This window comes from Equus quagga, chromosome 7, assembly GCF_021613505.1.
Source record: "Equus quagga isolate Etosha38 chromosome 7, UCLA_HA_Equagga_1.0, whole genome shotgun sequence".
Lineage (NCBI taxonomy): Eukaryota > Metazoa > Chordata > Mammalia > Perissodactyla > Equidae > Equus > Equus quagga.
Genome location: NC_060273.1, coordinates 121,725,386 through 121,797,474, shown reverse-complemented (window position 1 = coordinate 121,797,474; position 72,089 = coordinate 121,725,386). Strand labels below are relative to the sequence as shown.

Genomic DNA, 72,089 nt, shown 5'->3' with positions numbered 1-72,089 from the left:
ATAAATTAATAGTTCAAACAGAGTTACAGAACGTTGATAGTATTTAAAGAAATACACACTTTCAGTCACCTCCTATATATTAAAAAGCATCATTATAAATGTAAAACAATGAAGAACAAACTTGAAAATCACATTTATTTATAAATGAAAGTCTCTGTAAGACTCAAGACTTTAACTACAATTATAGTGAACCTGTAACTTTGAGAAAAGACAAGCAAAGACTTAAAAAAATAAGTTCATATTTTAGGATTGTGAATAAATAAAATAAATGGAATATATCTAGGCATTAGTATATATTTAATCTAAATATCTACACCTACTTCTATTGCTAACATAGAGTGCTTACCACAAATGGACTAATGCATTTTGCTTTTAGTGAGAGTAGGAACCAGAAAGATTTGGAAATAAGACTTCAGTTAAATAGAAAAATATAACTAATCAGAATGCCTCAATTGCCAGTCTTCTTCTGAAGGCTCAAATTATCTAATGGTGTATGATCACCATGGAAACAGAATTCCTTTTTATATTTTCCCCTATTAATTTGGAAGTGTCTGAAAACATTTAAACCATTTACAGAGACATGAGGCTCTCAGCTGATGAAAACTAAAATGCTGCTGTAAGGAAAATAAAGCCCAAAGCCCAAAACCTTTGATGGTTAGCTAACAGAACCTAAAACAATATCAGAGAAACAAATAATTACCTATAGAGCTAGGAAGTCATTATTGAATTATTATTGAGTTAATATTCCATTAATATTAACATTATTGAAGTAATTATTCAAAACATGTAAAGCAATGAAAGAAAGGACTAGTAAATAAAACAGCAAGAAGACTGAGTTCAGGGGCTTAGCTTTGTTGTTAAAGTCATCCACTTGATTCCTCAGGTCCAGTTTACATCAGATTGTTATTATTCTATTCGCTGTAGTTACTTGCCAAGGAGTGAGGTTTACCGAATGATTCCTAAACGCACATTTAAAGTGCAGTGGTTTTCTCCCGCTTCCTCCAAAAGAAGGATGATTTCTGACACATCCTTCTTTCTTTGAATATCTTCCGTTAAACTTAAAGTGCTTGCCTTCTCCTCTGTTCATCAAAATTTTCTGACAAATATACCGTCTTTGTCACACATTCCAATTAATTCAGCCACCGTGCCTAGAAAAGTAGGTTACTGAGCCACCTAATCTCACAAGACAGACTTCACTATATACTTTTCTCCTGCACATTAATAAGGTCACTCTTCTAAACAAATTCTTTTCTCATTTTCTACTTCGTGATATCCATATAGACATGTCTTTGATTATGGGGTTACTTTTGCTTTTGAGCATTAAAAATTTCAAGAAAAGGTGCTAAGAGAAAAGTAATTCTGCATTCAATACTCTAAAATAGGCTTGGCGGAATTCATCATTAAAAAGGAACTTTAATTGATGATTTAAATATTAAAATGCTTTCCTACCCATAATTAACAATGAAGCTTTAATATTTTACAGAAGTTGTAGAAATTCTAAAGAACAGACTAAAAGCATAGATATTACATGTCCAGAATATAAATTACCAAAAGGAGGAATCGTGTCTTCCTGAGTAGTTCACAGCCCAACTAGACAAATGCTAGTTGTGCCTTAGATTTAGCTGTTTAGTATCTCTGTTGATTAATTGAAATTAATACTATTTAGCTTAAATTAAAGGGAGGGGTGAATTATGATAAAATGAAATAGTCATGGGTGTACTTCACCTTAATATCTATAGATGGTGCCAATATGACATTTAAAATCTCCTAGAAGTAACCTAAAATTCTAATGAATGTGTTTAAATTTCTTCATCTTCACTGGTTTGAAAAATTCAGGCTATAATCAACTAAATACGATTTTCGTTTTTATCACTGAGTCACGCTTATTTATTCTATTAGATTTCATGAGCTTCAGTCACCTTCTGTATTAAGAACCCACAAATGGATTGTTACAAGGCTCAGCAAAAGAACTCCAAAGACTAGCAACCCCCCCCCAAAATTAATTAATCACAATTTTACTCATTTATTATGTCTTTCCCCACACACGAACCAAAGTAAAAAAATCTTACATCCTATTTTTATACAGCCCAATAAGAATAGAGCCTAAATGCTGAGGTATCTTTGAAGATTAACTCTTTTTCTTGATAAAGACACTGAATCCCAAGGTGGTTATAATGTTCCCATCGTCTCTCAGCTGATTTACAGCAGAAACAGAATTAAAACTCACATTCCTTAATCCCAACCCACCGTCCATGCAGCATCCTAAGTAGTCTTATTTGAGTATCTTTCTCTCTCTCTCTCTCTTTTTTTTTTTAATAACAACCTTTGGAAATCTTCCTTAATTCTTCCCTCTTTAAAAACGCCATAGTTGTAACTTCCTGGCTTGGACAATCCTAGCCAATACCTGAATTGTTTTAGGAAACAACTTCAAAAAGTCAAAAGCTAATCCGTTCCCAAATGGCTTATATAATTATTTTCTTAAAAGAAATATCTCTAAATCCCATGGTGCTAGTGTAGAGAAGCCTACTCTGTTCTTTGTTAACCTAGATAAAACTAATATAATGAGGGAAAGAAAGTGACCACACAGCAACCATGTATATTAGAGTCTTGCTTTAAATGTGCTAACGTTCCCAACAAGCATACAGAGTAGCTCAAATGTTATTGTCTATATTAAACAATCTATCAGTTGACACCTCATTTTCCATAATTAGAGCACATGGTAAAAAAAAGAAAAAAGCATCATGTGTTCTGCACACAAATTTACAACCTTTCATCCGCCGTTACAAACAGTCTCACAAAGAGCAAAGACCCGAGTATTGATTCTTGTAGCCGTATAATCTCATGCTGTTATTTCTTAGTCTCTCACAATTGTAGCTCAGACTTAGTTCCCCTCTCATAAATTCAACGATTTTTAACTATAGCCTGCTTCTTTGAGGACTTTCTACTCCATTATTTCATTCAGGAATTTTTTATCCACTTTTCCCCAAAAACCATATAAATAATTCCTTCACACATGAAGAGAGAGAGAGAGGAAGAGGGAGACGCTCCTTCCATTAGGGGAATGAAATACAATAGAATGCCATCAATTATTAACACTATATTAAAGGAAGATAGTGGTCACGGTTTTCAAAATATTCCCTGAAAGATAGAGAGTTCTGTTCCAAACTGATCAATCTGACTGATTCTTAGATATTTTCAGATACGTCCTTGTGATCCAAACACCCCTTATACAACACTTATTTGTTGTTACTTACCTAAGTGAAGACTATTATGACAAAAATAAAATATACAGTTATGTTTGAACAGTGTACCTTACACATCTTGTCAAAAAAGTCTTTATGAGCTTGAAACTTAAATTGTTTTGAAGGTGATTTGTATTACACATTTAATAACTGACATTAGATCAAAGTCAATAAAACAATTTTCAGCATAAATAGTTTTTATCTCGGAAACTGGACAGTTTCACTTGAAAAAAAAATTGTCCACTTAACCGATAGTCTTCATTTTCACTCATCTTCTCATTTGGAGAGATGGTTACAGCAGCTTTCTTTTTCAGCCTCTATCAGCTTTCTTTTTACTATATAAGCAGACAGAAAAAAGAAAACTTCAATAGTAAAACTAATGGCACGACAGAAACCCTAGAAATCAGGAAATAGAGCAAAGCTTGTCATCTATGTTGCCAGCCGCCTTGAAGTAGGATAGCCCCTTATTAGCTGTAATGTCTGGGTCCAACAGAATGAAACTAAAATTCTATCCTGCTTTCTTTAGAAGTGATTAGTGGACGTTTTGTTAATAAGTGCTGTACGTAGACCACTTTGGAAACATTTACTAGATACTTCAAGGAATCCTTAAATAAAATATAAGTTCTTTATCTGTATGGAAGTTAAATGACTTTATTCCACTGTGACTATGAAGAACTAGTAAGTACTTTTAATGAAAATTTCATTGATAAGAGGGCATGGAAAAGAATATTCCTTTTTTGCTTCTGTCATCTATTTTGAATTGTTGGTTCACAAAAAAAGTTGAAGAAAGTGGATTGCCATTCAGACAGCAAGAGAGTAATTTGCCCTTCTGTCTACAGAACAGCAGTGGGTATGAGCTGCAGCCATTTTCTCTGTTTTAAAACCTTATTACATTTTCTGGTAAGGGATACAAATGTGTTTTTTTGTTTTCCTGAAAAGACTGGTCAAAAGTAAATTGTGTGAATTGTAAACTGCTACGAGACTACTAGGTAACTATTTTATCTAAATCTCCAATAATCTCAGTTTTTCACTTGCTAAATTTTAGCTACTATATATAGCTTAGAAAAATTAGATGCTGAAAAGTTTGGAGAAAGTGTTTTGGAACAGTAGCATGGCACTAGTATGTACTATAATAATATATTTTTCCTCTTTAGAAAATAAAGAATATATGGATATTAGAATAATGTTTCTCAAACTTTAATGAATATAAGAATCATCTGGGATGCTGGTTAAAAAAACAAATTTATACTCAGATGCAGTGAATCAGTCTTGGGAGGCAGGAAATAAATCTGGTACAGATGATCCAAAACAACTTTTTATTTTATTTAATTTTATTTATTTAATTTTGGTGAGGAAGATGGGCCCTGAGCTAACATCTGTTACCAATCTTCCTCTTTTTGCTTGAGGAAAATTGTTGCTGAGCTAACGTATGTGCTAATCTTCCTCTATTTTGTATGTGGGACACTGCCACGGCATGGCTTGGTGAGCAGAGTTTAGGTCCACACCCGGGAGACAAATCCACAAATCGTGGGCCACTGGAGCAGAGCACGCAAACCCAACCACTACGCCACCAGGCTGGCCCCCAATGACTTTTTAAATTCTAATCCCTAACCTTTCTGCTGTCAAGAAGCTACAGAGATAGGCTAATAATATCTTTTTTTTTTCTGCTTTTCTTCTCCCCAAATCCCTCCAGTATATAGTTGTATAGTTTAGTTGTGGGTCCTTCCAGGTGTGGCATGTGGGACGCCGCCTCACCGTGGCCTGATGAGCCATGCCATGTCCGCACCCAGGATTCGAACCAGCGACAACCTGGGCCACTGCAGCAGAGCACGAGAACTTAACCACTCGGCCACAGGGCTGGCCCCTGCTAATAATATCTTTAGCAGCCACGTTCAGTGGTTCCACAACCCTGATGCCCTGTTAATGTACCAGGGACTCTTGGAGACCACTGTCCAGTCCAACTGAATCAGGCTACCCAGAGATGAATCCGATGCACAGCCTGTTCTATGTGTCCCCAGCTCAGAGGAGACTGCTGAGGACTGAGAAGAGTAACAGAGATCTTGATGCCATGTTCTCCTGAAATGCTGAATGTGAAATCCCAGAAATATCTACCAGTAAAATAGGGTAAGAAACAATCTACAGTGCAGGGATAAGACTAAAGATAGGCAAAAGAGAATTGACATCACCTAAAAATGTTAAAGTGGTACTAAAATATACCTATGGGTTTTCTTCTTAAAAAGGTGAAAGCTGTCATTTCTTATTTGTATTGACATAAACAGGCATATAGGTGAGTGGACTTCAGCATATCTCAGTGCATTGGCGTAAAGTGTGCTCATCTGTGTAACCACCTTCCACACCAAAACCAGACAGTCATCGATGACCCTCATCATTCTCCCTTCTTGTCAGTTTACCATCAAGGGAAACAATTATCCTGACTTTAAAAAAAAAATTCTGGTTTTCATGCTTATGTAAATGGAATCATACAATATGCACTCTATTACAAGCTTCTTTCCTTCAACATTATGTTCATGAAATTCAACTATGTTGTTGCTGAAGATGTAGATCACTCATTCGCATTTCTATTTAGTTCTCGCTCTGTGTCTATTCACCTATTCTATTATTGATTGACATTTTGGTTATGCACAGTTTTTTTATTGCTATGAAGTTTCACTATGAACATTCTAGTATATGCATTTTGAAAAATATAATATGCACAATTTTTATTAAATAAACCTAAGGATTGACTTATTGCTAAAATTCTCGTAGGTTCCAAAGTTGTACCAATTCACAGTTCCACCAGCAGTGTATGAGTTCCAGTTTCTCCAGGGCTTCTCAAACATTTCTTTTTTATTTCAGTCATGTTAGTAGTTGTGAAATATTATCATATCATATCCTGGATTAATTTATCTTTCTCTTATAGCTAATAAATTTAAATATCTATTTATAAGTTTACTGGCCATTGGGATCTCCTTATTCACGAAGTCTGTTTAACTCTTGCCCATTTTTTATTGGGTCATCTGTCTTTTTCTTGTTGGTTTATAGGGGTTCTTTATATATTGTTGACAAAAGTCTTTTTGTCATCTATATGGATTGTGAATATTTTCTCCCAGTCCATAGCTTGCCTCTTCGCTTCATTTATGGTGTCTTTTGATGAACAGAAATTCTTATATTTAACATAACATGGCTTTTCAATTCTCTTCTTTCATGCTTAATCCTTTTTATCTTCTACTTAAGATTTCTTCACCTACTCCAAAGTTATAAGAACGTAATTTTATGTTGTGCTCTAAAATTCTTCTTGTTTTATTTTGCATTTATTTTATTTTTTTAATTTATTTGCATTTTGTATTATTTCAGCAATCCACTTAAAATTGTACTTGACTTTTGTACGTGGGGTGAAGTAGAAGCCAAGGTGCTTTTTTCTCTGTAGAGCTATCTATTAAACCCAGCACCATTTATTTAAAAGATAAAGCATTCTTTCCCACACATGCAGTGTTTCTTTTTTCCCCGTAAACTCGGTGAACCTGCATATAATGGTTTGTTTCTGAACTCTTTATTCTGTTCTCTTCTCAGTTTCTCTATCCCAGAACCAAACACACGGTTTTAGTTATGTATTATTGTGTAAGTACACTCATAAGCATCTTTTTCATGGTTATGATGCTAGTGTATTTAAATAAATTCTATGGTGGATGAGAGCATGTGGAGTGTGTGTGTTTGTGCCCAAGTGTGTGTGTTTGTTTCACATATGTACATGGCTTTATTTTTTAATTATGGACTACTAATTTAATTATGGACTCATCAGGGTGCCAAATCATACAGTTTTAATTTTTTTTAAGTGTATTTAAGGAGAAAGTAACTTTTGAGTACTGGACTTCCACATGCAAACATCTGATGTAATAGATAAATAATAGTGAGGCTAGCTATGGTAAGTTTTTCCCGACACAATGCTTATATTCTTTGCAAGGCAGACTTCTTCTTAGCCACTTAATTGATGGAGGGTGAGTGATTTGTCCCTTACAATGAATCTAGTCATAATTCTATCAAATAAAAACAAGTGGTCACACAATTGATTATACAGCTAACACTGATGGAAAAGATTTTAACTTGCAACAATGTATAAAATATTGCAATCCATTAATGATTCCGTGTTCTACCAAGTGGTCTGTCAATTCTTGTAATAAAATAAGGTAAAATTTATGAGATTATTAAGTAAAAAGACATCCAGTCTGAAGAAGCATTCTTCTGAGGGTTAGAATTTAGAAAATTAAATCAATTTTTTGAATAAATCAAGAAAGAAATCTTCTTTTAGTCAAAAAAAGAAACGGAGTGAGGAGCTGAATTAACTGTTTTGACTGCTTGCTATAATTACATTTAGTAAATAAATTGTCAATTGCTCACTTTAGTTTTTTGGGTAGACCTAGCTATAACATACTCTGGCATTTAAATGTTGACCTGGTCAGGTTCTGGAAAAAACAGACTCCGAATCAGAGAACTGAGTGCAAGGGCTTTGGGGGGAGTACTCTTGGGAGCAATACCTTCGATGCAGTGTGAGAAGCAGGTGTAGGCAAAGGGAGCACTTATCCTTGCTCAAAGGTCTTGGTCACTCCCATAGGGAGCTCTGAAGCTAAGATGGCACTTCAGAGCTGTCCTCAATCAATAGAAGGGCCTGGGCTTTTGTCCCTGTGCATAGACCAGTGACTGGATATGGAATGCCCCTAGAAAGGGGGTGTAACCATGGCCAAGGCAGTTTCTTTGGTTGAGGGTAATTTCACAGGAGGGATTCAGCTCAGCCATCAGTAGGCAACACTCCCAGCAGGTAGGGAGATGAAAGCCTCATCCCAGGTGCACTCTGGGTAGTGAACTCCAGCACCCACTACAGTTCAGCATTGTACCTTTTGGATCCACGTGCTTTATATAAGTTTGCTCCAGATACAGTTCCTCCAGGATTCTGATTGGTCTCATTTCCTGAAGAATCTTATAAGAAAAAGGATAGTGGGACAAACTACAGTCCCCATGGCTGCAACTAGTCTCAGGGCTGATTAACAATCATCCTTTCCCTCCTGTACTATCAACTCCAGGTTAACCACACCTTCAAGCAAGTACCTCTGCTGATCTGGTTGGCTTATCTGGTGGGACGATTGAGACTTTCAGCCTTTTAGGCGTCTGAATTCCTAGAAAACGTGTTCTCTCAGGTCATGGCTGCTGAACATGTCCACTTACTGTCAAAATTTGACAGGGGACAACCAATAGGCACCCCAGTGGATCACCTGGATCCAAATTATATTCTCTCCTGACTCCATTGTGGAACAACCACCATACCTCTTCCTGACTATCAAGTCAATTTCCCCTACCAATCTAGTTAAAAGGACACCTAAAGTGATTGGGTACCAACCTTAGCTAAAAGTGTAATGAGACTCTTGCTGTGCGCCCTGGGAAAGCTTTCCCCCTCTGGGAACCAAAATCTCTAGAACCACATAATCTAGAGGTGCAGTGACAGAAAGCACAAATTTCCCAAGTGGATCACTGAGATGGTGGTGAGAGGGTCCAATCCTGCTTCCGCCAACTGGTTCCAAGATCCATGTATCCTACCCAGTGGGGACATGTGGCCATTCATTTAGAGTATATCTTGCATCTAAGAGGATGGCACCTTATCTTTCCAAGGTATCGTCTCTAAGCTGATGCAAAAACTATGCCTTCAAAAGCCATTTCTAGGGGTGGGAATGGACAGTGACTGTGAGTATTAGATTTCTTTTTGGGGTCATAAAAATACTCTAAATTAGATTGTGGTCAGGTTGTACAATCTGTAAATATGCTAAAATACATTGAACTGTACACTTAAAATGAGTGAATTTAATAGTATGTAAATTATATCTCAATATAACTTTTTTAAGGCAGTTTTTTTTTGTTTGAGGAAGGTTAACCCTGAACTAACATCTGCTGCCAATCCTCCTCTTTTTTGCTGAGGAAGACTGCCCTGGGCTAATATCCATGCCCATCTTACTCTACTTTATATGTGGGATGCCTGCTACATGCCCATCTTCTTCTACTTTATATGTGGGACACCTGCCACAGCATGGCTTGATGAGCAGTGGGTAGGTCCGCACCCAGGATCCAAACTGGCGAACCCAGGGCCACCAAAGCAGAACACGCGAACTTAACCACTGAGCCACTGGGCTGGCCCCATTTAAGGCAGTTTTTATCACTCTACCCGGCCATCTGCTTCTCTGTGGCACAGTATATGATAGAGCCAGTGAATTCCACATTCATATTTCCACTGCTACACTTCCTTAGCCGTAAAGTGCACCCATTGGATATTATGCTAGATCTTGTGTTTTGAATCAAGCACTCTGTCCATTCCCAGATAGCAATCCCAGCTTAAGCCCTGCACTCAGGAAAGACAGAGCACAATTGTCTATTTCTGTCACAGTGATTCTCTCCCCTTCCAGGATAAACAGGTCCAATGTATTTAGTTGCTACCAAGTAGTTAGTAGGTGTTCCAGAAGATGGTGCCATATCAGGGGCTCACTATCGTTCTCTGTTTCTAGCAGGTTGTACAATCAACAGTATCAGGGGCTAGATTAGTAAGTGGGAGGCCATGCTGTTGAGCCCCTGCATAGCTTCTATCCCTGCTGCCATGGTTATGCTGCTAAGGTATTACATTGTGTTAGCACTTCTTTGTCTACGGCAGAAGCTGACCAATTCGCCTACTTGATTGTTCAGTCCTTCTTCCATGATGGACAATGGATGTCAATGTTTGATACAAAGATCTTCACAATTTATGCCTATAGACCTGTGAGGTCCTTTAGGTCCATCCACATGCTTTCAGCTCAAATCTCATCCAATCTTTCTTCTTCGATGCCCCTGACCAACCAGTCAAGACATCCCCATTGTCCGTGAATCCATATATATTTTTATCTCAGGCCTTAGATTTCCTCGGCCTCTGTCTACTGGATTTCCTACTCCCCCACTGTTTCTCAGGGTCCCCCCAAGTGGGTTTGTAATGCAATAGTAATACATTACCAGCTTGCATAACATGAGTCAACCCATCCATGAACCAAGTTTCACCTTTTTCCTCCTTTGTAAGCGGTCATAAACCCTTTACCCTCCATAGCAGCTATGGTAGTTAAGTGAGGGAGAGGCACTCATGGGACAGCAGTGGATTTCATGGAAGGAGAAGCTTGCACCACCTGTTCATGTAGCTTACTTGTATTTTCTTGCCCTGCTCATGACTGATCCAAGATGTACCATTTCCATCTTATGATGAACTTATCTGATCTGGTGGTTGTGACAGAAGCTAGCTCATGATGAGAAGTTCTGACCCCAGGGGCACTTGGTCTCCCCTTGTCAGAAGCTCTGTCTCTACTAGGGTCCAGTGACACAATAGGAACTATTTCTTGGATTTTTATATAGCATGGCCTTGCTCCAGAAACCCTGGGGGTCTACATTGCAATTATAATACTGTTTCTAGCCCGTCAACTTCACACAGCATCTTTTCCTACCACAGATGCCTCTGATAATGCAGGATCTGGCAGGTCATATGGCCCAGGTAACAAGGCTTCTTATACTTCTACCTGGACCTACTACCAAATCCTTCTGTACTCTAGGCCCCACTCAAATCTGGTAGTGTTTGTGTCACTCAGTAAAGCCATCAGAAGAATACTCCCAAGTGTGAAATATACTGCCTCCAGAGAAACATATAACCTTTTTTAAAATTCCATTGGTGTACATTTATATGTACCTGGAGTATATTGAGCCGAAAAGGCACCTCTCTTCCATCACTTTCCATCCAGATGCTAAGCCATCCACAACAAGAGACTGAGCTGCAGAAGAGAGAGGTGTGTGTGCACATACCCCAGCTTGTGTGTGTCTGAGTGTATGACCTATCAAGAACAGCCACTGAATTTGGATTTAGCCAGGATCTTAAAGGCAAATTTGGTCAAACACCTCATTCTGAAGATGATGAATTACATTAAAAGAACTTCAGATATCTACTCCCAAGTCACCTGATTAGCTTGTGGCTGAGCTGAAACAGAATTTAGATTCTTAGGGGCTGGCCCCATGGCCTAGTGGTTAAGTTGGTGCGCTCCGCTGCGGCGGCCCAGTGTTTCATTGGTTCAAATCCTGGGTGCGGACATGGCACTGCTCATCAAACCACACTGAGGCAGCATCCCACATACCACAACTAGAAGGACCCGCAACGAAGAATATACACCTATGTACTAGGAGGCTTTGGGGAGAAAAAAGAAAAAAATAAACTCTTTAACAACAAAAAAAAAGAATTTAGGTTCTTAGGCGCCAGGGAACTCTCAGAACTTCTGCAGATTTCAGTCTGCCCAGTAAGGGAGCTCCCCAAATAACACAGTAGGAAAAATATTCCTACTTTTCTTGAATTGATATTTGGCCTTAAGACTATATATTTCCTTGTTTCTTCTTTAACATACCCCTCCCCCAAGCCTCCAGCCTGTTTGTTGAACCCAGTATCAGTGCCCCCATTTATCCCTTTTCTAGGTGAGCCCTGTTCAACAACCACCTGCTAAGTTGCCTCTACCAGGTCTTTAATCCCCTCCACAGCAGCAGTGTCTGCCATCTCTCCCCTTCCTGTCCAAACCCTATTCCGGCCTCTGATGCAGGAACTTTGTATTCACGATGGGCTACACTGGCAGAGCAGTAAGCTCTAGGAGGCGGTCATTGATGTGCTCTTTTCTCCCCCATTTATTTTTCTGGTGACCCTCAACCTATCTGGGCAGGTAGACAAGAGGGCACCCATTGTTTGAGAACTGTGAGTGAGCAAACTGGAAAACAAAATATCCAAAGTCTTGGTTTTTAAAATCAAAACCTGAGTTCTCAAGGAAATTCTGGAAAGATGATGACCTGAACAAGACTCTTTTTATTTCTGGCACCAGCTCCAAGTTATCTGCCCAATTACAAAAACTGGTTGAGTCCCCGGGAATCTGGGAGGAAATGAAGCTGTAGGCTCTGAGGAACTCCCTAAGGAGAAAATTGGAGTAGTGGTCCCCTCTGCAGCAGCCCTCTGATGACTCAGTGAACACCTCAAGCAAAGTTCTGAAACCTCAAGGTGAGGATCACAAAGAAACAGACCCCTGAATCAGCTTACCTCACAGAGACTTGCGGGTGGGTTCATTCAGCAGTGGGTGGGCCGATCCTTTGCTTCTCCTAAGGCTAAGAAGGTACGCGAAGATTGGGCAACGGGGCAACTCCTCAGCAGACCCCATGCCACTGGTGCATGGCAGAAGGTCATTTCACCTCTCACTTCATGTAGGACCTTCACCACTTACAGTTTGACAACCAAAGAGCCAACAAATTAAAAATAACAATCCAATAAATGAGCTAGCAGTCAGAGTGTGCTAGAGTCAGAATAAACAGAACACATGGCCAGCGTACTCAACTGCCAAGGGAGACATGTGGCAACTTTAACAGAAAAATTATAAAAGCACTTAAAGAGTTCAAGTACAACATCCCTAGAGAAGCCATCAATCACAAGTTGGACCTGTTAGAACACGGCCCAGAATTTCACTGAAAGGGCAGGACCCTCAGCAATCCCTTTGCTGCATTTTCGGGTCTTGGACAACTTTTCCTAAGAAAAGAAAGAAATCTAAATTAGGATGGAAGGAATAAAATAAAGTATATCAGTCATTACACTAAATAGATTGAATCAGTCATTGAAATCAGACTATCAAAGAGTATCAAATATCTCATGCTAGGCATAGTTGTACACCCAAAAAAGGCACCTAATTACAAGGTCTTTTAAAAATGATTGAAAACAGAAAGTCAGGCAAATACTTACCAGGCAAACGAAAAGAGAAGGAAAGCAGGCATGGTAATATGAATACCAAATATGGTATCATTTAAACTGCTAAAAATCTTCTCAGAAAATTTAGATAGGAGTATATGTCAGTTTTATTTCAAGCTTCCTGCAAGGAAGGAAACTAAAACAGGCCAATTAAAACATTTCTTACTTGGTACAGACATTACTTCAAGAGTAAGAGGGATGGGCAGTTAGTTAGATAAAATAGAAAAGAAACAGTGTGAAAAGAAAAGAATACGGTTGAGGATTATTAGACTCCTGATGGACAGTCAGCTGCACCGATGAGTAATTAGTTTTCAAGAAGGGCTCTTAATCCTATTAAAATATGTCAGAAAATTGTGTAAGCATTTTGTCAGGAATGTGAATTTCTTTCCAGAAAGATAGTTTGAATTATCTTACATGGACTACATTTGGTACAATTTTCCTCTTGCAAAGATTAAAAGCAGTAATCAGGAAAAAGAGAAACATGAGGTAATAATAACAAATACAATTGGTTTTAAATTTGTAAGGACCATAAAACAGAGAATCTAAATATATTGTTTTAAGTAAGAAAATAAATGTATAGTGATCAACTTCAATATACTCTTTTCAGAACTGAACAAATCTAGCAGAAAATAAAAACAAGTAATGTCATGTAGAATGTAATAATTCTATCAATAAACTTGATTTAATATAGAGAATTTTTCATCCTTTGAACAGAGAATATGCATTTTTCATATATCCACGGAATATTTATGAAAACAAACATGTATGTCCATAAAGATGAAAGGCTTTAATCGAAGTGTAATACAGAAAAATTGGAAAGGATATTTATCAGACAGTACTATTTTATTCTGCCTTCCACAACGATCCCCCTCTAGCAGATTAAGATCCCAAGAGCTAAAGAGAAAGAAGAACCTTAGGGAAAAAACAAAGACTTAAGAATTTTGTTTCTGTACTCTGCAGACTACCACCAGCTAAACAAGACGTGAGACCAGGAAGGGGTACTGATCAGTAATGGATGTGGCCTGTCCCAGAGAAGAGCTCACCTGCCTCGCCCGTTCATCTGGAAATTCAGAGTTGACAGCCTCACAGTGTCATTAGTTCCCTGCGGCATGAAAGTCAGAGAAGGGAGACAGGTGCAAGGGGTGTCAGTAGGAGAATGAATGGCCCCTGAACAGCTTGGACCTTCCTCCCAGTAATCTCAGATATTTGCGGGAGAGGGCCCTGTAACTATGGGAAAGAATTTGAAATCTGGCTGAGAAAGAAAAAAAATCAGGCATGCCTGCAGGGATCTCTCTGACAGGAGAAAAATATTTGCATCCTTCTGAGACAAACGATGAGGAGTGGACCACCTAGATAGGAACTATTTGATTTCATGGCATGGAGGAGAACACTATTGAGGAACAGTGAAATTAGTTACTGCTCAAAGGATGCCAGCACAGAACCAACACAGATCAAGGCTGATAAGTGGGTGGCTCCTCCCAGAGAACACCTTACCAATTTTGTGTAAGACTGCCTCCCAGCACAGACACCGCCAACAAATCATTACAACCCTAGGGAGAGAATGGATAAAAGAGAAACTGTCCTAAATTTCACTTTTTCAACATGATACAATGAAAAAAATCAACTGAATTTACAAATGTGTATTTAGATTAGTTTTTCCACATCAGGTGGAATGGGGTTTCAGAATCAGAAATACAACAGAAAAAAAAATTTAAGTTACATTTTACATACCTGTATTTATGACTTGTGAAATTCTACCTGCTATACCATATTTTTATATTTTCCACCCTGTAGCCAGATGTTCATGGGCTTTATTATGTCCTGCAATTTTGCCTGTATTCTACAGAGAGATATATTTAAATCCAATTGCATTCATTTCACCAGTTTCTGAAAAAAATCTCACCTCTTTACCAAAGATATTTATTAGGCATCATTAAGCATATGCCAGTATACTAGGCTTTAAAATCTAGTTTCTCAGAAAAGAGGAAAAGTGAAATAAATATCACAAGTATAATGAGCTCCTATTATATTAAAAACTGAAAATCGCTTTTAAAGATAATCTGTTGTCCATAAGTAGCAAAGATTTTAGTAACCTGTGACTTTTTAATGTTACTTATTAAGTCTGTTAGTTTCATTCACTTCTTTTTGTTACACTTTGGATAACTGATATGAAAACCTGAATTTTAGGACACTTAACCCTACAGACATCAGAACTCCCCAAGGATGAGAAGTGACTAAATTTACAGGGAGGGGGATGGGGGGAGAATGCTGTTGCCTCGGGTGGGGGTGAGGGGGAGTCTGTAACAGTGGGGGTGCCCACCCGCCTCTCCCTTTTTCTTTTTAAATAAGACACTCATATCTCAGTGGAAACTTCTTTATTTTTACCAATTAGTGTTGATTAATTAATATTAATATCCATGTAAATTGCCTTAATGCATTTTGTAGGAAGGCCATATTAATTTCAACTAAGTTTCATTTTCTAAAACCTAGAAAAGATGCAAATAAGAATAATATAATAAAGTATCAGTTTTGCCCGTAAGAGAAAAATTCACAGTTTATCACCAATATTTGTACTAGAGGAGTTGTAGCATTATGCTTAAATAGCAGGAACACGAGCGCACACTTATGTGTAACAAACTTAATGAGCACTTAAAAAAACAAATATTTTGAGGAGTAATACATGATTAATTTCTTCACACCGGAAAATGTTGCAGTATAATAAAGCTTCAAACACTTTTAGAGCACCTGTTTCTGTGTTTTGAGGGAAGTTTCCTCCTCAAAATTTGTTGCCTTTGAAGCTCCTTCAGATCCCGAAAGAGCAGATGATAATTAATCCAGTCCAGGTCAGAGTTCCATGAGGCCTTATTCTCAGACAAAGCAGGTAACTTCTTAGTGGTATAAAGTCATGAATGCTAGGACCCCCAAGGTCCTCACAATTCCTCTCCCACACACCCCTGCCTACATCCTGCCCCAAAGACAGCTAGCAGTCAAGTAGCACTTGCCATGTGCCAGGCAGTCTGCTAAAAGCTTGACCCATAAATTCATTCAAGCCTCTCATCAGGTAGATAGTATCTTACACAGGAGGAAACTGAGGCACAAAGTACACAATTTGCCTAAAATCACACAGCTAGCAGCGGCAGAGTTGGATTTTCAGTCCAGAAAGTTGGAGTCTGTGCTCTTCAGCAGGAGGTCTCACTGCCTCACAGAAGAATTTCATTCCTTTTGTTTTGGGAACTCCTACCCGTTAGGATGCTAATAGTTTTGAAGAGGCTGCCTTGGGACCAGTCATTTATAACCCAGAAGGGAGAAGAACGTGGGTGCCAGTTGGAGGTGACGGAAGAGAGCAGGAGGTCAACAGAGTCCTAAGTGAGGAGGAAGGAAACCCGGACGGGAAGGGAGAGCAGGGTGAAGTGTGTGCCTTCTTCCTGCCTACCACCCGCAGGCCAGAGACCGGAGAGCTGTAATTCGTTGTCTCCACTCGCTTGCAAAAAGCTTTCATGTGTCCAACCCAATGAGATGGGGTTCATTATTGAGAGGATTTTTATCAAAGAAAAAATATAGTAAAAGCAAACAGCAAACAGGAAGCTACCCAAACAGACTGCAACTGAAACAGAGTAAGAGAATGCAGGCAAATGATCAAAGTTAACTCAGTCAATACATTTCCATTAGTCAATTCCAAGTTTCATTCAGCATTTATCGTTGGCATCATTGCAATGATACTCAGGTCAGGGCACCAAAATCCTCAATCTCCAGCCAGAAGGCACAATTCAGGTTATATTAATATTAATGTTCAAAATTCACTGGCTCTTCATCCTTGCTCATGACCTTGTATTGTTCTCTATTTCTTTGTGGGAAAATATATCTTCCAAATAATTGTATTCTTCTTGTAAAGTAACTTCATAAAGGATATGGTCACTACATCTCTACTTTGTTTATAGTAGTCATTGAATACAATTCCAGCTAACTTCTACTCCACATGATTTTAAAATTTTACAATGAACTTTCATTTTCTGTTTGTTGAAGACCCAGAAATTAGAATTATAACTGTCGAAATGAATTGTTTATTGATTCTTCCAGATCTTATTTCAATGTCATGCTATCTTTCACTATATTCCTTAACAAAAAAGCTTTTTGATTTGGTACTTTGCTTGAAGTTCAAAGATTTATTTGCTCAGTTCATTCGAAATATTTATTGATGACCTGCTTCACGTCAGACACTCAGTGGGCGTGTGGTTATATCAGCGAACCCAGCAGAGGAAGCTCCCTGACCTGGTGGGGTTTATGTACTGGCCACCGGGAAATTGGGCTCTAATTCTTTGACAGGGGAATCATTTCATGCTATTTGCAGAAATTCCTTTTCTATAGAGTTAATATACATCTAGCTCCTCATAACTGTCTTTGCAGATGAATTCAATGCATAAATGATATAAATGTAGATGAGCACTAGTTGCATCATTATCTTATGGACCAAGGACCATAAAATCCAGCGGCAACTTAGTCACAGCTTTGTGTCAGAGAGATGAATAGGCTATCCTACACAAAGCAACATGGAGAATGAAGAAAATTTCTCCAAATATACGTATATTTTAAGGTCTCATTGACATCATTTAAACAGGATAGAAAATATTCAATGATGAATTTTGGCAAGAAAAGGGGGTGTGACAGTAAGGAAAAGAGGAGGGAGGTGCTGCTATATTAGCATTTCCTCAAACGGGTTCTTCAGCTCTCAGTGACCACCTGTGGCTGTAAGTCCACTATATTCATGCTTAAATGCTTTGGCTTCTCATTTTAAAACACTCCACCATTTTCAACCAACCACTGTTACGTGTATTGAAAATACACATTGGTGAAAATTCTAACCTCTAGGCAATATTTATTATTCACTTTATTCTGGTGCTTTTCATCTGTAAGCAAATGAACAATGTACAAATCAGCAAACCAAATTCAACAACATTTTCTAAGTTTTTTCATTACTCATGAAAGGCACTGTGTACACAAATCAATTTGTAGAATTAAAAGCATTCACTAGGCTGGCCCTGTGGCCGAGTGGTTAAGTTGACGCACTCTGCTCCGGCGGCCCAGGGTTTCACGAGTTCGGATCCTGGGTGCGGACACGGCACCGCTCATCAGGCCACGCTGAGGTGGCGTCCCACATAGTACAACCAAAAGTACCCACAATTAAAATATACAACTATATACTGGGGAGATTTGGGGAGCAAAAGCAGAAAAAGAAAAAGAAGACTGGCAATAGTTGTTAGCCCAGGTGCCAATCTTTACCAAAAAAAAAAGCATTCACCATTTCCACCCTTAAGAATCCAGTATTCATTTCTAAGAGTTGAAATAGATGACCAATTTGACGGACACAAAAGGATCCAGCAGATTGTAAAGGATGGTAATGCATGTGAGGATGCCAAACTTTAACAATTTTTTAGTAAACAGTGCCACCATGTGGTGTTTCACAAATTTTAGGATTCGTTATATAACTGAACACTGCATTTAATAATAGATAATAACAAAAATATTTTTCTTAGAATGTTATGCTGCAAAAGCCTCTTGGGAAATATTTACTAGAATGCATAAATATTTACTAAATGAGTTTTCTATAAATAAATGCTTTATTTTTGTTCACTAAAATTTTTGTGTTTGTAAAATTTTTATGTTTATAAATTTTATGTATACAGATTTTACAATGGCTTTACTAATTTTCATGTAAAAGAATCCCCCTTTAAACCTAAACATGTCACTGACAAACAAAACTAGAAAAATTGAAAACATAATGTTCAGAAACATAAGCTAGTCTTTTTGTGTTGGTTTCAATTTGGTGTATAAAGACTGTAAAAGGGCTTTTAAATGTGCTTTAAAATATAATTACGTTTTTTGCTCAACTATTGTATTGTGCTTTAGAAACACATTTAACGTTAATTATACTTTTTCCTTCTTTATTTTTCCAGGTTCACTATTGATTTTAAATTACAATGAAATTAACAGGCAAACTAGAAGGAAACCTGGAAGCATATGTAATGTTTGTTCTCATCTTCAAAAAAAAAACAAACAAGTTTTAAAACCTCCGGAAAAGATAAAGCAAATTTACCATTTTTATTTTGAAAATCCCTATTCGTAGACATTCTTTCTTATACTCTATCCAGCTCTGTCATTTGACCGTTTAGAGACGTTTTCTCTGAATTTGCCCTCATTGGAAACTGAAAAGTGGTTCCCTAAGTTCTGTGAGTTCTTCCTCATCGTATTCTTCCTCACTCAGTGAAGATTACTATATCACACCGAAATACAACAACACAAATATTATCTGTTCATGGACATGACATAACTTTTTGAAGGATGTAAAAAAATGTGGTAAGAAGTTTGAATAACAAATTAACATTTTATTTTAATATAAATAAAAATATTACTTTATATATTATGTAAAAATGCAAAATCATTTTCTTCCAATTTAAAATACCAATTTTAGGGGCTGGCCCCGTGGCCGAGTGGTTAAGTTCGCGCGCTCTGCTGCAGGCAGCCCAGTGTTTCATTGGTTCGAATCCTGGGTGTTGACATGGCATTGCACATCAAACCACGCTGAGGGTGCGTCCCACATGCCACAACTAGAAGGACCCACAACGAAGAATATACAACTATGTACCGGGAGGCTTTGGGGAGAAAAAGGAAAAAATAAAATCTTTAAAAAAAAAATACCAATTTTATCTTGCTAAAATGTAATGATCAAGCCCTTTAACTCTTCAAAGAAAGGTTTCTTGGATGGTAGCATGCTTAATCAAATATGCAGTCTTTTAAGAGAGACCCATCTGGCATGTAGGAGAAAAAGGTATAAAAGGCTTAAACTAATGAAAGTCTTTAAAAAACAAAAAAAAGGAAAATCAAGCATCAAAAATAAACTAAAACTTATTCAAACAGTTTTAAAACCTAGTCTAAAGAGAATTTTTCCTGTAAGAAAACTACCCAAAGAAAGCGAAGAAACATACTGAAGTCCTATTAATTACTGTGTGTACTTTCTCTCTGCATGTTTTGTTGTTGTTGACCTTATCTTCAGACGTCTCATGCAACATCAGCCAGTTCTTCTGTCTCAAACAGATTAGGTCTCAGGTGATAAATTAACTCAGTAGTTACTGAAATGAGGAGGGAGAAAGATGTCTTAACAACTGAGTCTCAAGCGTTAAAAATAGCACTGTGACTAAACTTAGCATTATTTTCTCCTGCCTATTCAATAATCTTTAATATCCAATCTTATCCCTTGACTGATTGTAAGCACATATTACACACGGCAACATATCAGTGACTATTCCAAAACAAGCTAAAATACTTTCACTTGTGCACTGAAATACTTGTATTTCAGACTAAAAAAAAAGTCATTAGAGGTGAGGAAAAAGTTTTATTTTTCTTTTCTTGAAACTTACGACACCAAAATCTCTATGTCAATGGATGCAGATCAATCCATGAACAAAGTTCTACAGGAAAATGTCCCTGTAAGGTTTAGGTGGCACAACGCGGGGTCTCTCTCCTGGACGGTGATTGAATAAAGGGGCCGAAAAAGCTAGAAAAGTCAGTAAGGCTGCGCTGAGTAGAGCAGAGGAAGAAATCCTGCCCCTCCCCCTGTTTTTCGTCACAAAAATAGAACAGAAAGGGGAAGATTACTCCAAGGAATTAAAATAGATTTGTAATAACTTAAGTTACTAAATCAGAAGTTGTTTTCTCTAGTTTACAGAGTAAATTCACTAGAGGAAATTTTTCGAAATTTCTGGTCAGACATACATATCACAGAACACAGTATTGGTCAATACTATCTAGATGATTTGCTTAAGAAATGTTACTAAGATAAATATGGGGACAAGTATAAAGCTATCTTTTGGGCAAAACTGAGTTTTCTAAAACTTTTCACCAAGTTTTGAAAAGAATCTCACCTCTTTACCAAAGATATTTCTTAGGCATCATTAAGCATATGCCAGTATACTAGGTTTTAAAATCTAGTTTCTCAGAAAAAAGGAAAAGTGAAATAAATATCACAATTATAGTGAGCTTCTACTATATTAAAAATTAAAAGTCACTTTTAAAAATAATCTGTTGTCTATAGGTAGCAAAGATTTTAGTTACCTGTGACTTTCTAATGTTACTTATTAACTCTGTTTCATTCAGTTCTTTTCCTTACACTTTGGATAACTGATATAGAAACCTGAATTTTAGGACATTTAACCCTACAGACATCAGGACCCCCCAAGGATGAGAACTGACTTTTTCCTTCTATTTCAATAGCAGTTCAACTTCCTAAATTCAAAGTGTCACCAATGAGTCAGACACAAATCAGTATAGTCAGTATTTTTAAAGCAGAAGTTCCAGTTTTTGTTTTGTTGAAGGATTGTCTGTTATGTGTGAGCGAGTATATTCCACTTTGCTTCACTGTCAAAAAAATAGTTTCAAAAAGCTTGAAGAACATGAAAGTTTTAGATTTTAAATCTTGCAAATAACACCTATCTTTTTTAAAAAGTTGCTGAAGCACTTTCTTTGGTTTCGGTTTTGTTGTTCTTATTAATTCTGCTTTCGTTTGTGTCCTCATAGATTCTCAGAGTAACACAAACAAAGAGGAAGTAGAAAATATTAGAAGTTTTACACATGAGATACAAATTCAGTAAATGGAAAACAATTATTGACCATAAATAAAAGGTGACTATCAAGAGAATAAAATGCAAATGAAATAATTTTTAAGATTTTTTTGGTAGATGCTGTTTTCTGCCAAAGGCATTGGTCCTGATTCTGCTTTTCATTGTAAAAAGAGAGAGTAGAGGTGTGCAAATTTAGGGAGGCATTAAAGATGTGACAGTACAAATTCAGACTTTCTCCTTGACCTGATTGTCAGGGGATCAGAAGAGAATTGCACAAAGGAATGACTTCCTTGGTTTGAAGTTCGTTTGTGTAATGACTAAAATCATCCAGGGAACAACCAGGAGACATGACCCACACTCTGAGAAACAGTCTGGGGAGCATCCTTCTTCTGAACCTCTACGAGTGTGTCGTCACATGTCTTTCCCATGTATTCCGCACACAAAACGTACCTTTGGTGTTATTCTTTGTTCAGTCTGGTCTTTGTAAAGAAGCTTGAAGACTGTTTCAGAGCAAAGACTACATAATTTTTAGGATTCCAAACTACTGATCAGAGTATATTACATATAAAATATTCCTCATTAGTATTTGCTCATCAAGTGGTTGTACACCTGCCTTGCTAGCACGCATAGATGGCATATAAACATATTATTAGTATGCTTGAAGCAGCCCCATAGTATGGTCTATATCATAAGCAGATTTATTTTTCAGGAGAGTGTAAGTTCCAAAAGACCCAAAAATATATATATTTTCTCCAATAAAGCTGACAAAAGATTTGGGAAATTTAAGACATGAGTGTGTATATATACATATATGCACTCCACAGAAGTACAGCATGCATCCAGTCCAAATCCCTAATTTTATTTGGGGTTGGATGTGGTTTATCCTGTGTCTTGCTTCTATTGACCGTCTTTCATGGCATTTGATTTCTCTGTGTTCTTTACCACATTTTTCTGTGAATAAATCTTCTGTGGTAATTATGTTTTCAAAATTTTCATAATCAGCACTATTGAGATATAATTTACATACAGTAAAAAGTACCACACATTTCATATATAGAACATTCTCACTTGCCCAAAAAGTTCCCCCTTGACCACTATCAGTCAATTATCCCATTTCCAACCCTATGAAACTACTGATATACTTTCCATCATTATAGACTAGCTTTGTCTTTTCCTAGAATTTCAGATGAGTAGAACTATACAGTATATACTTTTTTGTTTGTGGCTTCTTTTACATAGCATAATGCTTTTGAGATTTATCCATGTCTTATGTGTATCATTAGTTCACTCATTTCATTACCGAGTAATATTCCATTGTGTGGATATAATACATTTTATTTATCCATTCACCAGTTGATAGCTATTTGGTTCGTTGCTTGGGGCTTTTTTTCACTTTTTATCTTCTATGACATCCATGTTTGTCTTTCTACATGTTCATGGACATTTCTTTTTATTTCTCTTGAATAAATGCCTACGAGTGAAATTTCTGGGTAATGTAACAAATATCTCTTTAACTTTGCAAGACAATGCCAAACTCTTCTCCATGGTGGTTGTGCCATTTGACATTCCCACCAGCAGTGTACGAGGGTTTCATTTGTGCCACTTCACCACCTCCTAGCCCACACCTGACATGGTCGTTCTTTTTAATTTTAGCATTGTGATGAGTATAGTGGTATCTCATTGTGGTTTTAATCTGCATTTCTCTGATGACCAATAATATGGTGTACCTATTTATGTCATTTTTATACCATTTTTTGGACAGTCTCCTGAAAATTTTTGCCCATATTTTAATTGCATTGTTTCTCTTCTTACTGTTGAGTTGTAAACTTTGTATGTGGTTGGACACAAGTCTTCTGACAGGTATATATTTGGTGAATATTTTCTCCTATTTTCTTAAAGGAGTCTTTGACAGAGCAAAAGGTTTTAAATTTGATGACGTCCAATTTGTTGATTCTTTTTCTCTTGCAGGTCATGCTTTTTGTATCCTATCTAAGAATCTTTGCCTGACACAAGGTCACGATGATTCTGCTGGCAATGAATTTTCTAAACTTTGTTTCTGTCTAAAAAATCTTTCTGTCTTCATTTATGAAAAACATTTTCACTGGATGTCTTGGTCTACTCGGGCTGCTCTAACAAAATATCACAGAGCAGCTCGCTTATAAACAATAGAAATTTATTTCTCACAGTTTTGGAGGCTGGAAATCCAAAATCAGAGTGTCAGCATGGTAAGATTCTGGTGAAAGTCTCCTTCCAGGCTGCAGACTGCCAACTTCTCACTAGGTCTACACAAGGTAGAAGAAGTGAAGGATCTCTCTGGGGCCTCTTTATACAGGCACTAATCTGATTCCTAAGAGCTCTGCCTTCATAATCGAATCACTCCCAACGGTTCCACCTCCTAATACCACCATACTGGTCATTAGGTTGTCAACATATGAATTTTGAGGGACACAAACATTCAATTTATAGCACTGGATATAGAATTCTTTACCCTCCCTTTTAGCGCTTGTATGTCATTTCAGTGTATCTCGGTCTGATTAGTTTCTGATGAGAATAAAGCAGTTATTTTCCCCTTAATTCCTCTGTGTACAATGTCTTTATTTTTTCTTATGATTATCTATAATATTTTCTTTCTATCGCTAATTTACAACAGTTTCTAATGTGCCTTGGTGTAGTTTTCTTTGTGTTTATCCTGCTTGTATTTCTTTGAGCATCTTAGATGTGAGGATACCTGGCTTTCACCAATTTTGAAAATATTTTGGCCACTGTTTCTTTACCTATTTTTCTATTCCCCTCTTCTTTGGAGCTCCAATTGTGTATGTGTGTGTGTGTGCGTGTGCCTTAGGCTGCTTTAGGTCACCGAAACTGTTTGTTTTTATTTTCAGTCTTTTTTCTTTGCATTTCATTTAGAGTATTTATATTTCTCTATCTTCAAAAGCATTAATTTTTTCTTCTGCAGTATCTATTTTGTAGGTTATTCCATTCTATAGAAGTTTTATTTTCAGAAGTGCCATTTGGTTCATTTTTTATGTTTCTTTCTCTATGTTCATGTTTTCCTTTAAATTAATTAATTTAATTTAATACAAAAATACATGAACACATTAAATACATTTAGTGTGTATGCGTGTATAAAAATTGTTTTAAGGTCTTGTATGCTGATTCCATAATCATTGCTATTTCCGTGTCTGTTTTTGTTGACAGATGTTTCTTCTAGTTAAGGATCACATTTTCCTGCTCTCTTTGAATATCTAGTAGTTCTTTGGATACCAGACATTTTATATTGTTGAGTACTGAATTTCATTGTATACCTTTAAAGAATGTTGGCCTTTGTTCTGGAGGCATTTAAATTACTAGAAGATCAGCATGATATTTTTCACGCTTGTTTTTAAACGTTTTCAGAGTGGGTCTAGTATCACCTTTACTCTGAGGCCAGCTCAGCCCACACTAACACATAACCCTTCTGAGATTTCTCCTGAATGCTCCATGGACTCAATGAGGTATGTCTACTCCAGCTGGTAGAAATTCAAATAATTCCTTGCCCTGTGTAAGTTCTGAGAGTTGTTCATCTTATGGTTCTCCACCAATTTTTCATTCTCTGACAGTTTTTCTCAATGTGGCCTAATAAAGTTCCAACTTTACATGCACAGGTTTGTGTTCATCCAAAGTCTCAAAGGGACCCATATACAATTTCTGCAGGACTTTCGATGCATGGCAACCTCCTCTCTGCCCAGTAAATTCTAGCCATCTTGGCTTCCTGATCTCTGGTATTGGTCTCTTCAACTCATTAAGAATGCATTAGGACACTCCCCTCACTGCAATCTAGAAATTGCCTCTAGAAAGAAAGCTGAGCACAACCATAGGGCTCGCTTCATTTGCTTCCATCGTGTCAGGAATCATAGTCCTGTACTTCCTGTTAACCAATATCTGAAAACATTTTTTTCACATTATTGTCTAGTTTTTTTTCAAAAGGGTAAGTCCTATAGTTGTTTTCCATTCACAAACAGAAGAGCAAGTCCCTGTTGTAATCTAATTGTCTTTTTGTAAGGATACTACATGTACCTTTTATTAAGAAGCAATTTTCCTGGGGACAATTGTTTTGTTGCTTCTGTTGAAAGATACAGTATTCACTGGTTTCAGAGTGGATTTCGATTAGTTTTTGGGCTCAGAGTTTCCACAAGGATCATAAAAGTTTAAGGCTTCTTGACAGTATTTCCACACACAGTCCAGGATAAGTGACTATGATCCACACCCATTTCTAGGGTATGAAGAAAGAGTGTTTCCAATGGGACTGCATATTTGCAGCTCCTGGTTTTTATGCAAAAAGCTGATGACCAGCCTCTCCTGTACATGGTCTGCAATCTTGAACCCTGCTGTTGCGTTGTCATGAAAGCTCCAGGCTCAAAAGTATTTACCCTTGGGGGCCACACATCTCGAAGGCCTACCTGCTATTGCTTGTTCCTGCTTAGTTTCCGGCATCTGGAGATTTAACTTTCTTCTTTTGAAACTCAGTTATGTAATTTTACAACAGCTATGAAATGTTAATAGTTTTTCTGTAATTCCATGCATATGTAATGAAGGAGTGTGTTTTCCAACATCAGCTCAGCCTGCCATCTTGACTATAAGTGTTCCAAAATTATTACATGATAAAACTTCAAGTAAAGAGATTACATGATTTAAAGAGAGTAGGAACTAATTACTAGGAGAGTAGAAAAGTGATACTTTATAAATCAAGAAATATTTTTTTTGAGCTTCGATTAATCTTGATTTGAAATTTTTCATTCACTGCCTCCCAGCAGAAAGTAAATCTCCTTAAGTGCTGCAAGCATATAGCATATAGTATTTAGCATGTGATAAATGTTCATAAATGTTTTTGGATGATTATAAACAGCAGAAGTACACTGAAAGATCACTTTTTCAAATAAATATTGGAAGCAAGTAGCAGAAGTTTAAAATACAATTGAGAAATTTAATACTATTGCTTTCAAGTGTGTAGAGGGTTAAGTTTGAGACTTATAGAAATCCATCCGTGGCCTTTTAATTACTAGATTTTTTAAAATTTATAATTGGTATATTCATTTTTTTACATTGAAAGTGATTTGCTAGTATATTTGCTCTATAAAGATATATACCCTCTCCCTCCTTCCGGTCAAGTTTAAGACAGATTATTTTGTTAAAGAATTTCTGAGTAAAACTTTAGTTTATATCCAAGTTTTGCTTGCTATAGCTTTAACTACTGGTGAAATTGCCAAGTTTTATAATGCTTGTTTCTTCATTTTTCAAGAAAACATTCATTTTTAAAGAATGTTTGCAATAATAAAATTGAATGTCCTTGACAAAGATAGGGGATTTACGAAGTATTTCTTTTTTGATTTTTGGTAAATAGATGAGCTAATTATTTTCATAGCGAGGACGATGTCAATTAATGTCAATTGCGTTTTCTCCTTTCCTTAGTCAAACACTGCTCCAATATAATCCAACTCCTTCAAACATTTGGGATCATTTCTGCCACATCTGTTTCCACATTCTAGACCAAATACAGAAATAAATGGATGTTAGAAGTATAGTTAGCAAATTTGCATACACAGATGTCCAGTCGAATTGTATCAGTCCAGATATGTCTCCCTTAATTTAAGCCTAAGTGCTTTGAATTGACACAATTAGAAAAGGGAAAAGACAAAACAGCATTATTTACAGGCACTGAATCAACCTACAAAAGATCAAGACCAACAACTTAAATTTTGATTAAATGACCAATTGAAAACAAAGAGAAGCTACAGGCTCAATCATAGAGAAGCCATGGCACTTGGGAAGAGAAGCATAGCTAATTTATACAAATAATAAAAAGTTATTAATAGAATGAAGTCTGCTAAATTATGAACTGCTACTGGATAATTTTGTAGTGCGTATAAATGTACATCTGCCACATTCATCCAACTTGAATACACGTCATACAGGGAAATAAAATATGAAGACTTGCTTAAAATTCAAAAATTGTAGGCTAAGCACTACCAAACTACTTAGCACTCTACATTTTCATTCTTGAAATTCCAATTTCTCTTTGAGTTTTTCTTTCTCCTCTACTAGCGGCATTCACATGATTTCTTTATCTAGAAAACTTGTGAAATAAATCATTAAAAATAAAAACATGGCTTTCAAATAGATTCATTCAAAAAACATTAAGCCACTCTCAACATGACTTTTTAAGGAACGAAATCCTGGAAATGTTTTTCTAACATTATTCTTTGATAAATAATGGTTGATAAGGAATAAACATCTTGAGTTTATGATTTCAGAAAGACTTTTAGTAAAATTGAAACAAACATGCTCACCAACAAAGTGGAAATAGGAATGTGTCGGAAGAGCAGTCTTGCAGGAAAAATCATCTTTTTAAAAGCCCTTTTGTCTTAAATTTTTCCTGAGACAGGGACTTATCCTTTTATGACACTCAGCCATTTTTAGTGTCTTGAAAATTAAAAGCATTAGCCTCAAAATGCTCTGATGTGCATTGGGTTGTGGTGAAAATAATTTAGAGACAGCCTGATTATCATCAGAAGGAAGCTTGTGTATCCACAATATAGAATATCAAGCAGCTATTTAAAAAGTAAGTTACATCTGTTTTAAGGTCCTTGTGGAATGTATATGACACCCATTTTTTAAAAAAACAAAAAATATAAAATATATATTATATATATACATACATATACACACACACACATACCTGATTATATAAAATAATAAATACTTGTTCGTAAGACCACAAAAAACTGTTTGTCATGATACACATCAACGTGGTATGATTGGCCATCTCAAGAAGGGTGGAGGATTACCACTTTTTTCTTTATTCACCTCGGGGGCTTGTTTGGTTTTTTGATCTGTGCTAGCAACCATTCATTATATTTATAATTTATAAAAACTAATAAACCATATTAGGAGGGAGGCCATGCAAGTAACTACAAGGGGGACTGAGCAAAATTAAAAGTGGACTAAGCAGAAGTCTACTGGAATAAACTGAGAGAGTCTACTTTTTTCCAGCAGTGTGCAATCATAATCTTCAGGCCATATCTACTTCCACACCATCACCCCCCCTCCCCAAAGTAGTGCATCAGTCAGACCAGTTCATGAATGGGCATTGTGCCGTTTCATACGTTCTTTTAATACTTCTCCATTTTTTATGGGGTTGGCTAAAAAAGTAATACGTAAACAAGTGTATCCGCAGACTAGTCAGTATTTGGTCACTTTGCTGGGCGAGGGGACACTATCTGTGGGTGAGTGAAAGAAGCGCTTCATCTTCTCCAAAGGCCACCAGAGCAGATTTGGAACAAGACATAGATGACGGGAGAAAGCAAGTTGGGAATTAAATTAAATTAGAGAAGAGGTGAAAACACTGAGAGCTAGATGCATGACAGAGGCTAGCTGCTGAAAAGCAGAGCAAATCGCACAGCTCCTGTGAAGCAGCAGATGACAAGGAAGCATAGTCAGCCCTCACTTTGTCATCTGCAGGAGAGAAGGACAAGCTCAACCAAACAGTTTCTCCTCACAAATTCCCCTGTGACCAGACTTCCAAAAAAATTCTACTCGTAAGGCAACCATTTTTGGTTATGCCACCTGTGCCAATTATCAATTTATTGCTTCTTTGCCCCGAATTTGCCCTTTACTGCCTGCTCTGTGAAAACTGATCTGGGCCTTTTAATTACTTTTCCTTTTCCAGCTGACAGGACATTAAGCTTTTTCAGTAGAGATTGTTAGCGAGACATCGAAGAAGGAAAGGCTTTTCCTTCCTGGTTCTGGTGGCTTACTTGCCACGTTCCTGCAATGCAGGCAGCTTCCTCAGGGCCCTGCTTCTGTGGTGCTGGCAGCTTACCCAGGCTGGACACCTGCAGCTCATCCTACCCCTCCAGCATTTGACTCCTGCAGCTTTCCTTGGCACCCTCCGTGGGTGATTGTGTAGCTGAGTGCTCCTGGTGAGACACCTCCCCATGCACAGCTATCCCCGGCACCCTATAGGGCAGGTTTCAGTAAATTCCCAAGGACTGATTTGCAGCAAGTCCCATTGGCATGGCACCATGTGACTCCTCTGCCATTCAATGAGCTGCAGCTGAGCCCTCTCCAACAGTGTCTGGATCTCAGCCCTATGGACCTCTTCCTTGAACACTCTGGTGCTCTGTCTTAGCCTTGTGGGTAGTGGTTCCTCCTTATACCTGCTGTTCCTGTATTTCTTAAAGCTATCTTTATTTCTTCTTAATCAGTCTTTCATTGCTCCAATCCACTGTTAGAGTTAACCACTCTTTATATTAAACTTCCCTGTTCAACTTACTATGTGGTTTCTTCCTCCTGATTGGGCCCAGATTGATATAATACTAAAGCCCTAAGATAAAAATTTACTTTCCTTTGCCCTTAGAGGAGCTTCCAGGGAAAGGACTGAAAAGTATTTAAAGAAGAGTTTTCTCTCAAATATTTTTAGTCACAATCCAAATACGCAGCTATTTTTTTAATGCACTTGATTTTCTTAAGCAGCTTTAGATTCACAGCAAAATTGAATAGAAAGTGCAGAGTTCCTGTACACCCGCTGCCCCACACATATATGTGTACTATTTTAAACAGGCTTCTAAGAATAATGGTTACTTGTCTACTTGTAAATCCAATAATATTTGTTGACAAATTTTATATTTAAAAATGAGAAGCAACTCCCAATGTCTTCAAACCTTCTAAAATTTTATTCTCATACCCAAACAATGATTTTCTTCGGCTGTTCATAAAAAATATGAACAGTAAGGCATTCAATTTTAAAATTGATTGTTAAAAGAAATATGAACCCTACTACTTATTTGGCAACTAAAATGATCATGGATAAGAATGCCGACTTAGACTGATGTGGGGTTTGAATTCTAGACTTGCCACTGTCCCTATGACTTCAGATAAATCACTTAACTTATCTGTGTTTCAATTTTTTCTCAAATGTAAAATGTAGATAATCACATTACTTGTTTTATAGGATTTTAGTGATGTTTAAATGAGATAATCCATCTAAAGTTCTAAGTTAGCACAGTTTGGCAAACATAAGTAACAAAGACACTGTCTGTTATCATTGCTAGAACTGATACAGATCATTTAAAACTTTAGTAAAAATTTGGAGTTTAGAATAATAAAAATTAAAGCAAAATAATTTAGAAGCAAATCATTAGGGCAAGAAAATCCAGAAAAACTATTACTATGAATAACTTTGAGTGATGGCATGTTTGGAGACTCAGTTTTCTAACCAAAACTTGTATTATAAATATAAAATATGGTCAGTGTATCAAAATGAACTCTACTTGGCTTTTACTAATTGCTATGTAATCATCAGGGCTGAAATGTGATTTGTGATTAAATTGATGTCATCAGTTCTGTTTCTTAAAAGTAAATTTAAGCATGTTGCCCATTAGGCAGATTCTGATTGTCATGTGGTTGATTTCTTTTTAAAGAACATTCATTCAAATGTGAGCAAAATTACTATTCATATCCTGAAACTTTTCAAATTTGGAACAGCAATTTAATGGTTAATCTTCCTGTAAAATGGCTGATATATATTCTAAGAAGACATCATTACGATCAGTGATGGTGAACCCTTAGACTATTTGGAGAAACATGCGCACAGAGGAACATCCTAAAGTTGGATGATTTTGGAATCCCATTCAGAACAGTAGTCAGCAAGCTAGGCAGCAAATGTGGGAGGCAAAAATAAATAGGCCTGACTTTTAGGATTTTTTCAATACTTTTCAACTGTAAATGAATTAAATGGACCACAAAACTGCTAACAAAACATCTAGGTTGTCATCTTCAGCTTAAGTAACATAGATCATAATTTTAAAAATTGGTAGGCAAAGATCAAGCATCTCCAAATAAGTAACAGGCTAGTTTGTTCTGGTCCCTTTCCCAACTCTCCACAACCTCCAACCTCTACTTCATACTGACCTTTGCTGGCTACAATTTCAAAAAGGGTCCAGATTTTATGCATATTTCTTTTCTTATTTGGTGGAATCACTCCCTATTTTGACAATTCAAGGAGTAAACGATAATGTAGCCCATTTCCCTGAAATCAAGGCCTTCATTTTGCATAACACAATGAAGTTTTTAAACAGGAAAAGGAAAAGGAAGAATTTAATTAGGGGGGAAGTTTGAAAATATACCTTAAAGAACATCCAGGAAAGGAATAAGGGCAGTTGACATCCTCTAGAGATCTCTTCTATATAACTAAAGCTTATGAGAAAAGCAGATGTTACCAATGGAAAGTGCAAAGCAGAAATGCCCCACAATTACCCACCGAAACCACAGAGAACGGTTGACAAGGGTCAGGATATTCTTCTGTCAGGAGAGGTCTCTGGAAATCTAAATAAGTGTAGATAATCCTTCAGTACAAAGATCATGATAGTAAGTCTAGGAATACACGTTTAGGGAATTGGTTTCTCTGAAGGAGAGGCGAGGATGATGTTAAGATCCTGGTATAAGCCCGAGTCAATATTAGAGTGAACCCAGATTTATTTTCAATAATTGAATCTCTCCAATTTGCATTAGATTCTATAGTCTTGAAATGACCAGGACCCAAGTGATCCAAGATTTTTCAAGACCACTTCAAACCTGATAGTCTGACACTATACTAGCCTCTTGTCAGACAAAAGAATATTGGTGTCATCATTATTTCCTTGTCAGAGCTCAATTATCAACATGGAGAGAAAAGGACATACATGACTACAGCACAATAATACTTTCCAGACTTTACTTCCACACAAGTTGTTTCCAAAGGCAAAGGGTGAAAGGCAGAAAATAATGTCCAAAATGTCAAAACTGAGTATCTGAGAAGTATGGAGAAGCGAACTCTTAACATATACGAAAAAGTTGTCGTTGACTTTAATGATGATAAGGTTTTTTATAAGTTGTGGAAAACACTAAAGAAAGTAAAATGAATTTAGTAAGCTTACTTATACTTCTTTTCTTCTCATCTAAATAAGTGGAAGATAAAGAATTATTAGAACTATTTTCTTTACATAAAAATTTTAAAACAAGTTTAAATGAAATTTAACACTAACAGCTTCTTTCTCTAACGTCAAAAGCAGTCTTCTTGCTCACACCCCGAAGAACTGCCTTTTTAACGTGTGAAACAATTATGAATATTTACTCAAACTGTTTCAATATGAATAATTATGAACAGTCATCATTCTATGGAATTGTTTATTGGCCAACATTCCATAATGCTTTCAAAATAGTCTTGGAAATAGCCAGGTGGACTGAGACTAGTCCTTACTAGAAGAGAAACAAATAAGCTAATGTTTATATCAATCACGCCTGTTTGCATGGCTGTAACGGTGACTGTTAAACATCTACCTCTATCACACGTTGTTATAGGTACTTATATATTGTTAGAAGTTTAATCTTGTTTGCTATTCAAAACCAGGACATCGAAGAACTTGTCAGAAATTACACAGCTAGTGTGTCACAGAGCCCAGATTCAAACCCAGATCCAGCTGACGATAAGGCCCATTCCCTTTCTCCTAAATTATACTGTCATCTGAGGCAACTTGTTTAACCTATGCTGAAAGAATTAGCTCCTTTTCTGTATACATGTTTATCACATCTTATAAATAATGAGAACCTCTAGTGTTTTGTATGTAATAGTCAAAAAATATTTCCTGGATGAATGAATGGTCAGCTAACTCATCTGCAGAATCATGTCTCAACCTGCCTAGATAGATAATGTATTTTAAACATCCTCAGAGAAGCATGATCCACAGTCTCACTTGGTAACCAACTTATGCTAATTTAACAATTATTTTCAGCATCTTCAAAAGATGAATAGCTAAGTACTTTACACAGTAGAATTCCAAAACAACAAGTGAAGCCTGTCAGTTCAGCATGGAAAAAAATAGTGACACCATTTTTTTGGAATCATAAAATAAAACAAAAAAAGTTGTATATGTGAAAATATTTCTTAGAAATACGAAATTTAACATTCGATTCTTTTTCTAATTAAAATTGTTTGCATTTTTATTTTTCTTAAAGACAACTATCTCCTTAAAGATTGTGAAATAAACTACTTTCTGAATATGTTCAGGCCTGCAGATAATACAGAACTCTGATAATCTGTAACGAGTAAAAGGAGAAATTTTGAATCTGCGTCCCACAGAATGACCCACTAATAAAGGCAAGATGTTGCAGAGCAAACTGTACGTGTTTCGGTCGTATGCTGAGCCACCTAATGTCAGTGTTTTTAATTCCACAGAATTCCTCACTTTCTTTTTAAAAAAATTCATCACCCAGAGTAGACGATCACAAATAGAATCAGCTGAATTGTTGCTAAATCTGAAAAAAGAAAAATATTTTCCAATGATTCACTTTTAAGTCAGCGATTTGAAAAACACTTCATACATTTCAGCCATTGCATGTGGTCAATGTCGATCTCGTGACAAATAACTCTCTAGTCCAAACATGATAGTTTGCTAGTAAAGAGAAATACTCTTGATTTTCACCTAGGGCTTTCTTCAAAGGTGGGCTGTGTCATGATATGAAGCCCTCTGCACGGGCTCACCATTGAAAGTGTGCTCAAATGTTCTCTCGTGAGGGATTCTCCCTGACGACCCCTAACCTCCCCACCAAGCAGAGCCTTCTGGATTGGGGAGGTGGGGAATGGGAAAAGGAGGCCGAGGGAAGACAGGCTTTGCAGACCACACATATTTAGGTGTTTATTTATTCTTAATTTTTGAAAGATGATTTTATTACCTCTTGAATCGATAACATTTTAAAAATCCATTTGTTTTAAAATAATTGAAATTAATAATATTAATTTACTTTAAAAAATAGAAACCAGGGCCGGCCCCGTGGCGCAGTGGTTAAGTTGGCAAATTCCACATTGGCGGCCCGGGGTTCACCAGTTCGGATCCTGGGTGTGGGCATGGCACCGCTTGGCAAGCCATGCTGTGGTAGGCATCCCATGTATAAAGTGAAGGAAGATGGGCACGGATGTTAGCTCAGGGCCTGTCTTCCTCAGCAAAAAGAGGAGGATTGGCAGCAGATGTTAGCTCAGGGCTAATCTTCCTCAAAAAAAAATAAATTAAATAAACTCTCTTTAAAAAAAAAAAATCAAACAATAAAGATGATACCTTTGGCTATCTTTCTACCTGTCTCAGAGTTAGAAAAGTCGCACTTTCAGAGATGTGGCAGGAGGTGTTGCCCCTGAATAAAGTTCTAGTATGCCACTGTTTTTGTGTGTCAAAACAAATGAAGTTCCCTGAGACATTTCAGGGCAAGAATCATAAATTTAAAAATGTCTTTTTCTAAGGAAGACTATAAAGGGATGAAATGATTTAAGATGAGCCGAAGCACTGAACAAATTTCATGCAGTGCAAAACTGTCAACTTCAAAATTAATCTGACTATCACATATAAAGAAAAAATCAAGTTTACCATTAAATGATCAACAAATGACAACTTGAAGCTGAATATACTGAAATGTATAACATTTTATTATCATATGTATTTCCTGCAATTCAGAAAATCCATAAAGAATATCGTCTAAATCTGTAATTTAATGCGTAACGCCGTAACACATTTTTAAAGTAAGTTTTAAAATGAGTCTGCCTTGTGAGTCTGAGTGACATTTTGTCACTGATTTAAAGGAAAATGCTGTTTCTGTTAAGATCTTATAATATATATAATAAAGGGAAACAGTATAAGTTTAGACAAATTTGAGAATTTTATCACCTTAACGTCAGGGTGTTAATACATATGTAACCACAAATATTTGAGCTACTCTTTTCATTATACCAGATGACAAGAAAGGTGCCTGAAAATCCTCCTCCTTGTTCTGGTAAATTAAATAACGTCAGATCTAGGAGTGATGTCCTTATCATTATAGGATCTAGATGTTCAGAGTATTATGGGCTAAAACAACATTTGTAATGGTGTGAAAATGATATATTTCAACATTGATGTTTTCCTTGAAAAGACTTATTTTCATGGTTACTCTTTTTCTGTTGGACTAGTTGGACCACGGGTCTTATCTACAGAAAAAGAACCTGAAAAGCAAGTGTTACTTTAATTAAGTACAGCAAAAATAAAGAAACAAAGGGAGCATTAGAAATGGACAGATAGTGGAGGACGGATGTTACTTGGAAACTATCTTGTGTTAACTCACCTGCAATTTTGAGGGCTCAATCTTGAATGTTCTCACAGAAGAGCATAGCCAGTGCACACGAACGAACGACCACAGGATGGGGCCAAAGGCGAGGACAGTTGAAACTGAATGAGCTGCAAGAGCATAAAATAAAGGAAAAAAGAAAAAAGGGAGATTCTCAAGACATTTCATTAGAGGGCTTATGGAAATAATTTTAGTCTTCATTGACTCTTCCATAAACTTTGGCATTCTTACATATTTTTTTAAAGCTACTTAATTTCAAGAGGGGAGGGGAGAGCAGGAATGCCCAGTCCTGGGTATCCCCATCAGCACAAGTCCTGCTCCATAAAAGTTCTTGGCCATGAAGGTTCTGTGGCTCCACCCAGGGCCGCGAGGATGGACGTCAACTTGAACAGAAGGAGAGAAGCAAGCCCAGGAGTGGGAAGGGTTACGGCTGATAACCCTGCTATCTTACAGCCAGATTTTTTTTATTTGTCCAGAGAAACTAAAAATCTTATGTTGAAAAAAGTTGTAAACAGCCTGGAGGAAACTAGCTTGCAACCTGCATGCCTTAATAATAATGACAGCTCACCCTTACACAAAATTTCCTATGTGCCAGGGATACGGTCTAAGCACTTCATAATCTCATTTCATCCTCCTAACAACCACTTGAGCTAAGTCCTATTTTGCCCCCATTTTTAAGATGAGTAAACTGAAGCACAGACATGTCTGTAACTTGCCCGGGGTCACTCAGCTGGCAAATGGCCGAGGCAAGACTTGAACCTGTGAAGTTTGTTTCGGAATTCACACCCTCAAACACTGAGTGATTCTTACAAGAAAATTTCTCCTTCAGAATGCTGGGTCTCATTAAATGTAGAACTGAATTAACGATTCCTGGCTCTATCCTGATGTATTTCCATTTTTTACTAAAGTCATTTTTTAAAATTTGGAGAAATTCATCAGCCACCACTATTTCTAAAGGGCCCAATTTAGAAGAGGAGGTATTTTGGAAAACTTAAGGTTATTGTTTTTTGAAGATTTTCTAAGAGTAAAACCTCAGTTGGGAAAAAAATATATTTTTTCTGTTTCAGCTACCACATCTAACTGTGCTTTTCATTAACTTTTTCATTTTGAAGTACCGAACTGATGCTAGAAGCAAGCCTAAATAATGACTTCTAAGTTCTGTTAGGAGATTAAATTCATACTCTTTTAAAAACAGTTTTTTCAAAAATTAGCTCACCTCAAGATTGCACTCTTCAGAATTTTACACTTTTTGTCTTAGTCTATATTCATACAAGGATTTATAACCATAAGTTAACTAAAACTTGAAAAAGCAAGGAGTTAATGCTTACGCCTTGCATAGGAAACGTAGCAATTTTTGGTACGCACATGCGTACCTCAGAATGCAAGGAAGGACTTTCAGCTAATTTCAGTTTCACCCGCCACTTTGAAAAATGAAATCGTCAGATCATTCTTTGGGGAGAGTATAACGTCAGGTGGTCTTAAAATCTAGATTCAACCTAACATCCCAAACCACTCTCCAAACCAGTCTCCCAAAATTTTCAGAATGTCTGTCAATATCTCCATTTCTGGACATCTTCCTCTCATTTCGAATTGGTTAAAATATAGAGTATCATCTCAGAAGTGTTTATCGTGGATTTTTGATAATGTAGTAAAATACTACATAGTGATGTATATATATTTTTATATACATTTATACATGATTATATGTGATTTATATATATAAAATACTCCATAATAGTGGTATGTATGTGTGTCTGCATGTGTGTGTGATGACAGAGGAAAAACAAATAAGCAGCACTATCTGATGGTGACCTCAGTCAAAGCACCCAGACTCACTTCAGCTTTTTCTTTCCAGCTTTATTGAGATGTAACGGCGTACGACATTGTGTAGGCTTCAGGTGTACAGTGCGCTGATTTGACACACATACATATTGTGAAATGTTTGCCACGATGCAGTTAGTTAATACATCCTTTACCTCACATAATTACCAGTTTCTTGTTGTTTTTATGGTGAGCATGTTAAAGCTCTACTCTCATCGCAACTTTCAAATATACACTACGATATCGTTAACTGCCGTCACCGTGCAGCACAGTACGTCCCCCGCACATATTCATCTGATGACTGAAAGTTTGTGCTCTTTGACCAACATCTCCCCATTTTCCCCACCCCTCAGCCCCCAGCAACCACCATTCTACTCTCTGTTTCTACGGGGTCACTATTTTTAGATTCCACATGTGAGTGAGATCACACAGTATTTGTCTTTCTCTTTCTGACGTTTGACTCAGCATAATGCCCTCAGGGTCCTTCCATGGTGTTGCAAATGGCAGAATTTCCTTCTTTTTTATGGCTGAATAATATGCCGTTGTGTGTGTATATTCATATATATGTGTGTGTGTGTATACATATCTATATATGACAGATATATGATATATATCTCTCACATTTTCTCTTATTCTTTCACCTGTCAACAGATACTAAGTTATTTTCATGTCTTGACTGGTGCGAATAATGCTGCAGTTAACATGGGAGTGCAGAGATCTCTTTGAGATAGTGATTTCATCTTCTTCGGGTATATACTTAGAAGTAGGATTCCTGGATCATATTGTAGTTCTATTTTTCTTTTTTCTTTTTTTTTTTTTTTTTTGAGGAAGTTTAGCCCTGAACTAACATCCACTGCCAATCTTCCTCTTTTTTGTTCCGAGGAAGATTGGTCCTAAGCTAATGTCTGTGCCCATCTTCCTTTACTTTATATGTGGGACGCCTGCCACAGCATGCATGGCCCAACAAGTGGTGCGCAGGTCCGCACCTGGGATCAGAACCAGCGAACCCCGAGCCACCAAAGCGGAAAATGCGAACTTAACCGCTGTGCCACTGGGCTGGCCCTATTTTAAACTTTTTGAGGAATCTCCATACTGTTTTCCACAGTGGCTGCACCAATTTACATGTCAATCAATACAGACTCTCTTAAACTTTAAGAGAATTCACAGACATGGGTTACTCGCAAATAGTTTTTGCTTGCCCTTGCGTTGTGTGTGCTATTTTCAGAAGGTTGAATATTCACTCTGCAATGGTATAAGCCTGTTCCAGCATATCTACAGGCCTCACTCATGTCTCCTGAAGGTGTGTCCACACATTTCAGAGATGCAGTTGTAAGGAAGACACCCACAAAGTCCCTCCTGATAGAATGATCCTCCAGCAAGTCCAACTCTTTCTAAGGAAACCTTTCTGGTTCCTACTTGAGTTCATACTTGGTTGGAAAGCAAACAGCTATATTCAGTGTACACAGGAAGCAGGCCCTCCATATCTTCTCTAGGAAGGCTATTCCTTTTTCACTGTTAAAGCCCCATCTATTTCTAATACTGACGAGGGGCTCACTGCTATCCTTTCCAAACCCCGACTTCTGGCTCGCTCCTTAGCATGAGTGGGAGTGAGTCCCTAAAGCGCCACCACGAAAGGATGTCCAACTCTTAATGTTCCTCGCTAACACAAGGTACAGGGGGGTATTACTAAACCCAAGCACATACACACAATAGAAAACAGTGCTCTGCCCTAGAATTTCCACTCCCTCCCCTACCGCATGCAGTTTCAGCCAGCAGAAAGCTGGATATTTTTATTGTGCTAAAATCTAAATATTTGAGTCACTGATACTACCTTCTCTGACCTGGCTGTTGCCAGCACTAAAGGGTAAGTGAGGAGAAGTTTGAGGAAGTCATTAAAAACGTGTAGATTTTCAGACCCTCAGTTGATTTTCTTCCAGCTGAGCCGGGACCATGGAGACACAGTGAACAGCACTGGACAGGAAGCCAGGCTTAGCTACGTAGCACAGAGGTCTTAGGGAAAGCAAACAAACCAGGGCTTTGTGAGGTGAGAAAAAGGAAATGAGCAAAGTCACACCCTAAGCCCATCAACCAGGCAGTCTAGGGAGAGGAAACGCAGCAGCGAGGCCGATGGCTCCCACTGGTGAGAAGGTACTGTGCAGGTAGGTGATCTGGAGGGAGCTGAAGTCCGAGTGTCCTCTTAGCCGCTTTGATGTTTTCTAACTGCCTAGAGCGGTGCTCTAAGAAAATAGAGGAGGGACTCCTTACTTTTGAACTTACGGCGACCATAGCGCATGACTTGCTGAAGCTCTTTTTTAAAATAACATGAATCTGATCTTGCAAAGTATTTTCTGATATGAACAGAAAAATGTTTAAGTTGCTGCTAATAGTACTGTTTATTTTAGAAGCAGAAAAAAATGAAAGACAATTTAAAGATTTAATATTCTGCCCAGAATCTTTTTGTCACTTAGCAAGGATAAACCCAGGCCCTTGGAAGTTGACCACCTTTTCCTGTTCTCAAAATGCAGAAGGCCTTTGTTGGTAATGAGGACTGTGACAGAATTTTGAACCAGAATGCTGCTTGAACACGTAATAATACCTAAACAATAAACAAATCCATCTAATCTAAACATTAAGGACATTACACTCTAAATGTTGAGTAAAACAAAGAAACAGAATAATTTACAAACAATTAAAAGTTAAGTTACAGAATATGTATTTTTCCCATGGACATTTGGGATACCTGTATTTTTTAATAGGATTAAATGTCTAGCTAATGTTTCATGAAGTACACAGGCAGATCTAATTGGAGTTTAAGCAAAGGATAGTAGCCTAGACATCCTCCGCCTCCAGGAACAACTTAAAGAAGAGAGACAGGAATGAATTTAGTGTGTATGGAGAGATAATAAATGAGATCCGTCAGCCAAAGTCAATTGCATGTATTAGGAAGCAATGAAAAATAAATCTTTATAGATCAGGTGGTCCCGGACTTGTGTATATGGCTAAAGAACTTGAAATTGATAGGTCGAGAGGACATTATAGTTTCTGTACCTAGGGGTGACACATTGGAAGGGATGTCTTACTGAGCTATGCAGGTTGGGTTTGGGGAAAGATGAGCTAATTTATGCTTATTAGCCATAAAGCTAAGTCTATAATTCAGGCACATTGTCATAAGGATCTGACCAACAGTGAGACACTTGAAAAGGAAAAGAAAAGGTGAATTTTAGAAACATTGAAAAAGGAGGAAGCCCAAGTTCCTGACAGAAATGATATTGAAAACTAAGACAAACATATCAAATAAAACTCCAGCAATCCTTTACAAATAGAAAGCCCAATAGACTACTGTTAGAAAACTACAGCGAGTAATGGAGAGGTTGAGAGATGGGGCCTTGGGGGAAGGGTGCATTTTGATTTATTTTTCATATTTACTATAATGCAAAGCAGTAACTACTGGCACTTAACACTGTCTTTAGTTGGCATTAAAGGAAGAAATAATTCTAGTTCTGAGGGGCTTTTAATGTGATTGGGCAAAAATGCAACATAGGCTGTTGTATGAAATAAACACAAATAAAACAATGTAAAAATCGTGATAATGAATAAATGGTATTTTTATCACTGATAGAACTGAAAATAAAGGAATACTACAGGAAGTGGGGGCAGTGGATTAAAATGTCACAACTGGAAAGCAGGATGCTGAATCTTGAGTTACGTGTTGAGACAAGAGAAAGAGAAGGAGGAACTGAGGAGGAGCCAGCCAAGGCGGGGGTCTGCTGAGCTGGCGGAATGTGGCAGGGCTGGGACGCTACAGAAGTAAAAGTGATACTAAGTGACAAGAACAAGCAATTGGAAAAAGTCTGTCTTAAAAGGAGGTTTGCAACATACAAGCTTACAATTACTAACTGGTGAGTTAAATAGAGGTAGCCTGATGGCACAGTTTCTCCTACTCTCCTACGTAAGCATCATTGCGCACTCCTAACACGTTTGCTCTGGTCCTGTTCTCCGTGGGGACTGACACCTAGTCAGCATCTTCTGTTCTACTAAGCAAAACACAAAAAACAAAAAAACCCTTACAGTTGTAATAAACACTTCTCCTTGGGAAAAAACACTGGTTTGAGTTGCTATAGAAAGTTTTACATTTGGGAAAATTGTTAAATGAACTATAAGCAGGTAAAATTCTGCTTTTTAATCTATACAGTTCTCCAGGAGAGAGAAAGAGGGAGGGTAAGAAGGTGGCGGAGAATAAAGTAGTAAAAACAAAAATTAAGCTACCATACAAACGAGCACAGAAATGAGGTTCTGTTAAAAAGTAAAGGGAATGAGCCCATGTTCAGTCAGGGCAATGCTGAGCCCTGTCCGGCCTGGTCTGGAGCTTCAGGGCTAGCATCTCCAAGTGGACAACGGCTACTAACCATGTGCTGTCTACCAGAACATATAAACTCCATTGTAAGTGTCATAGGGTGTATCACAATGTTTAGGCTAGAAAGTGCCTGGGCTCATATCCTGGCTTCTCCATTTACTACATCAAAGACAATGAAGTTATTTAATTGCCCTATGTTCGAATTGCCTCATCTGTGAAATGGAGGTAATGTTATTATCTACCTCATCCCGTGTTTAGGATTGATTAAGATGCTACCTGTAAGTCACTCGGTGCACTGACTGGCCCATAACAGGTGCATACTAAGTGTTACAAAATTACTATTAGGAGAATTTCTTCCTACTGCTTAAAAAAGGACTATTGGCAAACACCTTTCTTCCCAATGAATAATATTTCTGAAATGGAGATGAGACGTGTGGTCATGAGCCAGTTTCTTTCCAATTTCCATTTTTATTCTCTTGAAAATACATTTTTAGACCTAATAGATATTTACTATTTCCTTATAGATAATTAATATTTCCTTCGCGCTCTGAGTTGTTTGGCTACAGTATATTCCACAACACTAACTGAGCGCCTGCTGTGTTCCGGGGCCTGAGACAGTGGTGTAGTTTCACATATGATTTCTCTACATAGCATCAAAACTGCTGATTCCTTGGGAAGAAACAAAAAGTCAACTCAAAATTCAAATGGTTTTAAGAATGCAAGTAAGATGCCTACCCCTGTGGCTGAGTGGTTAAGCTTGTGTGCTCCCCTTTGGCAGCCCAGTGTTCACCAGTTCAGATCCTGGCTGTGGACCTACACACCGCTCATCAAGCCATGCTGTGGCAGCATCCCACATGGAAGAACTAGAATGACCTACAACTAGGATATACAAATGTGGACTGGGACTTTGGGAAGGAAAAATAAAAAAGAGGAAGATCGGCAACAGATGTTATCTCAGGGCCAATCTTCCTCATCAAAAAGCATACCTTTAAAGAAATAAAAGAACATAATTAAAAACTATGAAATTAACTTTGTATTAGATTACTAGTATCTCTTTCATCATCAAAGCACCAATTAACCTATCTAGATTTTTTATAACATGCATGAAATTTCAAGTTATTATATCATAGTACCAACAAATAGATTATCATGTGTCCTAAACAAGCACTAATATTGTATTGTGTCAACGAATTTTGCATATGTGGAAATACAAGCCATATAGATTCATAATTTAAGAAAGATCAAGACATTTGTCAGTGCCCACTTTCACCACTGTAACGCTGTGATATTGTTTGCATGTAAAATTACTACCCACTAACACTTGGGGGAAAGCCCTGTGAGTTACTTCCAAGGAAGTATTCAATTGGAGAAGGAATGCGAAGGATTTTCAGTGTTTATTGAATAGTAGGTTGTAGGAACAAGAAAGGGAATGTACGCACTGTGTTATATTTCCGTATTAATTCCTGTCACTCAGATTACCCAAGAATTCTCTCAAACTTAATCACAAAACATCCTGACCTTTAACAGCTAGCAGAGCTGAAATGTTAACCTTCAACATTTTGCAAAATTCTTCTTTAAACACTTCCTCTGGAAAACACACAGCTCAAAGTGCTAAAATTGTCTCCTGTAATAACCACAGCAGGATCGGAGCAAACCCGCTTTCAAAAACCAAATAAAGCCTTCCGTGGGGGTGGTTCACCACTTCCCCTTTTTTAACATGCAGGAACTAATTTAGCTGAGAAGATAAAAGCTAGAGCTGCCTACAGATATACGAGGAAACGCAATCCTAGAACATAAGATACCTCAGTGGCGGGTGGTCTGGGCATTTTCTGTAAGAAGAGCCTTCTCTGACTTAGAATGTCATGAATGGAACGCAAGGAGCCTGAGATCTCTATATATTTGTATTGAAGTAGACAGAAGAGGAAGGAAAGGCACATCAAATTAGTTTCAGTGATAACTATTTTTGTATTTTCAAATCAAGTAATTCTATACCCATTTCCAATTTAATGCCAATGTAAAGATATCAAGAATTCAAAATAAACTTATTGTGATAATCATTTCAAAATATACACGTATATTAGATCATTATGTTGTACACCTTAAACTTACACATAGTTATAGGTCGATTGCATCTTAATATTACTGGAAAAAATGTTTATGCTAATAAAAATAGTAAAATGAAAGGCTACTTTCAAACTACCCACAATTTCAGGAGAGTAAAGAGCGTAGATGTTCTGTCAGAAGATCACTCTCTCCTTTCTTTCAGGGAAAGAAATAGTGAAATACCATCTCTTCTATAAACCTTTCCCTCTTCCAGAAAGATGCTCATTTGATCCCATCCCAGGTGGCCCAAACACAGAGATAGGATGTGAGTTTCTCACTGAAAACCCCATAAAATGCATTTAGTTCATTACTCTTGTATAACTTCCCTACTTCATTTGTTCAATTTTCTGTTTATCTGGTTGATTATACATCTGTGGGATATATTATGTGGACTCCAGTAGATTAGAAACCTCAAGAATATTGGTCACAAACCTTAGCTCAATGTATTCATTTTCTAAGAGTGCCCTCGTATATAAATGTTCTGTGGTTTTTAATATAATGACAAGAGTGGAGGGAAATACAAATGCATATGGTACAGATTCTGGTCATCCTTCCAAGGCTCTTACAGAGAAGTTTTATTGGAGTATTTGTCAATAACAGGATGTCACATCAATTTTTCTATAGATTTTTCCTTTTTTAAAAAAAAAGATATGTGAGAGATGAATGCAGTAAATTCTATGCTCTAAATAAAGGAAAAAACATGGTCAAAATGTGTCATTTCGTTAGTGAAGCTTGTATATTTGGATGCAATTTGGCAACACTTTTTGCTCTATTATCATCACAAATTATTTTTGAAAGGTGAGACTTAAATAACAAATTAGGAGAAAATGTGCATGCAGGATTTCATTACACGAGAGCACATGTGCAAGGCAGAATATAAAGTAAATGATGCACATTTTCAGTATCTTCCCTTTTCGAAACTTCCGTACGTCCCCAGTACCCCTGTGCTACTTCCTGACTTCTTAGAGCACACCAGTGTTATAGATCATATTTTTCTTCCATCTCCTTCATAAAATTTTTTCTCCACTGGATTCCATTGTATCAAAGGTTTGTTTTCTGCCTATGTATTTTATTTTTCCAATCCTCACTCTCTAGAAATACATTTGCCTTTTAAAAGGTGTTTTAGGAGATAACTTCTTAACCAAAGGTTTTGGAATCTTTCAAGTCGTGTCAACTTTCTGCATTACTGATGCATCTGTTTGGCTAAAGATCTATGGCTTGTCTAGACTGTTTTAAACAAGTTAAAAGTTGGGCCATCAGCAACAACAATAATCAAGTGGTTGTTTTACATAGCTAAATAGTAACTTCAACTCTCCTCTACGCTCCCCACACAGTTTACTCCATGACAAAATCTATTTGGTCTTACATTTTATTTTATTTGGTCTTACATTTTTACTGTCTCTGGAGTTGGCTCTATTAAGACCAGTGGCAGTGGGAAAAATCGGGTAACTCTTCTCTTTCCCCCAACCTCATCCCTTCCTCATGGTTGGAGGAAGACTTGTGGGGAAGTAAAGAACTGTCAACTTGAACTCCTCCTTAAGCTAGAGGGGCCAGCCATTGTAGTGTAATGTCATTCCTTTCTTATTCTCATAGGCTCAAAGCAGAAAAAACAAGTTTATACTGCACACAAAAATAGGTCTTATGGATTTTTTAAATGGAACATAAATTCCTTCCCTCCCCACGTCCACAGATTTGCCACTTAACTTCGTAGATCCTCCCATCAATAGGTGGAACATATTTCTCTATCCCTTGAATCTGGATCGGTCATGTGACTTGCATTGGTCAATGGTACTTTAGCAAACGTGACACAAGCAGAGGGACAAAAGTGCTTTGCACTTTGGGACTTGCCTTCTTGTTGCCCTGGAAACCCTTCATCTGCCACATGAATGAGCTCCACTAAATAAGTCTGTTGGATGATGTGAGCAGGTGTATGGATGATGTGAGCAGATGTCCTAAATGATGAAACACATAGCCCAGGCAGTCCTGTCACCCCAGCTAACAATGGAACAACCTTCTGACATATGAATGAGGCCATCATGAACTGTGCCCTAGTTGAGTTACTAACTGACAACAGATACAAGAGTGAGATGCAATCAGCTACGATCAGGAGCAAAATGATCACATAGTCCCAGTCTGAATCACCAACGCACAGAACCATAAGCCGAATAAACGGTTGCCATTTTAAGCCACTAGGTTTTTGTGTGATTCATAACTCAGTAAAAGCTTATTGGTAAAGTAAAAGAAAGAAAATAGGACTTGTTTATTAAGGAAACATTTCACTCCTCAGTATGGGTTTGGATTTTGCTGTTCCTGACATTGGGAGAGGTGCATAAGTTCGCCCTTAGCATGTTACAGTGTAATAAATGTGTTTGCCGTTCACGTTGGTTCAGTTGCCCAAAGAGGAAGAAAACTAGAGACAAAATAAGGGCGTAGGTTTCAACTATGTCTCTGACTGCCCTAAGAACCCTAGAAGCTCTCCTCCAGATGAAGACCTCAGACTGGACAAACGTAGGGAGAAGGAACCGGACACGAAATGGGGGCATTCCTGCCAATGGGGTGATAATTAATGAGAGAAGTGGTTGAAGATTATCATAGAGAACTAAAGAAGATGCTAGAAAGAGGGCAATAATCTCAGGGAAGTAGAATCAACTAGGACTTGGGAAGTTCTCATGGGATCATCTTGGGAAGGGCCTAAATTACTTAGGTATTTTTTCTCTGGTCCTCTGGGGAAAGTCCTGTTATTCAAGTTTTTAATTCTTTCCTATCCTGCCTTATAATTCTCTTTTGAAGTGGTTCTCTGTGTACAATAAAACAAATTTTGTAGATCTTCCCAGTCTGGTGTGGTAACTCCGAAAAGACTGTTGGGAGCAGCTGGGGAAAAAATGCAGGACCCTAAAGAGGACTGGGAGAGTCAGCCAGACTGAGCTGTCTTCTCCACCCCTCCTCCACGGTACAGGAGAGGAAGCTAACTTCTGAAAGAAGGCAGGAAGATATCTGGGTTTCAATACCTAGAAATAGATAAAGGTGCTTGAGGTCCAGAATTATTCAGAAAACGGTAGATAAACAAAATCTCTTTTAAGTGGGTTCCAATTGTACATCTTTTTCTCCTGAAATAATCAATTTGAAATGATCCCTCGTTGCAAGATGGAGAGGTTAATGGAAATGAAATACTAAGCCAGTATGTAGCTAATTTCATCTTCCTTTGAACTAGTTTAAGTAATGGGCCCCTCTTCTTTTGAAACACTATTTTCTTTCTTGTATTATAGTTATTTCTGAACACATATTACACCTTCTCATGTAATGCAAGCTATTCAAAAGGAAGGGTCATGAGCTAGCCATTAACGAATACTCCAAACACCCAGAACTACACATTATTAGAGTTCAATATTCTTTTGATTTATTTTAATGAATAGATGAGTGGATAAATTCTGAATATTTACACAATCCAAAAATACCTAAATGAATGAATTAGGTTAACGAGTAAAATGATTTTACTTCAAGAGTGAAGAGAGCTAGTGAGGGGTTGTGGGTATAGAGAGTAAAACCTGGAAAAACTGAGGTTGGAAGTGACTTGTTAAAACAGGTCTCAAAGAATCCTTGGTCAGGGGCCGTTAGTTCAGAAGAAAATCACACAGACGTCTAGCTTAATAGCTTCTGGCTTATGAACTTTATTCACTTTAGTAAGGAAAAAAAATCCACCTTTAAAAATAATAATGTTTAAATATATCTCCAATGTTAATTTAAAGGAATTCATGTATATTTAATTTTCTACACTAAATGTAGTATTTCCAAGCCAAAAAGGAACCAAGAGGCACTACATTGTAAAACAGAGACAATGCTAGGCTATTTTAAAAGGATAATAAGGACTAGTTTCCGCATAGGTGTCAATTCAATTTACTTGATGGAAATGTGCTACTTTAATTCTCACCTTTCCTCCTCCTTGGACATTCTTGATCCATCCTTCTTCATGCTTTGGGAAAAATTCAAGCACATCACAAGATTATTAGGAAGGGTTCTGAAAATTCACACCTCTGAACGAGATGGGGAGAGAATCTGTCACAGTCTCAATATATAAGAATCTGAATTAAGTCATTTAAAAATACATACATAGCAGTCATTTCAAGTTCTCTAGAATGATAGCATAAGCTAAATTATCTCTTTCTGACAATCTGTAAACAAGATACAGGAATTGGTTGGTGGTTACGTATTTCCCTGCCTCTCTCAAATTGCAACCTCCAAACCTTCTGATTTTGTCCCGGCAAGATTAATTCAACAACCTCATCTCTTGCCTTTGGCATTAATTTGAGAAATGACTCAGACACCTTCTCAAACGTATAGACCTTTCTAAAATGGCACAGGCAGATTTAAATGGGTACAATTTCAAAGCCGAGCAAAAAAGATTAAATGTTCATACTACAGATTGAACATCTAAAGAGATTTTAGGGTAAGTTCCCTTTGAAATTCTGCCCTTGAGAGATAATTCACTTTTCATCACACATTTAGATTTTCATTTCATTTTTGCTACTTTCACAGAGCATTCTGAAACTATTTCTCCTCTTGTGGTTGAACTTTAACACTAGATCTAATAGCAGAAACCACTTTTTTCCCCCCTTATCTTAAACATGAGCATGATCTGAATAAGTTAATTTTATTTCCCTCCTGTTATGGAAGCTCAGTCCAAATGTCTATAAACAGATTTCCAAGTTATCTCTCCCATATTTAGATTTGAAGAGTTCATCCTTCACAAATACAGATTTGAAAATTATTCTCACAAATCCTGTAAAGAAGGCTATTACATTTCATTTTGAATGACCGCAACTTGTTGGAATAGCAAGCAATAAAACTCCACATATTTGCGTATACACTGAAAAATTACATAATCTGAAAATCCTATTTTACTGGCAATTTAGTAACACATTATACCACATTGCTCCTGCTGGAACTACCAAATGTAGCCTTTCTAAAATGCTGAATTTTTTTAAATAATGTTTTTAGGTAATAGCTTTAACATTTTGAATAACACTAGCCATAGTCTAACACCTAGCCCTTTGCTATCTAAGTAAAGACCACAATTTCTCCCAAACAGCCTTTAATGAAATGAGCTACAGTTGCAGCAAAAGAAAGAAAAGGAAAGAAAAAATAAGAAAGTAAGGAAAGAAGATAAGAAAATGAAAGAACAGAACAGTAAAAGAGAGAAATAAAGAATTCTCTCCTGGCTTAATGCTGTAAGAACTGTACTGAATTTCTAACTGAGGCTTTCCTGGAAGTTAACATAGAACAAAAAAACAAAAATCTTTTCTATATACAGCCATAAAAAATGACAAAATTGTCCCATTTGCAACAACGTGGATGGACCTTGAGGGTATGACATTAAGCGAAATAAGCCAAACAGAGAAAGACCAACACTGTATGATCTCACTCATACGTGGAAGATAAACAAACACATGGACAAAGAGAACAGTTTAGTGGTTACCGGGGGACGGGAGGGTGTGGGGTGGGCACAAAGGGTGAAGGGGCTCACCTATATGGTGACTGACAAACAATAATGTTCAATTGAAATTTCACAATGTTGTAAACTATCATAACCTCAATTTCTAAAAAAGTCACATTGTACAACCTAGATATACAAAATTTTTATTTGTCAAGCATATTTCAATAAAGTTGGAAAAAAGAAAAAACAAAAATAAATATTTTCTATACAAACATCTGCCAAAAACATCTCTCTTTTTTTTTTAAGATTTTATTTTTTTCCTTTTTCTCCCCAAAGCCCCCCGGTACACAGTTGTATATTCTTAGTTGTGGGTCCTTCCAGTTGTGGCATGTGGGACGCTGCCTCAGCGTGGTTTGATGAGTAGTGTCATGTCCGAGCCCAGGATTCGAACCAACGAAACACTGGGCCGCCTGCAGCAGAGTGCGCGAACTTAACCACTCAGCCACTGGGCCAGCCCCCCCCCCAAAAAAACATCTCTTAAGTGAAAACTAGAGATGACATAAGGAGAAACTGTAACCAATCGCAGAATCACAGGCTGCCTCACCTATATTAAAAGCATTGACTGAGCACACTATAGACGTGGAACTGTCTTAAAAGATATCTATGAAAGAGAGTATTATTTCAGGACGATTTGTGATGAACAAAGTCCAGTTAGCTGATGAGTTATTTTCACAGGAAAATCCTATAGAAAAGCTATAGATATTAAAAGTCAATGGTGTATCATCTACAACAAAGACGCTCTGAAAAGTCAGATCTTAAAATAAGATTTATGTTCCTCTACTTTATGAGATGGGAAAGAAAGGATTTGAATTAAAAAAAAATTTTTTTGATTAAAAAAATGTCCAACAGTTTGAAACTCAACTGAGAGATCTAGAATTTACAGACAGTTCCCCGAAGGGTCCTTAGTTGATCCATTGCTTTCCAGACTTATTTTTAGCCATAGAACCACTTGTTCAAATGAAAAAGAAAAAGATTCACTCTGATCCCTAGAGCTCCCTAGTATCTGATAATCTTCCAGTTTCGATTCACGTGCATCCTTAAAATAAAATCCGTAATTTAAGTCTCACCAGAACAGAGGGAGAAAAGGAAAGGACAAGGGAAAAAGAAAGAGGCGCTGGCAATCTTGACTGTCGCTATCCTGAGGGACATTATACGTCTCTGGGGAAAATCTAACCCAAATCCCAATCCTTGCCCCACTCCTCCACTCCAGTCCAGCTCATCACCTGAGCAGCCACACCCAAGTCTTTGAAATCTTTATTCCTATTTTCCTCTCTAGCCACAGCAGCCTTTCCTGACAGCTCTGTCATTCCGCTCACTCTTGTGTTTCTCCCTTATGGAAACAACTATTTCTTCTAAGTCAAAGCTGCCTGGAGGCATCGATGCCATCTCTAACGGCATAGATCTCATAAATCACCTAAACCAGTGCTTCCCAACCATTTGCAGAACATAATAGAAAAAGATAACTTTTTTATTTTAATTAAAGTTAGCATTTTATTTTAATATTTTAAATGCCCCAAGCTACTTATGCCACTGGAGAGATAACAAGACTGGGAGGTCTGGCGATTCTGGCCATGGTCAGCCCTTAGGGACAAAGAAGTGCTGTGTGTCTGCACACCAGCATGCTGGAACTACAGAAGATGGTGCGAGTTTTTGAGGAGGGAAAATCTAGGAGGCCTTGAATTAAACCATGTTTTGCTAATATTCTCAATCCCTTACCCCTTTATTCTCCCAACCAAACTGCCCTCAGCCCTAGAACAATGTATTTAACTATGGCCTTCCTCATTGCCTGAACCTAAAGTCTTAGGTACTCTGGAGAAAAATCACACAGTAATGGGAACTGGTACCAAGAAAAATACCATGGTCTCAGCTTCAGATTGGATCTCGAGAGGTTCTGGCAATCCTTTGATGGGCTTTTAAGCAACTCTCTCTCCAAGTCCTCATGACAGAGTTTTAAACTTTCATCATTCTCTTGAAGATCTCCATCTTAAGTCCTCAAAGACTCTCAGGCCCCCTTCACAGAGGAATATAGGCCACAGGGTTGGTACTCTCTCAACTTTCCTAGACACACTTGCACTCAAGTCCTGGAACTCTGTGTTTTCTCAGGTCTCAGTGGAAGAGAAACCCAACTGCAGGCTAAATTCCTCCCACCCTCTCTCTAGATCCCACTTTCTCCAAAATCCTTTAGGATGTTGTTCCTTATGTTATCTACACCCTTTCCTACATTTAAACATATCCTGTCAATTGGCTTTTTCTTAACCTAGTGTTTATTCAAAGGACTTTCTTAATTCTACATTCCCCTATTTCTCTCCTTCCCGCCACAGCCAAGCTTCAGGAAAGGAGTAGGAGACATTTATTCTCTCCTCCTTGCCTCGCATTTACTCCCCAAAGTGAAAGCTTTCTGCCTCCGCTCAATTCCCCAAATCTCCTCCTGTCAAGATCAGCAATAACCTCCTAATTCCTCCACCCAGTGCGTACCTTCAGTCCTGAGCTTCCTGGCTCTCACGTTAGCCTTCGAGACCCTTGGCTCCCTTTATCAAACTCTCACTTCTCTTGATTTCTCTGACACCACTCTTTTCTGGTTTCCTTTTTACCTCTCCAGATGCTCCTTTTCAATTTCTGTTTTGAGTCTCTCTTCTCCCACCACCATCTCCTTTAAAAGTTAGTAGGCTTCACATTTCCTGATGAGTCATCTCTTCTCACTTGACAGACTGTCTGTGCAGTTTGGAAGTAATCTAACTTCCTGGTTTGAAATGCCACCTCTAGGTACTTTAAATCCTTTACCTCTCTGTCTCCTTGATTATAATGCAAACATGTTGAGGGGAGGGACTTCTTCTTATTCATCATTGTATTTCCAACATCTAGCATTATGCGATCCATAAATATTTGTGGAACGAATAAAGGAATTCTCATCTATACTTTTATCCCAGACTTTACTTTTATGCTTCAAGATTATTTACCACACTGCCTACTCTCCCTTTCCATTCAGATGTTCCCCAGATGTCTCAAGCACATATTTCACCTGAAACTCATCACTTCTACATGTTCCTTATGGTGTTCAGATAACAGCCACTCAGCTGGTGAGTGAGTCAAGATGATCACCAGCATTTGTATCTTGGTTCAGCTTTGTGGTTTTCTGCTCTAGGAGTTAACAGTTTTGAAAAGGAAATTATATTGCAAGAATAACATTTCAGAACTTAGTGATTCATACAAGTATACAAATGTAACTCTTGAAAATATATCCAGGGCTTACCGAGCTTGTAGTATACCATAAACCCACACCTTCCTGTATTTGAGCATCTGCTTTTTAATCTTCTTGGAACTACTGTCACGCTCCCTCAACTCCTTCTCACCTTTAAAAAAAAAAAAAAAAAAACAAGTGAGCTGTCAGTTCTTTCAGGGAGGTCTTCTCGGTTTCTGTCCTCCCCTGCCCAACTGAGTGGATCCATATGCTGCCTGTCCAGAGATCTTAAGGCTTGCCCTGCTCAGAGAATGTATCACCTACCATAATAATTGCCTGTTGATTTGTTTTCTCTACTAAGTAATGAGCTTCTAGAGGCAAAGAAGTTTGTCCTGTTCTCTTACATTCTTTTTTTTTTTTTTTTTTGGTGAGGAAGATTGGCCCTGAGCTAACATCTGTTGCCAATCTTCCTCTTTTTTTTTTTTTCTCACCAAAGCCCCAGTACCTAGTTGTATATCCTAGTTATAAGTCCTTCTAGTTCCTCTACGTGGGATGCCGCTACAGCATGACTTGATGGGTGGTATGTAGGTCTGTGCCCAGGATCTGAACTGGCAAACCCTGGGCTGCTGAAGCAGAGTGCATGAATTTAACCACTTGGCCACTAGGCCAGCCCCATGTTCTCTTATAGTCTCCTACCTTCTCTATCCCCAGGAAAAGCACAGTGCCTGACACAGAGTAAGTACTTAATAAATTTGAGTAAATAATTCTGTCAAGTTGAGGGTTTTGTTGATGAGATTGAGTGGAAAGAATAAAATTATGCACAGTTAAATAGATCAATAGGTTAAACCATAAGTTTTCATCTGGAACACAATTTATATGCTTCTGTTAACTGATCTTCCAAGGACATCAATAAGTTCATCATCCTTAAACTTCATAAGGGGAAGAATAATGAAGCATTGTTGTTTAACTAAGTATCATAGTCACTTCAGATTTGGCAGTGGTTCCACACAGTTCCCTAAAGTGACATGATAAATCTTCACCTACATTTTCCTTTGACATTCTCCTTCTTTCTGCCTTTCCACATTTTCTCCTGCTTCCCCCTTGAATGTGATCCTGATGGCTAGAATTCTGGCAGCCATTTTGGGTCCTTCAGAAAAAGGCTAAGAGGATTACAGAAAACTCTGTCCTGATGTTTTGGAGCCACTCTACCAGCAACTCCCTACCTCCAGACTTCTCATTACAAGAGAAAAATAAGCCCTAATGTCTTTAAGCCACTATGACTAATAGTCATATTAATTATATTAGTCATGTTCCTAACTGATAGAATAGCCAACTACCTGATATTATTCAAAGCACTTGAAACATCCCTATGGCCTACATTCCTGCCTCCCCGCATTCCTACTGCACCCCTTAACACACACTAACACTGCACAGAACACATATGCATACCTCATTCATCAGTTGGCCTAAATCTGAAATTCCACAACTTGAGACTCATTTCCTTAATTTATGCCCCTAGAACTAGTAACACTTAAACTTTAGACATTCATCCTTTCAACAAACTTTTATAGCTTGTTTATTATGACCTTTTCTAGGGATCCAAAAGTAAATAAGACACAATCACTGCCTCAAGGAACTTACACTCCAGTGATAGAGTCATTCCTGAAAACTGACATTAAAAATAGAGTCTAGGTGAATCTCATTTTTTTTTTGTTTTTGCATATTCTATAAGAAGACAGTCTTAAAATAAAATTTCTCATGGTATTTTCAAAATCTTTCAGCTCACTGTAACTGAGAACACTTTCTGATGGCATATCAGAAGTTTATAAATAGTATATGGCCAGATGGATGACATGAAATCCCATAATAGGGACTTAGATATGCCTGCATGGGGTTAAACATAAGTGATCAATTTCAGAAGATTCTTCTGAAACATAACAAGTATGCTGGTGCCAGTGCTATTTCATCATGTTCTCACTTCTGTCCCTTACCCCACCAAGTCTGAATTTCCAGTCGTTAGTCACCATGGAATGTGGGATTCTCTCAAATGAGGTTTCAACCTGACACCACCACAATTTCACCTTTCCATAGTTGAAATAATTTGAGGCATCCATATAATAACCAACACTAGAGATGTGTAAACAATCTGCCACAGGCCCTCAGTGATTAGGATTGTTTGTCTAAAAATGTCCTTAGGTCAGCTAGCAGGATGCTGTTCTTCTAACCTCTTCCCATTCTGGTTTTGGTTTGTTTTGTTTTTTCCATTTGCTGACTTCTCACAGGATGTGAATTTGACTGCAATGTCACAGAACCATAAAGAACGTTTGAGAATTAATCAAGACCATACAGCATAGTCCATATGTCAGTTGTCCTTAATTCTCAAATGCAGTCTGGATGATGTTTACAAAAATGTCTACATGGCTATTAATCATCCCTTCTTCCTCAAAAGATGACTTCTAAGTCATAGAAACATATCTTAGTTTTTTTACTTAATCTTCCCTCAAAGTAGCACTATTCATAAGAAAAGAACAGCTAGTTTATCCCAAGAAGAATGGGGAAATCCTCGACTCTCTAAATTTGCTATTCTCCTGAAATATCAAATACCTGAAACTGCTTCAGTTGATCCTCGTCCATCACAGTCATGCAGACAAAAATCACTGACATTGAAAATTAAAATCCTACACTATTGTATAATGCATATTTTGTTCACCAGACTGATAATGAGATCTTTTTAAAGGTATCACTGATTCAGCCACCAGTCATTGCCTGTCAAGAAACGGCACATTGCTCTTCTGATAAAGTGACATGGCATGAAATACATCATTGAACATAGGCTGCTATTTAAATTGCGAAGCTCGCACCTAAGGAAGCAATGGCAATAATTGGAAAACGTCTTAACAAAGATCACAATGTGTTGTAACAATGAAGTATCCAGTTATGTGTTTTGGACGAAAAGAATAAAAGAAAATAAGGCTAATTTTCTATTCAGTCCATACAAACCATTAAGTACATTTTTAATGTGGAGAAATAATTTTTAGAATTTTTATTCAGGTATAATTGACACAAAACACTGTGTCAGTTAGTTTCAGGTGTACAACATAATGATTTGATATTTGTATATATTGTGAAGTAATCACCATGATGTCTAGTTAACATCTATCACCATACATAATTATAATTTTTTCTCGTGATGATGACTTTTATTTGTTCTCTTAGCATCTTTCAAATATGCAATACAGTATTATTAACTATAGTCTCCAAGCTGTAAGTTTCATCGCCATGACTTATTTATTTTATAATTGGAAGTTTCTACTTTTGACTCCCTTCACCTATGAGCGTGTCTTTTTTTAGATTCCATGGGATTGTTTTTGTTTTTTGGCTTTTTTTCTGGTCTGGCTGTAGCAGAAGTGCTGCCCCTCTGAAACTTTCTCCATTTTAGTAAGTTCCCTCTTTTATAAAGTGCTCTTACTTCATTTCTAACATTATTGCATTCTTTTTTTAAATTTTTTTTAAACATTGGCACCTGCACTAACATCTGTTGCCAATCTTCTTTTTTTTTTTTCTTCTCCCCAAAGCCCCCAGTACACAGTTGTATATTCTAGTTGTGAGTGCCTCTGGTTGTGCTACATGGGACGCCAGCCCAGCATGGCCTGATGAGCGGTGCCATGTCCACGCCCAGGATCCGAACCGGCGAAACCCTGGGCTGCCCCAGCAGAGCTCGCAAACTTAAGCACTCAGCCATGGGGCCTGCCCCCATTATTGTATTCTTGCATTGAATTACTTAAAGATAATACTTATCACTCTTCCAAAAATGGCTTGAGGCCTGCACTGCTCTGAAGGAGAATGAGGGTTTGATTTCCTTTTGGCGGGAAAGGGCTAGGCTTCTCTCCAGTGGGGCTCCCCAACCCGCATGTCCTGTATGCCACACAGCCTCCTGATGTAAAAATCTAGATTCAGACTCATTTTCCAGATTACTTGTTTGGGTTTTTCACCAGTCCCAAAAGAGGAACACTTGGCATTTCATCCTGAGAGTCAAATTTAAGTTGAAGCAGAGACAAATGAGGAGGGTGGGAACCCTCACTTCCCGGGCCGGGTCAGTTGAATCCTCCCTAGAAATCAATGAAAAGTTAATGTTGTAGCCAGACCACCTCACATCTTCCCATTCAGTCATCTCCAAAGCAGCGTGTTAGGACTCGGCAACTCTAATTTGAAATCAGCCTTGTTCTCTTGCCAAACAAAGCTGGATCTGTACAGGTATCTAACTGGAAAATCAATTTTGGTAAGAATGGCTAAACAGCACATTGTTTATATGTGTATCACAGTGACAATAACACTAAAACCCCACATCGACAGGTTGAAATAAAGACATTCCCCGTAAAGGAAAAAACTACCGTTATTAAATGTGTTCTACTTACAGCAGTCTCCATGTTTTGACATTTTAAATCAATCTTCTTTAATTTGATAATAGAATCCCCTAGTCCTTTATAAAGACAAAGATTTTCCATGTGATGCCCTCCCAATGTTTTCCTAAGGGATCAAAAACGAATATGCGCAGAGCTGGAGCTCACTGAGCTTCACCTTGTGGTGAAGACTCGGCCAGCAGCAAACCCTGCTTCTCCCCTCGCCTCATCGCAGGGCCCTGGGATCCATCAAGGCCTCAGTCCAAAGTTTCCAGTTCAAGACAAAAGAGAACTTAGAACACTTGCTCAGAACCAAGATGAATTTACCAAGTTAGATTTTTGCTAAGTGGGCAGCTCCCTTTCAGCGCATGCAGTGTTTGTAGACAAGGTCCTGTGTCAGATCCTGTAGAGGAGAGAAAAAGGAAAATGCACATTGGAACTTTGATCTAGCGGGGAATACCCAAGTATGCAAGTAACTGCAATAAAAAGATATTCAACCTTCAGCTGTCAGCTTAAATGTGACTTCAGAAAGGCTCTCCCACTCCCCTCTCCCTACTTGTTAGCCTTTCTCCTTGCACGCTTTTGTTTTCCTTCATAACACTTGCCATAATATACAATTATCTATTCACTTCATATTAATTTGCTTTATATTTGTTTCCCCCATTTGTGAGTTCAAAGAAGGCAGGAATGGCTTTTTCTGTTTGTTTTTTTCCTTTTTCTTACTGTTACTCAGAATTTGGCACAAATGTTTAGCACTGGGGGCGGAGGGGGTGCGGGGATGCATGCAAAACTTGATTCAATAACCAAAAGTAAAGTATGAATAAAGTGCAATGAACTGTTCTGGGGAGACTTGGGAAGATTCCAGAAAGGAAGGGAAATTTAGATAACTAGGATTTCAATACTTGAAAGGGGAGGGAAAGAATGCATCCCCAGTGGCTGAGGGAATTAAAATGTGAGCAAACGGGAAAAGTGAGGAAAGTGCAAGGCATGTTTCTGGAGTAGTGGGTTTGATTACGGTGTATCATTTCCGAGGGAGGAAGTGAAAAACAAGTCTGCAGGGAGGGGAGAGACTACTTGCAGAGGTTCTGGTTAATATACTAAAAGTTTGGGCGCTTGATTTTATAACACTTAGTCATAAAGTGTTTTGGTCTTGTGTATAGCTGTTTCCTCGTCTCAGAAATAGAAATAGCAGTGCTTAATACACCAACTTTGACATTTTAACTTGGACAATAGTATCTATGAAGAATTTTTCTATTTAAAATGCAACCAAAGGGCCAGCCCTGTGGCCGAGTGGTTAAGTTTGCACGCTCCGCTGCAGCAGCCCAGGGTTTCACTGGTTGGTATCCTGGGCGCCGACATGGCACCACTCATGGTGCCATGCTGAGGCAGCCTCCCACATGCCACAACTAGAAGGAGCGACAACTAAGAATATATACAACTATGTACCGGGGGCTTTGGGGAGAAAAAGGAAAAAATAAAATCTTTAAAAAAAAAGTACAATCAAAATTCTTGATATTGTTCACGTTGACTACAAAATGAACCTAATATTTAAATTTAAAATGACGAGTGATAGAAGACAGTGATTGATTTGTGCTGTTTCTTCTTGGCCATTGGTTTCTTCATCTTCCTTTGATGAGATTTGCGGTAGCATTCTTTGTCCCACTGGGTCTTGTGCTCTTATTTTCATTTAAAGAGCATCACTCCCCACAGCGGGTGAAGTGCTGGGACAGGCTCCTGTGCCAGGAGGAAGCAAATGAAAAATTCCTGAATTAAACACGACAGTGCATCAATTCGAGCCTTTTCCATTCCGAGTAATAAGAATGCGTTACCCTGTCCACCTGGTTCTGCTGCCTTCTGGACCCATGGTTTCTTGAACTTAAGTTTGGATTTGTCCTTCACAATTTTTTATTTTTGGTTCCCAATCTGGTATTTTACTTCTTGCCTGTCCTGACCTGCAAATTCTATATGTGCATTAAACTGTTTGCTTTCTTAATTACTTCTTTGACTTGATAAAAATCATAAGTACAGTAAAGGCCAACCTTACGGGGTACTTGCTGTCTGTCAGCTGCTATACACACATTATTGCATTCTTGAAATAATCCTTCAATGTGTGTATCATTATTCCTATTTTATAGATAAGGAAATGGAATCTCTAAAATGATAAATAACTTGTCAAGGTCACACAACTGGTAGATGGCAGAGATAGAGTTTATACGAGGTCTGTCTGATTCAACATCCATTTCTTTCGCACGCTAACACTCAAAATCCTGCTATTTAACTCCTACACAACTAAGCCCTTCATTTCCTACCAGTTTGCTGACTCACAGCCTGGGCTACACCTATATTCTGCCTTTCTCCAACTGTCACTGATTTATGGAACTGGGAAAATAAAACCAGGGTGCATCTTTCACCTAGTTTGTTAGAAAACACTGACTATGGCATCAGATCATTGATTAGAATCTGAAGTCTCGCATTTCATATACACTGCAAGCCTTTGGGGAAGCTATTTATCTATTCTGAACCCAGATGCCTCACCTATCAAATTAGAGGACTTCACTAGATGATATGTACCAAAACTCTCAGGCTTTCTCTCGGGGGCACGGCCTCAGCCATCTGTGCCAGCACAGTGACAGGCTCTATCTATCCACTTCTGCCGCCATATTTGGAACAATGCCTCACATTTCCCTTGTGCTTTCTTGACCAGGCACTGTTTGTCACTCTTCTTTATAAGGATACACATTGTCTCGTTTATGAGAACCCACTGAAAAATCCTTTCAAAAGGAAGCTAAAGGTTTAGCTTCTCCTGAGTAATTTTTTGTATTTTACCCCATAGACACTATGAACTTAGAAATCATCAGATTCCTTTTTTGTTTTGCTTGCTAGAAAACTCAGAACTAACTACTGGCCTACCTCCAGGAACTGTTAAGAATCTTATGGCATACTTTTTGTATACTAAATTTATATCCCATTTCCCCCTACTATTCATTATTACTTCTGTTCTAATTTTAACAACTATTCGTTTGTTCTCATTTCCTATGTATGATCCCGTATATGATTGAAGAATGGACGAGAAATGTTTAGTACTGAATGTATACTAATGAATGGATAGGTGGATATATAGATTCATAAGTAAACCAATAAATAAATATAGAATGCTCTTCTACAGCTACTGACAAAACAGTGAATTTTAGTTTTAATATATTTGGGTCTTGATTATTCCACAAAAGCTTACACAAGTGTCCAAAAGCAGCATCATCTTTAGCAAACTGAAAACATCATCTACAGTAGAATCATTAAAAATGATGCCACCAACAGAATAAAACCTGTCTGCTATTAAAACATTGTTTAGGACAAAAAGTGATATGTCAATTTTGTCTGCAAAGTGAGAAGTGCCCTGTGGTTTTTTTGATGCCAGCCAAACTAAAAGGAATCACGGCATTGTTAAATCAAGCAAATAATTGGCCTTATTAGGATTATATTTCAAAAGTACATACACACCCATATATAAAAGACCACTTTGTTAAGAATGGGGACACCATAGCTTTATAGGAATAATCCATTTGGATTTATAAAAGTCTTGATCCAGCTTAGAACTCTGAGTCTCATAGAATCAGACTTCTTAAATGCTTTTTCTCACTCTTCTCTAAATTAAATTAAAACACCCCTATTTCCATTTGAATTAGAAAAAAAATAATGGTCTTTTTATTAGTTTTGGTGTTTAAAGAACTAATTAGTATGAGAACAATGTGTGTGCCATTCCTGGAACTGTATTTGAAACCTGCAGAAATTCAACAAGACTTTTATTTTACTCAGAAAGTGTTTATTGAACAACTACCTTGTGCCAGGCACTGTGCTAGATGCTGAGAAAACAGCGATACATAAGACAAAGCATCTGTCTCTGTCCTCTTGGACCTTACATTGTACTAAAGTAAGACAGTAACAACACAGCGCAGAACAGACAGCACAGATAGGAACAAAAACAACTGCAGGTACTGACAAGCATTTTAAAAGAAAATAAAGCAAAGTAACAAGACTGTATTAGTCAGTATACAATCAAGGAAATACACTAAAACAAAAGTAATAAATTAGTGAAAGAACTGAAGAGTCAAATAGGTTAGTGAGACTTTCCAGAGATTAGCAAGAGCAGAACATCATTAGCACTCCTAGGTCATAGGGACAAAGGAAAGAGGTCATGTTAACCAGATTCTAAGGACTGGGGTCATCTGGAAGAAGCTGGAACCACAGTGCACCTGAAGGAGTAAGCAGGAGCCACAGAGAAAAATAATAGGCACTGTTGGAGACATCACTCCAGACAGAGAGAGGGGAATATTCCTTTCATCTGCATCAATGCCTCTCATTGGTCAAATGCAAGATGAATCCAGCTGACACGCCAGGCTGGAAAATACAGCCTGCAGTAGTTAGCTCCCACTGTCCAACAGTCCAGTGGGAGATGGGCAAGGATGGGATCTGAGGTCAAACAAGCCCAGGTTTGCACAAGAATAGAAAGTGACCAGGGAGCAGAAGAGCTATTTTAAATAGTAGTCAGGGATGGTTATGCTAGGAGGTGACGTTTGAGCAGGGACCTGAAGATAAGGAGAAAGCCCTGGGGAGATCTGAGGAGAGCATTCCAGGCAAAGAAACAGCAAGACCTGAGGGCGGAAAAGACTTTGTCAAGCTTGAGCAATGGCATGAAGGCTACGTGTAAAGGAGAGAGTGATAGAAGATGTAATCAGACAGTTGGCTGGAAACAAGCTCACTGTAGGCGCTTGAGGGTCATGATTAGGAATTTAGATTTTATTATTGTATCAAGTGATGAAATTTTGACTTGTCCTCTCTATTTGCAAAATAGGTACTGTGGAAATGAGCATGATACTGCTTAAAACTCGCCTGCCAATCTTAGGGAAAAATGGTTCAACTCTGGTCTTGTAAGGTCGGTAATACAGAGCTAGAGCAGACTTCTCCGAGTACGTCCCTTGGCTACACCTCCACATCCTTGCCTACGTGTCCCCGACCTCAGCAGTGTGCATACGCTCACACCAACTTGGAGGAGGATTTGTGAGCAAGCACCCAAACAAACAGAACTCGTGCTTCCCTGTCACCTTTCCTCCAGTCTAAAGTTAGTGCAGAAAGTTCCACTAATTTCGAGTCACCAGCACAGCTGCTGATCCAAGCCCTGGCATCTCATTTTCTCCTGATACTTACTAAGCACCACAGATAAGAAATCTCTGTCCTTGGTTCCGTTACTTTATTGTTCTTTATAAGAAAATGGCTAGCAGTAAAAGAAATGGCAAGAAAAAAGTAAGTTATTAATGAGAAGTTTGAACTGTCTGGAAAATGATCTTTTATGACTTATAATATTGCCATTAGGTTGTTAATGACTTTAGGAACTATAAATTTTATATGATATAGACTCATTTTCTTCTACTTATTTTCTAAAATTTATTTAAATCAATTAATAATTATGGAAAACATTTTTATAAAAAATTTATGGAGACCACAATATAAGTGACAAGGAGCAGCAACAAAAGTTTTTTAAATAAAAAACTTACGCAGAGCATTAAGTGACAAATTGGATTAAGTTATGTGAGGTACTTATTTGTTCAGGAAATAGTTCATAAGTACCTACCACACACCAAGCATCATGATGAGCACTGAGGACACAACTGGGATGTGGTCCTACACATGGTCCTTGGCCTTCTAGAGATTTATGATTAATGACTACATCTTGTATTTCCTGTGGCAGCTACAACAATGCCTTTGCACATAGTAGGTGCTAAATAATTACAGGTCAAGTGAATGAACAAGTGATTCCACTTCACCGACTAATTTCATGAAAATGAATCAATTTTTGTAACAGTTAACTTCCAATGGCCAGAAGAGTACATGTTAGAATATCAAGCAAGCAGGTCTAAACAGAACACTAACTTTATGCAGTTAAAATACAATTGTTAAAGTCAAGAGCTGAAATGGTACGTGAAAAATGGTATATCACTGAGAAAAAGATATAGAAACATTTAAAGAGTAAACCTTTGAGTAAAGTTTTGGAAAAGAAAAAAAAACGAAAAGAAAAGCCTAAACTGACTTTCTCAGTAATAGGAAAGTGTTACCAATGACTAGGGGTAAATAGTATAACTGCTCATCCAATAATCCAGTACTTGCTAAAACCCCATATAAAATAGCACTCTTTTAAATTGTGTGATTTAATGCGGAAGCAAATTAGCATAGCATATAGAACAAAAAAGATAACGTCAGTTATTTCTAACATTTCTCTGGAAAATTATACCCAAATTTCACTTAATGGAAACATATAAGGTGTGTGAATATATCAAAGATCAAGTGTTTGCTATATAATACTATTTTTCCTCATTTACCCCAATCTTAATAGCCTTTCATACCTGTAAAAATTGTCTAGCATCATATATGGTCAGAGATAAAGTGAAAATCTCTTATTACTATCTACTGCATGACCAGTAAGCGAATTAACCTAACAGTAATGCTTACTATAAAAATCCCTGAATGTCTTTAAACCTGAAATTCTCTGTGTTTGGTGATATAAATATTAAAAAATTACATTTTTAAAGAACCAAGCCAGGATCAATGAAAGAATAGTGAAATCAATGGGACTATACGTCAACCTTGTGTTAGACTCTAGAGAACCTTATACAGAAATAATACCAAAAGAAAAAGTGATGAAGAATTCAATTTCCATCATTTCACATAATTAAAAGATAGGCTGAAATAATTTTGTTAACTCGCAAGAGGGAAACATTCCACCAAATCTGGCCAAAGATCTGCTTTTCTAAGGAAATAAAAGAAGTTCATTGTATCCAGATTTAGGATAAATCTGTTCCTGTGAGCAGAGGCATCTGTTGTTACTAGCATTTTTTGGGTGTGTGAATATGAATTGAATATGAATTTTACTTTCATAAGCTTCTTTTTTCATCTAATTTCCAAAGTCAAAAGTTCTGGAGAGATTTTAAAGGAAAGTAGTCCTCCCAAACTCTAAAGAACATGGGATATTTTTAACTAGAAGGAAGAATAAGTGTGAATGCTGAGAAACAATGTGCTTCCATGCTTGTGTAGCCCTGGAACTCAGAGTTTTAATAAGGTAATATCTTAGGCTTGTATTTCTGATAAACCAAAGACCACTACAGCTCTCTGACAGCAGGAGTGTACCAAGTACATCTGCAGGCCTAGCAGGATGGAATGGGGCCAGGAATCAGAAGAGCAGGGGATGTATTTCTTCTCTTAAAATTAAATGAATATATAGCCAAGGAAAATGGCTGCTGTGATGGTTGATTAACACAGTTGAAGTTTAAGCTTCTAACCCGGGAGTAGCTTCCCTTGTGTCAGTATGTGAATTTGCACACACACCACTAGGTTCCATCTCTACAGCTAAAGCTTTGGCAGAGTAGTTAGGAATGCTTATTCTGGAAGCCATAAGAACTGGGCTCCAGGCCCAGCTCCGCCCCTTCCCAGCTGTGTGACCCTGGGTAAGCGGTTTACCTTCGCAAATCTCATCAACTTCATGGGATGGTGAGGACTGTGCGAGATAAGGCTTATCTCCCCACTACTGAGTTTTTTCCAGGTCCGGAGACCTGCACTGGTCTCTCTCCATGTTCTGTTTGCTCTACTCTGCCTCTGGGGAAAGACTTCTCTGGTTAGTAAATTTGGAATGAATAACTGTTCATACTCAGCTCCAAGGAGCAAGCGTGGCCACCAAAATCATAGAGAACAAAGATATATTCTGCTTCTCCATGCCTTTCACTTACTAGGAGGCCTGTCTCAGTTCAGCATAGTCATGATTGGTCAGTAAGGCCTTAGTGCCACGTCTCCCAACATGGTCTCTGTTACCAGTCAAGGTGATACTTACCCCTCCATTTCTCTCATTTATCTTATTTCTCAAGGAGTTTAGGAGCCTGATGGGGAACAGGAATGCTATTTACTAGGTGTCCCCTTGGAGATCCCAATATTTACTGTTATTATTACTATTAATTATCATTGGTCATTGACTGATTTGTGAAAGGGGACAGGGTTGAAAATATTAAGTACTCTCCACTACAATTCCTCAGAAATTCATTAACATCTATTGAATAAATTATAAAATAGTGGAACTATAGGGACCCTTTAGGACCATCTAAACCAATGCCATCTTTATACAAATAGGAACCTTAGTTCTTAAATTTATCCCTTCCTATAGATAACTAGGAGCAGAATCAAGACACAACCCAAGTTTCCAGACTCCTGTCTCTCCAGACTTCCAATCTAATGTTTGTCTTACCACGCCCTCCTGCACCCTTACAGCTACTCCACATCAGCAATTCATTCTCAGTTTTTCTCTCACACTTTTTTTTTAACTAATAAATTTCTCTTTCATTCTCAATTCAGAGTTGGGGTTTTGGAGAGCCCTTCAGAAATAAGGAGGGCAGCAGGGTGAACTAAGAAGCAGCTTAGATCACTCAATTTGACTCAGGATAGGAAGTGCCATATTCTTATTAAACAGTTTATTATAGTTTTTCAAGACAAGCCACAGATTTGCCAGCAGTCTCCAGTTCAACAGCATCCAGAAACTTGTTAGAAAGGCAACTTCTTGAGCCCACTGCCAACAAACTGTCTTAGTTTGCTCGGGCTGCCATAACAAAATACCCCAGACTGGGTGGCTTGAACGACGGGAATTTGTTGTCTCACAGTTCTGGAGGCCAGAAGTCTAAGATCAGGGTGTCTACAGATTTCATTTCTCCTGGGGTGTCTCTCCCTCTGCCTTGCAAATGGCTGCCTTCCTGCCATGTCTTCACATGGCCTTTCCTCTGTGTCTGAGCATCCTTGGAGCCTCTCCCTCTTCTTATAAGGAAAATCAGTCCTGTTGGATTGGGGCCCCACACTATGACCTCATGTAACCTTAATTACCTGTGTAAAGGTCCTATCTTCAAATACAACCACATTTTAAGGTACTAAGGTTATGGCTTCAACATACAAATTTTGGGAAGATACAATTCAGTCCATAACACCCATTGAGTAAGAAACTCGGAGGTTGGAGTCCAGCGGTCTGTGCTTTAATAAATTCTCCAGGTGATTTTCATGCAAGTTAAAGTTTGAAAGCTATTGTGTTAACCGGTGAGGACACCCACTCACCATATGGAAAGGGTAGTTTGGGCTGAAGCAATAAGCTTATCCTGAGGATCTTCGAATTTCTGAGAGAGGACTGATTCCGGCACACATGCCCACTCACGAAGATTAATCTAGTAGACCTCAGGACCAGTGGTGTTGTGGCAAAAAATGCGGGTGTGAAATAAAGGGAGCCCTAAGCAGGGAGCCTAACTGTGGAGCCCGGGCTCAGGCAAGGACCTAGGCAGCAAGGGCGTTAGGGCAGCCTCCATCAAACACCGTGTGTGCTGGAAGCACACGCAGTGGCGGCCACAACAGACTCTCTACTACGCTCCCCAGCTGGCCTTGGGAAGTGGACTGCACCAGGTGGACTGAGTTAAGCACCCCACTTGGATTCTTAGGTAATTCCTGAGGTGGTGGGATCTCAAACAAGAACTGAGGCTCTATTTTAACACATGGAAGCCTACCTCAAAATGCAAATATAAGGCAGAAGAGGCAATACATTAATTACGTCACTACTGAGATTAATTAATCTCAAAGGAAAGATTACTCTGCTTCCTGCATGAGGCAGGAAGGAGTGAAAGAGATGGAGACGTTTTAGGATTTTAAATCCTGGCTGGCTGTCAGAATCATGGAGGAGATTGTCAGAAAATGGGTTTCACAGACCTGCCCCGTCTGACTGAAGGAGACTCTCCAAAGACAGGGCTCAAGACCTGCCCCGTCTGACTGAAGGAGACTCTCCAAAGATAGGGCTCAAGCCTTACCGCTATCTGGTCTTCCAGGGAGGTGGGAAGTAGGAACAACAAACAAGACTAACTGAAGTAGTGATTCATCGTTATTAAGCAGCACAGGTATAAAAATAGGACTCATACTTTTTATCACATATTTTATAAGCAGTGGAAAAAGAAAAGAAGAGAGAAAAGCATTTCACAAAATAACTCCAGGTTGGAATTTAGATATTGCGAAATGACAACACTGATATGGGAAATGGAATCCAAATTTCTTCCCCTCTCTCTCTTCTCCCTTACCCTACCGCGGCTCTCTGCACGAAGTTATCTGACACTTTGACCCATTCGCCACATGTGGTGTGCCGCTTACCGATGTTGCATTAAGATTCCACCACTTCAGCACTGGTGGTATGACACCACGCCCATTTTTAAAACATACTCATTCTCCTTTGCCATTTAATGTTAGAATAGCTGCTCAAGAATATAGATATCACTTTTGTCAAAATTCAGATTGAACTTTAAAAATACATCTCTTCATGGAGTAATGATCTAAATAATCAGCTATGATAGTTATAAAAGAGAGTCTAAAAATTAACACAAGCCCTCACCCCCTAAAAAATCTGAAACAAATTTGGCTAGTTTCAAAACAAATTAGGTAAAATAATTTCCTTTGGAAATCTTGGGATGGTTATGCTGTCTTCTTGTCATGCATCTGTGTTTCTAAAAATTCCCTTTCCTCTCAGACCAAATTTAGTTTACTTTTATATAAATGTCATACTTCTGTTATTCATTTGGTAGAAGCTGCCCCCTTGTTTTTTAAAAATTAGCCTCTGAATGTATGCAAAATGGGATCGTGTGTATCATCTTCCTAACATCAACAGAGACGAATAGAAACTCTGTTACATGGCTCCTAATGCTACCTCTAATACAGACCTGAAAAATCAATTGCCCACGAATCAGGACAGGTTTATACGATATAAGGAATAAGTCAACAAGATCTTTGCTGGGGTTTTCATTAAATCACGGAACTAAAAATTACATTGCTTTAATTTCCAACAGCCTCTTCTATATCATCAAAGTTTTTTGTTTGTTTTTATTTTTTCTTTTTGCAGCCTTTTCAGCAATTTCTCACCATCTTTGACTATTTGAACTATAAATTATAAAAGGTCACCAGTAACAAGACATTGGTATAATTTTCACATTCGTCTGTGGACTCAACTGTGTGGTGGTTGGCAATCTCAACCCACTTGATATAGTTCCATAATATCACAAAAAGATGGCCTGTAAATAACTCTCTTCCATCTGCCTTGGATACCAATGGTGAAGAGGCTCAAATTAACTTTGATAGTTGTAGCTAAGAATGTTAATGAACTTGTTTGTGTCATATTTGTCTCCCCAAAATGAATGTGAAAACAATCTAGAGACTAATTACTCTTTAGAATCTACCCCTGTGTCTCCATAGAAATTTTGCAGCTGTCCCAGATCTTCCTTTGGAGCTTTATGATCTGTGAGCAACATTATACAGCTACCTCTGTTGGAATTAGAGAACCAGTGGGACCATTGCATGTGATTCCTGTGGTTTGTCTGAACACAGTTCCTCTCTTCTTGAAAGCACTGAGACAAAACAGGTATATAAGACAAAATGTAGCATCTGCACACCACTCCCAGGGGGTTATGGAACAAGCATTTATTGAGCTCTTCTGCAGACTAAAGAACGTATTGGCTTCTGGGGATTATGAATGAGATATTCTCTTCGGACCTCACAGGGCTTACAGCACAAAGTGAAAAAGTAGAGAGTTACATCACGATTTGTTCCCTTGAGCACCAATTTTAAGCGAGACGTTCTACAGGAAATGGGCGAAATGATCATGGAAACTGTCTTCTAGAAATTCACAGTCAAACAGGAGAGAGGAAGCAAAAAGGTGAAGAAAGCTGAAAATGAGAAGTAGCATCAGTGAAGTGTGGACAAAGTGCACTAGGAATGGAGGGGAGGATAGCAACGGGACCTGGCATGCTCGGAGCAGGGCCTCCGCTATTTTAATAAGCTATAATTATAAAAGGTTATCAGTGAAACTTTTTTGTGAGAATGATTCATGTAGAAAAAAATCATGAAATGGATATTAAAATTATTTTCCAACATGTATCAAAATAACAGGATACAGTGTACTTGATGGCGTATGCTCAATAGAAACACATTTGCATAGCATCTGATCTGCAGTTTTTCACAGTGCTTTTGTTGGAAGTTGACAGAAGCCTTCCAGGTGTCAGTATTTTCCCCGGAAAGACATTTTCCATTCCCACATCTCCACACACAGTGAGCGTGACATTATATGCTAAAAGGACATTGTCAAATTTGGGTCTAAAAAGGATCCGTATGAATCTGCCAAACATTTTTTGACTCCAGATATAACTTCCGTCAGCAAATGTAACATGAAAAATAAATATGCAACTGGCTTTTAAGGCCCATGTGTTGAACATTTGGGAAAATTAATCTTCTACAGGGTGCCATATTAATGCTCTTCTGTGGCCAAACCAGGGGCAGTGTATATTCAGTGTGTTACCTTTCTGAAGGACAGAGTTTAGCTAAGTAAATCACAATATTAAAAAGGGAGAGGTATTACATGGTAAGACCAAATACTCTAGTGCAATTCATGTTTCGTACCTTGCATTTTTTGTCTTATACATTTATAGATTTTTTCTCAGCGTTTTACTTTATCTAACAAGGCTTCAAATCCCTTAAAGTTTAGTGTAGGATTGTCTTTGCCTTCTCTCCTCAAAGAAGGTCTTCTTCCCGCTCTGTTCACCCATCCATCATTTGTGTTCACTGAACACAAATGAAACCCAAAGCAATACAGGCCCAATGCTAAGTATTTTACAAGCAAAAGATGGATGCAGACTATGGTCCAAAGAACAGGCTTGTATATGAAAAGCTGCCAGTCATTCTCAAGATCCCAAAAGCCTGTCAAACAAGGAAGTTCAAAGGCTGTCATCCTGGGAGGTATCCAAAATTGGAAGCAGGAAATACACACAGGTATCCAGAGACAAGGACAAGGGTTCAGATCCAGGACAGCTCAACACGACCTGCCAAACGCTTGCACCTCACCCAGCACCGTTTCCTGAGGGCCACCAGAAGGTTCAGCTGCTTTCACGCCACAGCGTCACAAACATGTCATTTCACTGTGGACGCACCTCATCCACTAAGGCCTTGCTCAGTACTCTCCTCCATCCTGATTCCTCACCTTAAATTCCCAGTAATTTTTCTCTTGCAACTTCCTGTACCATCTTCAAGTCTATTCTGCACAATGAAATGAGTGTCTGACCGCTTGTATTGTTAAATAAACTTGAAACAAAACAGTTTATGAAAAGAAGAGGAAAACCAGTCTCAGAAAACCTGAGGCAAGGCTGGGGCAGAAAATATAGTTTAGGCACATGAGTGGGTCAGCCCTGGTGGAAATTCAGATGCAGGTGATGACAAGGTGGAGGCTGGAACTAACGAAGCATTCTACAAAGGAAACATTTTCTAAATACCTGTGCCAAAAGCTAGGGTCAAAGTGCCAGCTCAGAACCACATATTAGACAAGTCAGGAGGGAGGGAAAGTACTGAATATTAGAGCAGGCAACAGGCCTTGGAATCCAGAGAGATTCTAAGGTAATTTTTAGGTGTGTTGTGAAGGATAAATGACACAGTGTATTTAAAGAAGATCCCCATTCTTTTCCCAGCAGCCCTACTCCTTCCAATCTCTCCTGAGAATCTTGGTCATATGACCTCCCATGGAATCTTTCTTATCTGAATTCTGTTTAGAGCAAGACATATCTGATTCGAGGACATATATAGAAGGTCTCACAACCTTGCCATACCTGTAATGGGGAAGTATGCCCCCAAAAGCAAGGATCATAGTAGAGAACTTTGATTTTTTTGCTCTTTATTCCCAAACCCAATCCAGAAAAAATAAATAAATATGGAAAAACATATAATTTTGCACATATTCAAAGTCAGGTTATTTTTAATGTACTATTAAGGTATTATTTGACACCCTGTTTATAAAAGAATGAATAGCTCCAGTTTTTTTCAACTCTGGGTTCTTGTGTCCTTCCTATGCTTTGCCATGTCTATTGCCTTTACTGTGCTCGATGAGTGCCTGCCCTACCATGACCCCCTGCAGAGTTATCACACAACTATTTTTGCAGAATTAAATAAATTATAAAAGTATGTTCCCATATTCCACACTTATCCCCCACCTGCAGCCACTAGCTGGCATTTCTTTCTGCTTTGAAATAGCAATTTCTGATCCCTGGAGGCTTATCAGAGTGAAACACACTTTCCTTGCTGGTGTATCCAGAGGGCTCAATCAGAAATAACTGGCCTTTTTTTTTTCTTAGAAAGTTGTTGACACCCCTCCAATACCTAATAAAACTATTAATAGTCGTATACAAGTAAAATGACATTTAATTTTAATTTTTTATTGCTTTTTAAGGAATTAGAAATACAAAATGCTCACCCATAAAAACAACAAATAATGCACATAGCAAAATTAGTGAGTGAATTAAAATTGTAAACAAATAAATGAATAAAACCCAGAACTAAATCAATACTAGGGGGAGAGGAGACCCAAACCATGTTAATCCTTCAGGAGGTGCTGCTCACTACAAATTCTTCTAATGGGACCCTGAAACCACAAGGTAATTGCTCCTCCTCCATTCTTTTCGGGATAGAATGCCAAAAGTTATTTAACTGGGGATGTGCTCTCAAAGCTAGAGAGTATCTTAACCAGCCTCCCTTGCAGCTACATAGGGTCAAATAACTGCAATTTGGCCAATGGGATATGACTGTCAGTAGCATGTGACAAATTCAGCTTTTGGCCTTAAACCTTTGGTGCCCTTTTTCTGTTCCGACAGGTTGGAACATGGCCATAGTACTGGTCACCATGTAAACGGAGACAACTGAAACAACAGACCTTGGGTAGAACTCATCTATTACTGTGACTGTAAAAAAACAGATAAACTTTAATCTTATTTAAGTTATTGTATTTGAAACATCCCTTCAACAGTATAGCCTTTGCCCTAAACATCACATCCATAAATCT

The 72,089-nt window shown here is 37.9% G+C and overlaps 1 long non-coding RNA gene across 1 annotated transcript; it reads right to left on the bottom strand.

The window, feature by feature from the left end:
- Positions 1-26,801: 26,801 nt before the first annotated feature.
- LOC124241595 (uncharacterized) lies at positions 26,802-48,070 on the bottom strand. Its single transcript, XR_006889263.1, has 3 exons — positions 48,032-48,070; positions 35,823-35,935; positions 26,802-27,183 (listed from the first exon to the last, which is right to left on the bottom strand). It is a non-coding gene; the product is annotated as an uncharacterized LOC124241595 (long non-coding RNA).
- Positions 48,071-72,089: the final 24,019 nt, after the last annotated feature.